Source organism: Uloborus diversus, chromosome 4 (genome assembly GCF_026930045.1).
Source record: "Uloborus diversus isolate 005 chromosome 4, Udiv.v.3.1, whole genome shotgun sequence".
NCBI lineage: Eukaryota > Metazoa > Arthropoda > Arachnida > Araneae > Uloboridae > Uloborus > Uloborus diversus.
Window position 1 is genome coordinate 194,476,859 of NC_072734.1, and position 72,089 is coordinate 194,548,947.

General features: G+C 35.4%; 1 protein-coding gene across 1 annotated transcript; it reads left to right on the plus strand.

Annotated features, from left to right (window-relative positions):
- Positions 1 to 541: 541 nt before the first annotated feature.
- LOC129221407 (CD151 antigen-like) lies at positions 542 to 29,784 on the plus strand. The gene is made up of 7 exons (XM_054855888.1): positions 542 to 607; positions 6,194 to 6,385; positions 9,623 to 9,697; positions 15,365 to 15,460; positions 17,887 to 18,057; positions 25,044 to 25,127; positions 29,671 to 29,784. Exons 1-7 carry the CDS (start codon positions 545 to 547, stop codon positions 29,716 to 29,718), a joined length of 729 nt encoding a protein of 242 aa, XP_054711863.1. The 5' UTR covers positions 542 to 544; the 3' UTR covers positions 29,719 to 29,784.
- The last annotated feature ends 42,305 nt before the right edge of the window (positions 29,785 to 72,089 follow it).

The following is a 72,089-nucleotide window of genomic DNA, read 5'->3' on the forward strand; positions in this document are numbered from 1 at the left end:
TTTTTTTTTTTTGTTGCATTCGGATAGTTCTAAAGGGGATCTTTTACACCTTTTTAGGGGGGAAATCATTGTTAATTTCAATGCAAACTCAACTGTGTTATAATTTAGCAAACACTTGGCAATATATCGCCAAGTTTTTTCGCGAACTTGGCGACAAATTTGGCTTTTTTTTAAAATCTGGTTTCATTTTAGCCACTATTGGCGATGTTTAGAGAGTTAATCATTGAATTACATAAAAATGTCCAATATTGGAAAAATTAATCAGTATAAAACGTTTTTTTTTTTTTTGCTTCGGTTCGCAACAAACTTGGGGTGAAACTTTTTAAAGTGTTTCCTTGCTTACTCCAAAGCACTATTATCATTGAATTGGTGCAAAAGGAAGTCATGTGATGCACAAATCCGCTCGTTTACATTTCAGCTTTCAGCAAAAGACACTCGTTCCCTCTTAGAAATTCATGAACTCAATGCACTTTTATCATTCCATCACAACTCAATTCTTCCATCTATAGTAGCAAAATGTGTATCTCTGTTTCAGCTGCCGAGAATGGTGGAAGGATTCGCCAAAGTCATCAAGTATGCCCTCTTCCTCGCCAACGTCGTCATTTTGGTAAGTCCAATTTTTTTTTTTTTTTTTCATTTTTGTCCACCTTAGTTCTCTTCTCCTTTGCTCCGTCCTGGAGTTTTATGTCACCATCGTCGAAATTCAAGTCGTGTCTTGGTATGACAGTTCTTGACTTTGCATTGTTAAAGATCTTTCTCTCTCTTTCTCTTTCTCTTTCACTCAATTGCTAGAGAATACTAACCATCTTTATTGACGACCAGCTGTATTTCCCGGCGTTGCACAGTCAACCTCGAAAAGGAAACGCATGTTCAACAATCAAGCTCAAGTAAAAGGGAAAAAAAGTGAAATTTCCCGTTAACAAGTAAAAAAGTGCAGTTTATGCTCAAAATTTAACTTTAGACCTCTTTGGATTTTTTTTTAATTTCCGAAATTCGGTTAAGTCTTGGTTTCCTAGGAGCGAACACGCCGATCGTCGGCGTCACTCCTCGCCGAGGCGAAAACTTGATTCCTCTGCGCATGCGCGCTCGAGCTAAATCGACGTCGTGAATGGCCACGCCGGATTCCACTTGACTTTGATTTCAGCGTCACGGCGAGGAGCGACGTCGAAGATCGGGGATTCGCTCCTAGGAAACCAGGGCTTTAGGTGTAAGCTTCCCCTCTGGCAAAACATTTGGCAAAGATACGACGTAGACGGGATTGGCATAAAGACAATCCCGGGAGTATGTTGATTAATTAAGAGCAATCAATAACATGCACAGAATATCAACTACAGAAGTTCCACCCCTTAGGCAATCGGCATGACACATCTTTGGATTCCACAGCCATAAGAAAAAAAAATTTATTTGAATTTTGACATCTTGAATTAAATTATGTTTTTCGCAATCACGAGTGTGTGTGTGTGTATGTAGGCTTGTGTGTTTATGTGTGTGGGGGGGGTATGTGTGTTTGTGTGTAGGGGGTATGTGTATGTGTGTGTAGGGGGCATGTGTATGTGTGTGTGGGCATGTGTGTTTGTGTCTGTGTGCAGGCATGAGTGTGAGGGTAGTTTTGTGTATGAGTGTTTGTGCGCGTGGGGGCATATGTGTTTGTGTGTGTGTGTAGATGTCTGTATGTATGCGTGTGTGTATGTGTGTAGGTGTATGTGGTGGTGTGTGTGCGTGTGTGTATGTAATTGAGTGCGTGTTTGTATGTGTGTAGGTGTATGTGTGCGTATGTGTTTGTGTTTGAGTGCGTGTTTGTATGTGTGTAGGTGTATGTGTGCGTATGTGTTTGTGTGTGTGTGTTATTGTGTTTGAGTGCGTGTTTGTATTTGTGTGTATGTGTTTGTGTATGTGGGTGTTGGTGTATGTATGTGTGTGTATATGTTTGTGTGTGTGTGTGTAAGTGCGTGTATGTATGCGTGCAAGTGTAGGATATCGACGCTACCTGGAGACGGCTTCCGCTATAGGAGCAGCAACGTGAGGAGCCGGTCGACGGTGATGGTGCGGAGGGTGCTGGCGGGAAAATAAAATGATAGGACGCCAAAATCAGTCAGGTGAAAGTAATAAGCAATCGTGATTGCTCAAAAAAAAACCCCGCAAAACTCGAAGTCTACTTGGAAAAACGAATAATATAACGTAAGTCGGCTTCGAATGAATGAATTACCAACATTTTAATGCACAAAACAATTTTTGTGCAATAAAACTTTAATAATTCATTCATTTAAATTTCAGGCACAAAAATATTTACTCGTTATATAAGTCGACATATTCTTTTATTATCCCTAACTATTAGTAAGGAAAAATAAACTAGTTTGTCAGCGAATAATAAATAACCTTTGAAAACAAAGGTAATAGGTCATTCAGGCGTCGTGCTGCTGTGTACTTAATACAAACCTCGTCAAAACATCATTACGAAAATGAAATATTTTATGCATGGCGTTCTTGATCGACATATGCACATTCGTAAGGAAAGTTCGATCGCCAAGACGAATTCGGATGTATTGTATTCTGTTCACAAGTTTGGTGTCATTATTGTTGGGAATGAGGTCAACTTTATTTATATTCGTCTAAAAATAAGTTAAGAAGATTTGATGACGTTCAGTGCGCAGTAGAAACTGGAAAGTCTGGATATAGAAGGAACGAGTAATTAATTAATTGCTTCGTTCAACGGATTGTTAAACCACACTGATTCTCATATATATAGTAGCGGATGATGGAGTAACGCTCCTGACGTCATCAACAATGAAACTTGCGCCAAGGCATGACAATTTGATAATATATTTTGGTAATCTTTACTAATAATAAAGCTGAAAGTCTGTCCGGAGGATGTCCGGATCTTTGTGACGCGCATAGCGCCTAGACCGCTCTGCCGATTTTCATGAAATTTGGCTCAAAGTTAGTTTGTAGCATGGAGGTGTGCACCTCGAAGCGATTTTTCGAAAATTCGATGTGGTTCTTTTAGTACTGCAATTTTAAGAACAAAATTATCATAAGATGGACGAGTAAAATACGAAATTATCATAACGTGGAACCGTCACATGTTCACAAGCTAATTGGCGAGATACGAAATTATCATATCGTGGAAACGTAACATGGGTACAAGCCTATAGGCGAGAAAATTCACCATACATTATTTGTAAATATACAGGCGAACCAAAAGACTTTTAATTTTTCTATTACGGGCAAAGCCGTGCTGGTACCACTCGTCAATAATAACGGATTATTAAAAACGGATCCCAAATCAAACAGCGTGTCTGATAAAGATCTTTACCATTCTAAACATCAGTAACGAACAAAGTAACATGTGAATTCAAGCGCAGTTTGTTCCAAAAGAGTGAAAAACTTTAAAAGCGTCTTCCGGTTTCAATTGTCTAAACTAGCACTAGTTACTAGCTAGTTAAGCTAAGAATTATAACGGCGACTACGTAGGAGAAAGAGCTGCGTGTATTATGGTTAACCGAAACAACGTCACCGATAGCCATGCAAAAAAAATGTTTGTCGGATGTACCATAAAATTCCACCATAGGGCCGTTTCCATGGACACTTTCGACCAAGGAAAAACCCGCTTTTCACAGCATTCCGGTTATTAGCGGGTTTTATGTAGAATCTTTCTACTCCTGCTAGCTTCTGGAGTGAAAGCGGTGTTTTTACCCGGAATGCATTGCGCGAAACAAGTTCGTCTACTAGCCGCTAAGGATGCTGGGTAAAAACCGCTTTCTCTGGTACAATGGTAGAACCTCTTTTTACATGGAAACGGGGAATTTTTCAATCTTTTTTTTTTTTTTTTTTTTTTTTTTTTTTTTTTTTGAGCAATCACGATTGCTTATTGTTCTCACTTGACTGTTTTGATGTGCTATCATTTTATTTTCCCACCGCCACCCTCTGCAGCATCATCGTCGACCGGCTCCTCACGATGCTGCTCCTATAGCGAAAGCCGTCTCCAGGTTGCATCCATGTCCTACACACATGCGCATACATACGCAGCTACACACACACGCACGCACACACACATACACACACAAACACATACACAAACACAAACACACAACTACCCACACATTCATACCTGCACACAGACACAAACACATATGCCTTCACACACATACACATACCCCCCCCCCATACACACATTCATACACACAACTATCCACTTATGCCAGACACAGACACACATGCCTACACACACATACACATACCCCCTACACACAAACACACATACCCCCACAGACAGACACACACGCCTACATACACACACTCGTGATTGCGAAAAACATAATTTGAATTCAAGATGTGAAAATTCAAATTAATTTTTCTTTCTTTCTTTTTTTTTTACGGAGCCTCAGCGGGGATTTACCGGGTCGAAAAGTGTGTTGTGAACGCGACTACTGAGTATTCTTCGAGTTAGTACTTTCTCCTGTTTAGCCGCCATTTCCCTTTCTCAACAGGCTAGCAACTAGCTCCACCTACTTCCGGCAATTTAAGCAGAAAACATTTTCGGAGCTTTTCATTCTTTGGAAGCAAGCTGCGTTTCATTTCTCCTATGTTTGTTATTCATGTTTAGACTGGTAAAGAGAGATCTTTAGTTGTACAATTGCGCATCCATATCAATTCACACTAAGGCGCGGAACCCAAAACCGAAGGTTCACGGGCTTAAATACTGACCGGTTGAAGACCCGTGTCTTCATATACAGTGTTGGTAAAAAAAAAAATGCATCACCCTCGCATTTTCACAACAGTGGGATTATATGAGGAGTTTCGGTCGACCGATTAACGATGAATGTATGTGAAATTTTGCAAAATTTATGAAATAAACATTCAACAGTAGGATTCCGATCATTGTTTACGTAGATCGGGGCTGTTTCCGGGCCAAGGCAAACTGCTGACCCCATGCTCATTTTTCCATTTCTGAACCTGCGTGTGAGTTTAGAGAAAAAAAATCGCTTAACCCCATATCAATTTAAGTCTAATGGCAAGATAAAGGTTTTTGAGTTGTTAATTACCAGTTTTGCCCTGTGGCACGGAGCAGAATCATCCTGGAGAATGACGTTTGGAACGGAAGTAAAGTGATCCCGGAAAGCAGGAAGCAATTTCTCCTCCAAAATGCCGACATGCACCCGAGCGTTTACTGTTCCTTGCACAAAGTGAAGCCAACCAACTCCTTGATCAGAAGTACATCCCGAAATCATCTGGGATGCTTGACTGTGTGTTGAATGCAGTCGGGATGATATTCCTCTCCTTTGCGGCACGGGTGGTGCAATTTTTTTTACCAACACTGTACATATAGTGGCAGATCAAATGCACCCTGCAAAGTGGCATTTTGATTCTGATGTCGAAGGATACTTCATGGTCGATAATGCAACTGTACAACGTGCAAGAAGCGTTGAAAATTGGTTTCCTGAGCATTTTACAACACATTCCCTGGCCTCCGCTTTGCCCCCCCCCCCCATAGAAAATGTGTGGGATATGATGCAAAGACGCATCCGACAGCACTCTCCTCTTCCATCTAATCTATGAGTTCTAAAAAAGCTGCATAGCCGATGCAGAGTATTCTCTGGATATAAATGCACTCTAAAAGTTTGTAGAGTCAATCAAGGGCGCCCATATAGGGGGGCAAGGGGGGCATGCCTTCCCCCCCCCCTTAGAAATGAGAACTTCCTTGCTTTTAGCACTTTTTTCTTTGCAAAAATGTATAAAAATTTCTTTTCCAGCCATTGATGGATAAGTTATTAAAAATGTCAAATTTTAATATCTCTAATTTGTACTGAAATCAGTTTCCATGGGGAAAAGATTCTGCTAAACCATGGGGAAAATTTTTGAGCCCCCCCTCCCCTTAAAATTTTGCATATGGGCGCTCTTGGTGTAAATGCCTAAACGAATCATAGCAGATATCAGTGCAAAATGCGGTCCAATAAAATATTCTTCTTGGACTTTTAATTCATCGGCCAGTGAGTGTCGCTGCAATGAAATTTCATGGCTTGACATCTTTTCCTGATGTTAGGATAGTTAAAATACGCTCCCGGGTGTTTGGTTGGATTTCTTACACATTGAAATGGTTACTAACATATCTGTGACATGATGAAATTGAATGAAATAAAGAATCTTTTGTTCTCCATTTGGCAAATTATTATGGATATTTAATTCCCTTCCGCAGGTGGGCGGCGTGTCGGTGTTCGCCGTGGGGGTGTGGACCCTGGCAGACAGGTCCTTCATGGAACGTCTCCTGGGCAACGACCTCTACGTGACCTCTGCCGCCATCCTGATCGCGACCGGGGTCGTGGTCACCGTCATATCCTTCCTGGGATGCTTTGGCGCCATCAAAGAGGTCAAATGCATGCTCCTCACGGTGAGTAACTCTCAGCTGATAGAACTTAAACTTCACCAAAGAGGTCAAATGCATGCTCCTCACGGTGAGTAACACTCAGTTCAGTCAAATTGAACTTCACCAACTTCGACTGTTAAGGGGGTCCAGGGCACAAAAATTGTCAAATTCGAAAAGGCATTAACCAATGTTAAAAGTTTCATTAAATTTTTAAAATATTCCTCCAACTACATTGTTTATTTCAATCTCGCCAAGCCGACCATGTTACCATAACTGCACCGGAAATTTGCCAAGCTTCTGACACCGTGAAAAAATATTTGTTTTTTCTGCTACAAAAATACATGTTTTTTAAAAGGGGCCTCGGACACAAAAATCGTCAATTTTTGCAACATTTTTATATCATTTAAAAAATTTCTCCGTTTTTTTCTGCGTTAGAGGACGTTTGAGTCTTGTTTCTATCTTAATTAGAGCGAAAAACATAATTATTTTTGCTGCATGCATCTAACTAATATTTTTCTTAACTTTAAAACTTTAAACGCGTTTTTTTCCCATGATGCAATTTTTTCCCGATTGTTTACATTTAAACTCTTATAAGTCAAGAACTGATAAAGATTAAGTAATGAAATTTTGAGCATATCTTTTTCAAATAGTTAATTTTAAATTTCATTCGGCAAATTGAAAAAAAGAAAAAAAAACGTTTCTGCAAAAATGTTCTTTTTTTATAAAAAGTATTTTTGAAGTTTTCGAAATTTTTCTTCAAATAGTTTCTATTTTTTTATTGAAATAATATTTTTTTTTTTTTTTTTCAAATTTCCGAATAAAAATGAAAACTTAGGTATTTGTGCATAATTTTTCGAAAAAAAAAATTTGAAAATTGACCAAGAATATTTTAAGTTTTTAACAATTAAAAGCAACCCCACAAAAAAAAATTAAATTTAAATTTAAAAATTTTTTTAAAAATATTTATGTCATGATTTTGCTTATTAAATAGATGGTGAATCAGTGCAAAAAGTTTCAAAACTATAAACTGTTTCATATTTTTTTTTTAATTAAACAGTCGACCAGATCGATTTTATATAACCAGGTAGGATATTTAACCAGGTCGATTTCACTTTCAATTGTATATCTCTATTGGGGACTATATTGTCGTGTCGTAGCAACAATGACATGTATAAAGCCACATTTAACTGCTTCACAGATATACCCAGATTCTTCACAAGGTTAGTTTGCCATCTGTTGGTTATTCCAAGCTGACGAGCCCAAGACAAAGAGGCGAAATTGTATGATGTTGATGCTATAAACGAGGTGATTTATATTTACACTTACAGCTTCCATCCAAAGCTTTTATCTACACTTTTTGAGGTGAAGCCGTACCCTGTTTGCGAACCTCTTGCTCACTGAAAAAACGATTCAGAAACGTTCCTGGAAAATAACGGGCAGCTGATGTGTCCAATTTCTGCCGGTAAAATACCCTACAAAAACCAGGAATGTTTTCCGCTAAAATTCAGTAACCTTCCTGAAATTATCCCGGAAACTTCCTGAAAAGTTCCGAAATTATCCTGTTTTGATCCAGTTGTGTCTCTGAAACTTTAGAGTTAACGTATGTAGGTATATTATAATACCTTGGCACCTTCCTGATTTATTAAGAAAGTTTCATAAGCAGTATTGCAAACATGGCCAAAGCTAAGCCAGAATTGCAAGCAAGTATCGAGAATTTTACTCGCCTGAAATTCTGGCAAAAGCAACGTAGTCCATACATTCACTCTCCCTATGGGAGCTTAATCACCATGGACATGCCGTAATCGAAATGAAGCCGATACACTTTATGAATGCGCTCAGTTAATCTTTAAACTGGGAGCTAAAAATATTTTTTCACAACAGTGAGAAGTCTGCATTCGTACAAGTTGTAACAATTCAGGAAACTTTATGACAATGATGCTTGATTTTTCCAGGAGGTGTATAAAAACCATTGAAGTCCCGGAACATTACACGGAAATACTCAGTAGCGTTTCGGAATTTTTTTTACAGTGCTGGTATGCTAAAATATTCTTAGCTACCAGTATAAAGGTATACTCATACGTTTTTTAATCTAATGGCTATTCCAGACTTACGAGCCCAAACTGGGATGCTGTAAATGATCCGTTTAGTATTTACTTACAAGGGTGAATAAAGTCATAATTTAGATAATTTAAGGATTTAATGATGTAAAAACCTGTAATCAGAAGCGCTTAAAATGGGTCACATTGGCTAGTAACTGTAAAATACTTCACAAACTTTTCTCAAATATTACAGTACTGCTTGCAAGAACTATGAGCAAAGTCGCTCAGAGAGATATCTCAGATTCACATTATTTCACGGGATTCCATTGTGTATTTTGCTCTATAGCAGGATACCAAGCAGCCTGAAAATTTTAAGAGTGTTCTGATGGAAACATTTAGCTCAGAATGTTCAGGAGTAGGGGTGGTTCGAAAAAATTGATTTCTTTATTTTGGAATCGCGTTACCTCTCAAAAGTTGTAGTTTTATATCCTCAATTGGAGAAAAATAAAAATAAAAATTCTGAGTTTACATCTTCAGTTCGCGCATGAGGCTGAAAGTTTGAAAAAATATGTAAAAAAATTGATTTTTTAAAATATTTTTAAATTATTTATTTTTTAATTTTTATAGTGCAACAACAATAAATTATCAGTATATAGCGTAGTTTGAAGCTAAAAAAATATTTTATAGCTTTTGAACAACATCTTTAGCCGCGCATACGTAAATTTCAAATTTTAGGCGATTTTAACCCAATTCAAGGCCTATGTGCGATCTTAAGGCCTTATCTAAAAGCTATGAATTTTTTTTTTTAGGTTCTATATGGTTACCAAACACCAAATTATACCGAAATTTCATCACAAAAGCCAACAATAGTGCAAATTCTCGGAAAATGAAGCCAGAATAAGTCTTTCAGCACTGTATTCAGAATGTATCGGGGGGAGGGGGAATTTTCCTTCTTAGAGAAAAATGTTTCATTTCGATCTTTCATAAAATTACACATTCTAATTATTATAATATATTTTTATCATCAAGAGTTTGGTATTAGGTTATTAGGTTCATTTTTACAATCGCGTGTTTTCCTGAAGAATTTGTTTTTAAACTATATGGCTTTAAAGTTTTGATTTTCTATGTTTAGACAGAAAATTAAACTTTTAAAAAAGTACTATTTGAGTGTTATTCCGTATCCTAACATGATCCTTTACATGATCTGGTTCTCTTTCTTCAGTTCTTCATCATCCTCTTCATGATCTTCATCGTCGTCCTCATCGGGGGAATTCTGGGATACGTATTCCGAAGTGAGGTAAGTATTTCGTAAACAAGTTTTTATCTCAGTTTTACTTGTTGAAAGATTTCGCGCATTTTTCTAGAATAATGCACTTATAGTTTAAAAATATGAAAAGAAAAAAAATGTTTTCCAAGGAAATTACATTTTTGGACTTAAAGCAAAGAAATAGCATGTGTAAATGCAACGTTTTTTCATTCATCCTTAGACAAACTCGAAATAATTCATAAACAGCAAATAATTGAAATTTTCAGGAAAATATATGCTTAGTTAAACTTTTTTTTTCCATGCTATAAATGCCAAGCATTGAAATGTCTGTTCTCTTATATCAATGCGTAAATCTAATTAAAGGGCAACCCCGAACTTGTTATTAATAATACGGACTTTCAATTTGTTATAACATGAGTTCATTTTACATTAATAAAACGACCCTAAGTCAGAGCTGGTCTACTTTTGATTGTTGAAAACTATCTTCTGTGTTTCGATATGGTGATAGAATCACTTTTTTCTTAATAAACAGTAAGAAACTACCTACAAATCAGATAACATTTTCACATTATACATTAATTTGTTTATACGTGACTAATAAATCAAGCTTTTTCTCAAAAAAAAAAAGGTAGTTAACATAACTATTTGTTTTGTCGAAAAATACGGTTGGAACTTTTCAAGAATGGTGCTTTTATCGTTTGGAGTATTGTTTAAACCCAAGTTTTGGTTTAAATCCAAAGGAATGAGGTAGGTGCGGGTAATAAGGCCTGCCTAAGGGAGATTTGAAATAAAACAAAAACTATGTATCCGAATCAACAAATTGTAATATTAATTAAACATACAGATCAACTACTACAAGAAACTAACAAAAAAAAAAAAAAATCACCAGTTCTGAAGAAAACAATCATGAAATAAAACATTTTTTTAAACCTTATCCTTAGGCTTTATTATACTATGGTAGGATAATAAGTCCTAAAATTTTCAACTCTTAAATAATCAAAATCAACTTCTAACATGGATAATTGAGATCAATTGTAATATATATGCATTAATCATGCTCAAAGTCTTCAAAAGGACAAAAAAAAAGTCTTTGTTTAACTACCGTCAGGGCACTCAAAATTATCTTTATCACAGATTGTCACACCCGACGCATTCCTAATGATACCACTTGCCGCATTTTAGATATAGTCTCATGTCATTCATCTTATACTCTCACAAGTGTGTGACAGTACCAAATAGCATTGCTTTCTTAAGTATAATTTCCTTCATTAAGGGTTTACGTCTTTTTCATTTTCTTCTCTTTCTTGTTTCTGTCAAACAAGTCTTTGATGACTGGGGTTCTCTGATAATTAATGGTTTTTTTTCTAAGAAATGATGTTTTTTTTTTTTTTTTTCATAATTTTCTCGGGTGTAGGCATAAGCTCCTGAAGTGCAGTACTTTTCAATGGGGCGAGCCGCACATTGTCTTTTTCATCCTTCGAACTATAACCGAAAACCATGTGGTAAAACTTTTCAGAAGGTCTGCTTGGGGTATCACTAAAACCCAGAACCAAGTAGTAAAAAGTCGTAACTACTTATAAACATCTATAATATACTGAGAATGATTTTAAATAAGATTAACAAAACTGACAAACATTGTTACAAAAAAAAAAGGAACATAATAAGGAATACGATCAAATTTGGTAGGCCTTATTAGCCGCTGACATCGTGTACAAAGAAGTACACAAAAGTACAATAAGTGGTTTATATATGTAATTCAGACATCAAAGATCGATAGAAGCATTGACAACAGAAAACTGGAGCGCAAAACTTTATCAAAACGTGTAATATTACAAAAGTTATTTAACATTCAGTCGGACGATTTTTATTTCCTTTTACAAAAAAGGAAGTATTGTGTTAGCGAAAAAATTTTCACTCAAAAATCGACCTTCATTTTCATTTTGCTCACCCCCGAATGAGTTTTAAGGTTTTTTTCGACCCGACCACACGTGCATATATACCTAAAAACGTATAGACGCCCGAACTATCCATTTTGACGATGCCCGAGTTAATTACAACGAGTTTTCTCGTGACGTCTGCATGTTCGTATGCATGTGCGTATGTGCGTGTGTGCGTATGTATGTCGCATAACTCAAGAAGGGTATGTCCTAGAAAATTGAAATTTGGTACGTAGACTCCTAGTGAGGTCTAGTTGTGCACCTTCCCTTTTGGTTGCATTCGAGTGTTTCTAAGGGGGTCTTTTGCACCTTTTAGGGGGGGGGGAATCACTGTTAATTTCGATGCAAACTCAAGTAGTGTTATAATTTGGCGGACACTTGGCAATATATCGCCAGTCTTTTGATCGCCAAATTTTGTCACCAACTTAGCAGCAAATTTGGCGATTTTTTTTTTTTTTAATTTTTTTTCAATTTTTCCACTGTTGGTGACATTTAGAGAGTTAATTATTGAATCACATTAAAATTGCCAATAATGGGGAAATATCATTAGATTCGTGTAAAAGGAAGTCATGGGATGCACACATCAGCTCGTTTGTTTGTGTTGCACATCCGCTCCGCGCAAACGCATCGCGTCGGACTGGGCGGTCATTCCAATTTCGTCAGCTTGCGAGATCGAGATTCTCGCTCACGTGATCGGTTGTGACGTAGAGATGTCGCAAAGTAGTATTCTAATCTACTCGAACCAAGCCACAAGCTACGTTCGAGTAGATTAAAATGCTACTTTGCGACATTTCTACGTCACAACGGATCACGTGAGCGAGAATCTCGATCTCGCTAGCTGACGAGCTTGGAATGACCGCCCTGGTCACAACAATTGAGAAACATGTCGCGACCAGTATGAAGTGCCATCAGTGAGTGTTAGCTGCCTACAAGTGCGTCCTTGAGTGGATACGAACATTTAAAATTGAATTTTTGTTGTTGAGACCTTATTAGCCGACAGGCCTTAATACCCGCACCTACCTTTGTATTGAAGACTGCAGATAGGTAATCGCCTCTTTTGTTAGAGCTTATTACTTTTATTTGATCCAATGGAACGAAACAATGCCACGTTACATATTTAGAAGTCTTTGCCCGGTCGAAATGTTTTGCCCTCTTTGTCGAGTCTTTTTTTTACAAAGAGACTTGATCCTGGGGGAAAGTTAATTCTTAAGTGCTTTAAATACAAGTCAATAATTTATTATTGCAACCTGATTATTATTTACTCATAAAAAAAAGTTATTGATCGTGTAAAACTAAAAAATGAGAAAAAAACAGTAGTTATTAAAACTAATATTTAACGAACAAAGTCAACTACGACTAGCATTGCAAGCCAGAGACAAATGACTGGCATTGCTAAAGAAACTTTTCTTTTTTTGAACCCTGATCAAGAAAACAGCGAAAACTAAGAAACAAACATTGAAAAGATATTTAAACGTTTACGTAAATACAGTTAATGACGGTTAAAATTAAAAAAGTCAAAACCTATAAAAATATTGTTAAATTGACACCAACAGTCAGCTGAAATTAGTGGGTCGACTAAAGAATGTATTTATTTTCTAAATTTCAGAATGACTTTGCAAAATTAAAGCATTTGATAAGCTTAATAGTTGATTTAGTAGTTGGTGTGAGCATATTTTTACTATGTATAGTAACACTTCTCCCTAGTCAACGTTTTTTAAGCTTCTGCTTTAATTAGGAATGTATAAGACCATATTTTCTAAGACATTCATTTCTGTGAAACAATACGTAGAATAAATAACATATACTCCTATGTTATATATGCGTATAATCCAATAAAAGTACATTTGATCCCGAATCGAGTCTCCTTAGTTTGAAAGGATCAAGTACCACCAAGTATACTTTTCAAACATATTTCAAAATTACAGCACAAGAAGTCAAAAATGTTTAATTCTCACGCTTGTAACATTGTTTTAAATCTTCTACCACACCATGAAAAGGATCTTTGTATTTCTTTGCTTCTTCAAGAAAGCTAGCAACCTCTTTGATCGACAATCCAAAAAAAAAAAAAAATCTCGCATCTGATAGTGGCACATAACTTCAAAGACATGTGAAAACGGAACATCTGCCCCCTGAGGATGTAAACCTATCACGCCACTCTCAACGACTGAGCCAACAGGTCACCATTCTGGGATGCTATGCATTGAAGCTATGCGTAATAAAAATAGAATAAATCACCTTTGCAACAAGACAACCAAAACGTGAAATATCTCTTTATTTTTCGCCAGAAGCGATGAAAATGACGTTTACAATGATGCTTCCTATGAAGTTTGAGAAAGTGTTAATATAATTGTGGCCTCATAAAAATAATAATAATAAAAATTTTGAGGAATAATGTACAGTAGACGCCGCTTAATGTGATCACTTCGGCACAAATATAGTTTGATAACAATAACCTCAAAGAATCCAGGACACACAAAATGTTTTTTTTTCTTCTTCTTCGATTAAGAGGCATTGACTTTTACAACTGCAAAATAAAATTTCAATGACTCAACTGAACGCAGTTTTAAATTTTAATTACTAAATTAGCAGAATGGAAACTCTTTTCTCCATCGACTAAACCATCCGTCCGATGATTCAACTTCGCCATCTTTTCCAGCATGGTTTCGCTTTGTTGTTTAAATTTCCATTTTAGCTTCATTTGTCTTCAATCTCGTCACTGTCTTTAGTAACTTACAAAGTAATGGCTGAGGAACGTTTAGTTGATCTGCACAATTTCTGTGACTCATCATGGTTGAACTGTGAAAAAGTTTTAAAATGTCAATTTTTTCCATGACAGTTAAATCATCCCACTTTTTCCCTATCTCTGAAATGTTTTAGCGTTTATTGTGATGTTTTTAGTGTAACTGAGCAGAGTGAAAAATCTTCTGCTTTACTCTTGTGTTTTTTTTTCCCCCGAAGCTATTTGTCAGGATTTTCCTTTCATATTTCTGTCGGATGGGGCGCAAAAAAAAAAAAAAAAAAAAAAAAAATGAATTTTGACCTCTTGAATTCAATTTATGTTTTTCGCAATCAGGAGTGTGTGTGTATGTAGGTATGTGTGTGTGCTTGTGTGTAGGGGGTATGTGTGTGTAGGCATGTGTGTTTGTGTCTGTGTGTAGGCATGAGTGTGATGAATGTATGGGTAGTTGTGTGTAGGTGTGTGTATGTGTAAGTGTCTGTACGTATGTGTAGGTGTCTGTATGTATGCGTGTGTGTATGTGTTTGAGTGTGTGTTTGTGTGCGTGTATGTGTTTGTGTATGTGTGTAGGTGTATGTATTTATGTGTGTGTGTGCAGTTGTGTATGTATTCGCGTGTGTGTAGCATATTGACGCAACCTGGAGACGACTTTCGCTATAGGAGCAGCATCGTGAGGAGCCGGTCGACGATGATGCTGCAGAGGGTGCTGGCGGAAAAATAAAATGATAGCACATCAAAACAGTCAAATGAAGGCAATAAGCAATCGTGATAGCTCAAAAAAAAAAAAAAAGAGGGGGCAGGGAATTGAAAGTTTTTGAAAAAGTTATATCAATAAACGAAGGCACTGGTTACAATATCCGACTTTTTTTAACTCATATTAATATACGATAACGCATATTAATATTTCGTGATTCTGATAAGATTAAGCGAATGGTAACATTAACCGTGATCACATTAAGCGGCCTCTACTGTATATGATTAGTGAAATGCATATGATTAGTGTCCTTTTGTCGATTTTTCCAGGTTGAGAAGCAGATGCACCAGGAAATGCTGATGTCAGTTCCACTTTACAAGAACGACACGACGGTCACAGACGCTTGGGATGCTCTGCAGCCCTACGTGAGTTTGTCTAAAGCGCACACAATGTGTGCGTGTGTGAATGTATAACTGATCGTTAGAATCATTATATTCGGAAAAATTAAATTTTCGAAGCAACGTTCACAAATCATGACCTCCCTCAGCCAACTTTACGATTGGAAAAACCCCGCCATGATAAACACTCGGAAAATTCATGTTAGTATGCCTGTGAGAATTAGCAAATTTCGCTTTTTAAAATTGCTGCCTGTTAAAGTTTTCCTTTGTACTATTTTTTTACATTGATGTAACGTTTCCTGTTCCCGGATTTTCAGATATCCATTTTATCTGATTTGAAATGTTACAAATGTAATTAATTTTCTCTTATTTGGAGTGCTAATTTTATATTCCAAAGCATAGGTCTTAGCGCGTTAAAAATCGTATATGATTAACAACTGAGCGTATGTATCTATGTATGTATGAATCTATGTCCAAGTTACTTCTAACGAACGCCAATGAACTGACCATCGAGATAGGTATCGATGGATTCGTAATCTTCCCGTCTTTATGTTTGGCTGATTAACATCATCCTCCAATAATAATTAGCGGAGATATCCATTAAAAACTATTCATTATGACACTTAGATTTGGACATAAAATCCCTATTTTTTGAAGGATTTCCTCCGTTCAAATGATTCTTCAGTGCTTCATCTCCACTTTCCGTAACAATGCTTTTATTAAAATTTGAAGCGTGAAGAAAATCATTGAGACAAAAAAATATGTTGCCATTTTTTTCTCGAATATGAAAAAATAAAATTCTGGTTTTTGTTTTGTGGCTTTTCCTCTAATCGCGGGATTTAAAATGTTTCCTTTTTGGTTATTTTTCCGCAATCTGCCGCAAAATTTTACTGATATATATATTTTTTTTTTTTGGTTCAAGCCCGAGTGTTGAAACGCGTCACTGGACTTAACTTTTATTTTCGAGCTGGATCATGCGAAGCCGGGGGACGCAGCTCGTTTTCACTAAAATTTGACTCTTTTACATTGTTACAGATCCTTTGCGGTACCTTAAATGTTCCCCGATCATGTTTAGTGGGAAACGATCGTTTGGAGGTTTTAATATTCTAAGTACTACACTGGAGGTCTCTGCATATCTAATCTCACGAGAATATTTTTCTCGGTGACGTCAGTGGTTCTGACGTCACTACGATTACGATGATGGAAATTAGATAAGTTCGATACACCGCGCATATAAATACTCATTGTACAATTGAAAAAGTTCAAATTCTGAACCCAGAAGTTTTGGAAGGATTTTCAGATTTTGCGAGCATATTAGAATTATTAACTGAACAGCATTTGTAATTGAAGTAATCCTTCATGAATGTTAAATATGTACAACCAGGAAGAAACTCGTACATATTGTTTTTCAATAGAAGCTACTGTCATGAAAAAAAACTTACAGGGTGCACTGAGATACAATTTTCAAAAGGGTAACAGAAAGATAATTTAATTATGGTTATTGACTTATTTGCCTTCTTAACCCTTTAACAGAAATTATGCTGGACTTACTGCCTGAGGGCCATATTTGGCCAGTAGAGCTGATCCATGTGGTCCGCTCTTATGTTCAATCTTAAGAACCTAAAACTAGGTTCTGGTCTATTCCAAAAGTTGATTATTTTCGTTTGGTATTTGGAATGATTGTTGCAAATTTAGAGCTAGAAATTTGTTTAAAAAATATAGATGGAAACTTTGTATTAATAAAATAAACCTGTAGTAATGATAACAACTTCCTTGTGTTGCAATATTTTTTTTTACCTTTTCCGTGTTTTTCTATGTTATCTAAATAACAGAAAAAACTTTATTCAAACTTAGTATATGTTCAGGATCGCGAGATTCATCTTAATATCAAGTGCTCATTTTGGGCAAAAGATGGTTGGGCACTACTGACTTGAAAATTCTCTTTTCCATGGTCCTATTAAATTTAAAAAATAACCACATTTTTGAAAAGAATTTTAGATTCAAATTAACTGCATAAATATATGCAGCCAAAAATGTTGCAAGTATTGTATATTCTGATTGATGCAAGGTTTTAGTTACAGCCCTAACTCAAACAGAAATAGATACCCTCGCTACACTGAAGCACAGAAATAGTATTTGGGCAAAACTCTTTTACGTGTGTTCAAATTTCTATATTTTATATACTTTATTACTTGATTATTTAAAACTTTATATGTTTAAATTAAATATTCCCACAAAACTTTTCGTAACACTACACTAAAAGGTAACAGTTTTACTGAAAAACTTACCTACTACTTGCTTGACATTATTTGAAAAATACTTGGGAATTTTTTTCATAACCTATTTCTAAAGGAATCTTAATACCTTAAGGAAACGTTTTCATGCATTGCAATGTTTAAAATTCATAATTATGGAGATAAAGCTCCTGCTCATAGATCTCTTGCTCATTTCAGTTCAAGTGCTGTGGAATCGCCGTCAACTACGACCAGAGCCAGGAGGTGTGGAAGCGGAATTCCAACTTCCAGAGCAGCGACAAGCGAGTGCCGGAGTCCTGCTGCCGGAGAAGGGATCAGGCCTCAGTCCGGCAGTGCCAGGGAGACCCCGGAAACTACGCATACGACAAGGTCAGTGCAACCCCTGAACTAGGGTGGTTAAAAAATACATGTAAAAAAAAGTTTCTCCTAGATAACAGGATACCCCTCACTATTTTTAGACTTGTGCATAGTAATATACTGGAAGAATGTTAGCTTCTTATTTCAACTGAAAGAGAGTGCTCCACCCCCTCCCCCAAACTTCTTAAGTAGGGGGGAGAAGGGGTTAAAAATACATTGAACTGTAAAAACAATGCTAAATATTATAGTACACACGAGTAATATGCATACATATTGCAATAAAATAATTATTTACAAAAAAAGCAGCTGGGGAAATGAAATGTTTCTAAATTTGGGGCATTTTCTATGCTACAGCTCATGTTAAATGAAGGGGTCATGGAGCACCCTCTTAAAATGTGAGTAAGAAACTAAAACTTTTACAGCATAATACTATTAGTAAGTCTAAAAAAAAAAAAAATACGGGGTGGCCCCCTACTTAAAAAAAAAGTTTTTTTTTTTTTTTTTTTTGAACCGCTCTACCTTAAATCCTAATATTAACTTATAATCCTGAAAGTAAAAATAAAATATTGCATAAAAGTTCTTCCTCACAGTGTTAGACTGACCCTGAAACTTACAATTAGTTTTTTTTTCAAAGTAGTTGCATATACAAAACCAGTCTTATTGTTTTGAAAGAAAAAAAGAGTGAGGGAGTCTCTTTAAAAATTCTGTATAATTTTTTCAGAAACAAATACTGTTGAACTCTTTTAATACGATCTCTTTTAATACGAAATCACGGCTAGAACGAACATTTCGTTCTTTAAAATTGTTTTTTTTTAAATTACATTAAAAATTTCACGTAAATTGAAAATCTTGGCTAAGACGAGCAGAATTATCTAACCTATTTACATAAAATGTTCGTAGTTGAAGACTAATATTCTTTTTTAGACATTAGACATCATTTTCTTCGGTCCCATTGTGTACCAGAAGAAAATATTAAAACTTTTGCATAGATAATGAAGCATTTGTTCACCTATGGACATTTCAATTTACTAGGAGATAAAGTTGTTCATCTTCCATTCTGAGTTATAACCTAAGAGCAGGAAATAAAATGGAGGGATTTTCTTTTTAATTTAATTAAAAATTTCCCGTATAATACGTACACATTAAATTGAAAGTATTAGCCAAAACGAACAAAAATTTTAGACCTCTTTACTTAACATGTTAATGGCTGAATACTGTAATTTTCCATTTTAGAAACATTTCAATTTACTCGGAGATAAAGCTGTTTATCTTCCATTGTAGACTACAACCTATTCCATTATTGTTGATTATGATCTTTCTTTTTCAAAATTCTCCATAAACATTCATATGTAAGAAATAAGTGATTTTTTTCGGAATGCACTAACAGTTAGATTGCAAGGTGTGTATCAGTAGCAATATTTTTTATATTTAGGTAAGCATTCCTTCGTTTTTTCACAGTATCAATCATTCACGAATAACGCTTAATACGAAAAAATTCGTGGATTTTTGGCATTTCGTATTAACCGAGTTCAACCGTATACCAAAAAAAATACGTAACCAAGTTAACCAATTAGGCGTCAGACAGTTAAAATTTCAATTAAGAAAGCTATTGCAACCAATTTAAGTAGAAAAAAATCTTTTGGAACCTTATTTTTCAGAAAATATTCCGAACTGTTCGTCAACTTGGCAAAATAGATTGTTCATTTACTGGTAGGTCTACCCTAACAGTAAAATTCAAAATTGATCTTCTAAAATTGATACCCATATTGAAAAATATTTCAATATGGGTATCAATTTTAGAAAGCTACTTAGATTATCATATGCTTTCTTCAGATACATTTTTTTCCTGTATACAAAGTGTTCGATTTAGCCAGCAAAACCTCTATTTTCGCAACCGTTAGTGCTAGATGCATACTTCCAATTACAAAAACGTTCAAAATCAGTTAGAGTTAAGACATTGAAAATTGGAAGCAAAAATAAAAATGAGTCAAAAAATGCAAAATGTAACTTATTATACGACCCTAGGTCCCCTAACTTAAATATAGGGAAATGATCTCCATTGAAAAATAATTCCAACACAAAAAGTTTTTGATTAGTAAGACCAATATTCACCGAGATATGAAACGCAACGTTTTGTGACTTACACCACTTTACACTAGCCGTCAAAACCACCTTTCGGGGGAAAATGTAGCAGTTAACAAGTGTTTAAAATTATATATGTGCAGAGTGTGGTATTCCAAATCGTACGAGGTGCTGCAGAGTGTTTTTGCGTGTCACGGCATAACATTTGCATGAATATTTGAATAGCAATGAAAAATATGAATACCTAGTTTTTTTTTTTTTTTTTTTTACTTTGACAACCTGTCATTCTTCTGAAAGGGCGATAAGTTCCAATATTATTTTCTGTATAGTCCCTTAAAACTTTAGAACCGGAATATCTCCTTGAGTTTTGGTCGCACAAATGTCAATTTTTTTGTGTTAGTAACATCTTTCAATGGAGATCATTTCCCTAAATGTACGTTAGGGGACCTAGGGCCCGTATAAAAAATTAAATGTAGTATTTTTTGACACATTTTTATTTTTGCTTCAAACTTTCAATATCTAAAATCTGCAACTGATTTTAAACATTTTTGCAATTGGAAGTTTGCATCTAGAACTAACTTTTGCGAAAATAGAGATTTTGCTGCTTAAAACGGAACAACCTGTATAACTAAAATAGATAGGTGGAGGTAATAACAGAGTAAATCTTTTACTGTCCACTTTGCCCCACATTCCACTATATATAGCGTCCCGAATTCAGAACTTCGAAATCTTATCACTTTACTGAAAAGTTGATTAATAACCTTTGCAGCCACCAGTTGGACATTTTTTAAAAGCAACATTAGTCATTTTCAAAAGAGAGTTTAGAACTTACGCTGATAGTTAAATTAAGTTGCCATTTATCCTAATTTTAGGTAGAAAAACTGGTTTCTTCCTTTAAAGTTCACCATGCGGTTTTGACCTTGGAAAGGCAATCAAAAACGCGTAACCCAAATATAGTTGAACTCTGCAATAAATGGAAGGAAAACTTCAAAATCGTTTTTTTACGATAGTTTTATTTGTTTATTTATTTGTTTAATTTTCTAGAATATTCCTCAGCCTTAAACCCACTTTTAAGAACATTTTTTCCTCTTGAATTTGACACAATCTAGAATTTTGGATTGATTCGCAATTTTGATTTTCGAGCGGAGAAACTTTGTTTTAATTTTATAAGGTTGTTTGGTTTAATTCGGTTAATTTTTTTTCGAGCAACGAAGCATATCTACAGGAAAGTGTATTCTTAACTAATCTAAGCTGTTCTCCTGTGGTGTATGTTGATAAAAAATGGATGATAAGTCATTCGAAGTAGTAACATGTTCACCAAAAATAATTTAGGAATATATCAAACTATCAGAACCCACACGGCGATGCCCGTGCTAAGAATTTAAAGGAAATCCCTTGAATAAATAAAAATAACCCCCTTCCCCCCTCCTTCAGATGTAAAATGATATTTTTTGCGTGAATTTTTTTCAAAAACCTATAAAAATGATAATTAATATTTTATTATGTTAAATATGTAAGAAATAAAACCTAGCGCCTCTAAATATTTGAGATAATTCCTTGGGTAAGTTAATGAACAAACCATCGTTATTATAGAACGCGTTGCAAAAATATTAGGTACATCAGTTTTGGATTTGCAAGGATTCCCTTTCTCAGTGCACGAAATTGAGAACTTTGGGAAGCGACTGCAGTCATAATGTGAATGTACTAAAGTTAGAGATTTGTTGCGTTTGTAAATGGTACCTGCCTTCATCACGAAACATGTGTCTACAACTTCATTGCTATTAGTATGGTTTTACTAATTGATTGATTAAATATATTTTTGGGCAATTAAGATTATTTATTGATTTCACTTTGCTGTGACTTGACGGTCCTCTTTCTGTTGTCTTTGTGTGATTAGTAGATAGCAAGACATGTTTTTTTCCTGAAGAAAATTTGTTTCACATCTTACAGATTCATTTTCTTTTCGTATTGCATTTTTAATTTAAATTTATTGAGTTATTCATTTATTTTTGTTTATTTATTTATTTGCAAATGATTAATTTTTTTGCATTTTATAGTGATTCTTTTCTTTCTTTTGTAGATAATATTTATATGAGTTTAACTAATGCTGTATACTTTGGAAATTTAAATGAAATCATTTGCACATATTTCAACTAATAAAACACTGTGATAAAATTTGCCTTTGGGACTGTCCATAAAAGATATGAAGCTTTTTTTCAGCAATTTGACACTTAACACACTCCCTCGGTGTGACAAAGTGTCACACTTCGCTTAACTCCCTCGTTACTCTTTGTCACACGTCACGCTGTTTTTTACAGTCATATTGTTATAAAAAATGCGTGATGTCGTCCTTCTCCCCCGCTCCCTCCCCTTTTGACAAACTCTCACAACATGACGACCCCTCCCTCCTCAAAGTGTGATATCAATTGTGGACGATCCGTTTTGCTGACATTACTTTCTAAAATGGCTTTTGAGGATGGTCCTTATTGTAATGTTTTTTACTTCCTTTTACAAAAAAGGAAGTATTGTATTCGCGAAAAAATTTTCACTCAAAAATCGCCCTTAATTTCCATTTTGCTCACCCCCAAATGAATGTTGAGTTTTTTTTTCGATTCGACCACATGCGGAAAAGTGCCTAAGAATGTATAGACACGCGAAATATCCATTTTGACCATCACCGAGGTAATTACAACGACTTTTCTCGTGACGTCTGTATGTATGTGCGTATGTGCGTATGTATCTCGCATAACTCAAAAATGGTATGTCCTAGAAAGTTGAAATTTGGTACATAGACTCGTAGTGGGGTCTAGTTGTGCACCTCCCCTTTTGGTTGCTTTCGGATGTTCCTAAGGGGGTCTTTTGCACCTTTTTTGGGGGAAATCATTGTTAATTTCGATGTAAACTCAAGTGGCGTTATAATTTGTCGGACACTTGGCGATATATCGCCAGTCTTTTGGTCGCCAAGTTTTGTCGCCAACTTGGCGACAAATTTGGCGAAGTTTTTTTTTTTTGGTTTCAATTTGGCCATTGTTGGTGATATTTAGAGAATAAATATTGAATCACATTAAAATAGCGAATAATGGGGAAATGACATTAAATTGGAGTAAAAGGAAGTCATGTGATTCACACATCAGCTCGTTTTATTTTATTGTATTTATGATGCACTTATAATTACATCCTTTTGCTATTTTCATCATGCCCAACGCACACACACGCATTTTCTCAACATTATTGAAACGTTCCATTTTAGTGTTAATAAACACTTTTATAGAACACATAGAGTGAAGAAATATACATAGAGAGGCCCCGTCTATGGTAAAAAATTAGATGAAATTGAAACCGGAATTGTGGGATACAGCGGTGCAATGATAGGTGGGGTTATGATGACATGGTCGCTTTGCGAGAATAGTTTTCACCAATCTCGCAAAGAGACCGAATAAAGTAGTTGAAGGATTGGTTTGCATTTTAATTCACGTTTTAATGCAATTTAGAAAACGTGCTTCATAAACTTGCATTAATATCTAAGTTTAAATTATAATTTAGTAAAATCTAAGTTTAAATTAAGTTTAAGTTCAAATTAAATAATAAATAACTAAGTTTAATTTTAAATTAAAAATTAAAAAATACAAATGTTAATTGAGATTCAGTAATGGAATGTTTTGAACCAAGATGTATCTCAAGATACTTAGCAAGAAGCTAAGGATCTTGGGATACAGCGGTGCAACTTCCGGCTACAATTTCTTAGTATAGCGGGGCCTCTCTATGCAATTTCTTTACTCTATGTATATATAATAGTGAATTCACTGATGGAGTATCGCTCTGACGTCCTCAACAATGAAACTCGCGCCATAGCGTGATAATTTAATAATATTTTTTGGCAATATCTGACATCCAGGGAAATGCTTTATTTTGACAAGGCAGAACTGGATCCAGTAACTTGACTGCTTTACTGATCATTTTAGAAGAACGAAGCAACGAAAAAGGGGTGCACAATGAATGTTATCAACTGGAGTTTAGGGTTAATCCACAATCGTTAGGGTTAAATTTCACCCATCAAAATATCACCAAACAGGCAATGGCTTCCTTAAAATGTAGAAGCAATTTTCACCCGTCACACTTTGACGGGCAACTTTGACGGGTAATTAATCTATATATATATATATATAAATGGCTACTTCTGTATGTGTGTATGTATGTATGTTCGGGATAAACTTCAAAACTACTGGAAGGATTTTAACCATTTTTTCACCATAGGTAGCTACATAATCAGAAAGTAACATAGGCTATAATTTATATCTAAAAAACTTAGTTTTAAAAAGTTATGATGGAAAACAGTAAATTTCATGTCATTTCCCCATTAAATGATTAAATATAAAACCAATTGTTACAAAAATTCGTTGCCTTACAACATCAATACCAATAGTAATCATATTGAAAGTTTTGAATCAAGGCTTCTCCGGAGCAAACATGAGTTTAAAGTCATTTAAACATTTGGAAACTCTACTTTTTGCACACTTAGGGAAACATAGTAGAGTGCTTTTTTTTATATGTATATTTTTGTGTGTGTGTACTATTTAATTAAATAAAGAGCACGTTTTTTTTTAATGATCTGTTCTTTTGTTAGTTTATATTTTGGAAATTCTTCAAACTTTTACATGCTTTAATTCGTGCTTTCGTTTCTACATGAATACTCGTTCTTTATACTTATTGCCATTTTACTTTTATGGGTAAGCAAGAAGCTCGATTTTTAATCACGTCAAAGCGGTGTGTTTTGAGTTCTTTCAGTTGAAACAGCAAACGAAAGAAAGTAATGATTGTTTCTCACAATTATTACTGACCCAGGCAAACGCAGAGTATTTTCGCTAGTAACAGAATGAAATGAAAGCAAACGGTAACTTTTTCTGTTCTTTCTTCAGGACTGCTACATGGAGATGAAGGACTTTGTGAAGAACCACGCCCTCATCCTTGGTGGCATCGGCATTGGAATCGCCTGCCTTCTGGTAAGTGTCGATTCTCCAACAGCTGTGCCGTTGCTTCTGCAAGATATTTGCAGGGTGTTCCAAAAATGACTGATACATTTGAAAAATCAATAAAAACTAAACAGATAGCATTAGAAATATACCGTTTGTTGCATTATGCTTGGAACAACAGTAAATTTTTAGGCAGACAAACTTTCAAAATTAGTTACAATGTTCCTCAACAGATGACGCTGCAAGTATCTTAAAAGGTATAAAAGAAAACGGAAAAACTAAATGGGCAGCGACAGAAATACACTGTTTGCTTGCAATATGCTTGGAAAAAACAGTAAATTTTCAGACATACACACCTGCAGCCACCTCTAAATACTTGCTGCGCCATCTGTTGATAAACATTGTAACTAATTTTGAAAGTCTGTCTGTCTGAAAATTAAATTTGTTGTTGCCCGAAGCATAACGCAACAAATTTCTAGCGCTGTCCATTTAATTTTTATTGATTTTTCGATTGTCACTTTGGAACACCCTGTATTTGAACTATATGAAGCTGTGCGAGTAAACCTGGCATGACTATGATTTCCGAGTTCGTCCTTGTTGCTCACATAGCCTCATATAGCCCTACTATCCTGAATTTATATTCAGTAGAAGCATACTTAAGATATCGCTTTCAGGTTAACTCAATTTTCTGAGACTTTTAATCTAATTAGACTTTTTGAACTATTTTTCTCTCGTGCAATTACATCTCATCTAACGTTTGGCTGCTTCTGGATCCTCTGAATGAGTTTATTCTGTCTTTATTTGCTCAATTTCGGAAAAGTTCGGACCCCCAATCACAGACACCGACAGTTCTGATGATTCCCAGTAACAGATGGGATGAGGAAAGGATGAGTCATGGACAGAATTCCCCTTTTCTCTTCGAAATGGGCGAAAGTTCTTTATTTTTTGAACTGAAACCTTTTTAAATTCAAATGAACATGAAACACCTGTTGAATTCGTGGTAGCTGTTCATATAATCTTTCACCACTGCCTCGTAAATATCAACTGGCTCGTGATTTGATAACACTAGATGGCTTCACCGTAGTCATGGGCCACAGCAACATTCGTTTTAACCGCCTGAAAGGCCTATTATTTAAATCCAATCTTATGACTTTCTGTTACTGGTGGCCTTAACGTACGTATTGTTACAAATTCTGTAAATATTAGTTATTTTATGATTAATTTGTCGTAATCTAGCTAAATTTGGCGTTTATAAAATTATCTTTCATCTAAAATTATTGTAAATAGTTTCTTGTAGTGAATATACAGCCTCCGTACATTCGGCCGAAGTATACGGTCCTCCTATTTTTCATTGATAAGATTCGTGAATGAATAAAAACAAGATAGAAATGTGTAGAACTTAGTAGGATTTTCTAGACATTTCTTTGCTCGGTATAAAGCGCCGGACGTCTTGTGAATGAGTCAGTCTTGATTGAGAATTTGTACTGAGAGTGTATTAGCTCTGTTTATTGCGAGGCATTTCGCTGTGTTGTTTTTCGTATTTGGATGAAAATACGTGTGTAACCGTTGAGTTTACGGTGTTGATTGATATTTGCTTAATTGCTGATGATTAATTTAGCAGTTGTTGACGATCTTTCCTGTACATAGTGTAAATAAATCACCTGTGTGTTTCTCAAGAACTGTGTCGTCCTTTCAAGAAAGTTGGAAGTCGCACAGGATCCGTTACAGTATTTTCCTGCAAAATCAGATTTAACAAATTGTCCAATTTGTTCACATCTGTTGACAACCAACTCAGATTGGCATGCAGCACTAATAAGTCTAATATGCCCACATATAATTGGCCAAACAAACAAATATTACTTTGTCCGTCCTAATCATATTCGTTTTGGCAATTCAATAAGACTAGCAAGGGAATAAATTCATCAGCCAAGTTTTTTCATTTGCAACTTGATAGTTCAATTAGATTGAAAGGTACTGCATGTTAGTTCATTTTGTCTATATCCAATTGACTAACAAATAAAACCTGTTAATAACTTTTATCTGCATCGACTTAGACAGTAGAATTAGATCAGCAGGCATCGTCAATTACTCCACTTTGTCTGTGTATCATTCGATAGTTCTTTTAAGCTAACAGATCATACCTGTACATTTAAGGGGAGTCAGTACCCTAGATACTTTCAAAAATTCGATTTTTTGATTTTTATATATTTTGAACTTTTAATTTCAATACCTTTTTAATCATATAAACTTCTTGATCGTGCTCATATTAGAAGTAAGTTAAAATAAGCTTTGAAAAAATGTAAACCTATTTTGATGAGGTATGATTTTCCCCTTCAAATTGCAATATCTCGAAATGGTATTTTTGAAACTAAATGTTCCTTTTTCTCAGAAACTAAATTGTGTTAGGCTTTGAAATTTTTACCACACATTCCATGCATCTAATTGAATATACTGAAGTAAATTTTTTCTCATATACGAAAAATACTTTTTTATACAGCTGATTTCGTGTTGCAAAATGGCATTTTCTGAAAAAAAATAGTGACTTACACATTAGAATTAAAATAAAAAAATAAAAGAAATTGAACTTTGTCATCATGAATTCAAATTATGTTTTTCGCAATCACGAGTGCGTGTGTATATGTAAGCGTGTGTGTTTTTGTGTGGTGGGTATGTGTGTCTGTGTAGGCATGTGTGTTTGTGTCTGTGTGCAGGCATGAGTGTGTGGATAGTTGTGTGTATGTGTGTGTGGGGGTATGTGTATGTGTGTGTAGGCATATGTGTTTGTGTCTGTGTGCAGGCATGAGTGTGTGGGTCGTTGTGTGTATGTGAGTGTGTGTGTTTGTGTATGTGTGTAGGTGCGTGTATGTATGCGTGTAAGTGTAGGATATTGACGAAATCTGGAGACGGTTTTCGCTAGAGGTGCAGCATCGTGAGGAGCCGGTCGACGGGGATGCTGTGGAGGGTGGCGGTGGGAAAAATGATAGGACATCAAAAACAGTCAAATGAAAGCAATAAGCAATCGTGATTGCTCAAAAAAAAAAAAAAAAACTAAGCTTACTCTCTGTAAAAGTTTACTTCGATATAGAGAAAAGAGTCTACTTCAGGTACAGAAAACATTTCATAATTGTATCATTAATATATTTTCAGAAAAGGGTACATGAACCTGTGCAAATTAAAATTGACGGTATAAGGGGTACTGACTCCCCTTGAGGTGACGGCACGAGTAACAGACATGCTTAAGACATCGCTCTCAGGCTAACGCAATTTTCTGAGCATTTAAATGGATTTAGACTTTTAAAACTATTTTTCTCTCGTGAAACTACATCTCATCTAAGATTTAGCTGCTTCTGGATCCTCTGAATGAGCTCATTCTATTTTTTCTTGCTCATTTCAAGAAAAAAAAAAGGTCGGACCCCCAGTAACAGACACCAAAAATCTGATGATACCAAGAAACAGTCTAAAAGGATGACTAACAAATGAAAGGATGATTTCCTTCCAAAATTTCCTTTTTCTCTTCGAAATTTGCATAAGTTCCATTTTTTAAGATCTTATATTCAAATGAAGATGAAACACCAGTTGAACTCATGGTAGCTGATCATAACCTCCCACCATTGCCTCGTAAATATCAACTGGCTCATGAAATTTACTCTGATAACACTAGAGGGTTTCACCGTAGTCATGGGCCACAGCAACATCCGTTTTACCCGCCTAAAATTCTTATCACTTTAATCCAAACTCATGACTATCTGTTACTGGTGGCCACGTATTTTCCTGCAAAAGCAGATTTAAAAAATTGTCCAATTTGTTCACATCTATTGACAACCAACGCAGATTGGCATGTAGCACTAATAAGTCTAATATGTTAACATCTAATTGGTTAAATAAACAAATATTACCTAGTCCGACTTTTTCATATGCGATTTGACTATCCAATAAGAATAACAAGGTAATAAGTCCATCGACCAAGTTTTTTTCATTTGCGACTCGATAGTTCGATAAGATTGAAAGTGACTGCAAGTTAGTTCATTTTTTCTATGTCTATTTTATTGAAAATTAAAACCAGTTAATACTTTTATCTGCATCAACTTAGACAGTAGAATTAAATCAACAAGCATTGCCAGATACTACATTTTGTGTATGTACCATTTGATAATTCATTTAAGCTAACAGATCGTACCAGTACATTTAATTTGTTCATGACAATTTAATTTATCGATTTCACACTGTGGAGGGAGTGAAGAATTTCATTCATGAAACCTAGACCCCAAGTCACGGGATAGATTTTAAAGCAAAGCATTGGAAGAAATGTCTGAGTCACGTGACTTGGGGTGATTGGGCTCGCTCCCTCCATTTTAATTCCTGTTCTAAGGACAAAACGAGCAAGGGAAAAACTGAAAAATTAAGTTGCCCAATGATCAGAAATAGAACTATTTCAATCATTTATATGTTGAAAATAAATGTGTGCTTTTTTTTACGTTTCGTTTGTTTTCCTCATTATTAACTTAACAAATTATTTTCCTGATGCAACATGCAAAATGCTTCTGCTTTGTGAAAATGTGATTTTCTGTTCCAGATCGTCGGTATGATGCTGTCCTGTGCTCTGTTCCTCATGATCAACTGATGTAGTTCTGACCTCGATCATCTTTCGTCATGATTCTACCCAATCGAATGCCTTTTCTCGGGGCATACTACATCCCCGTGTTACTGGTTCGAGAAGACTCGCACATCTTCCCTTCAGGCTACTTGTGACGTCATCATTACGTCATCCGAGACCAAGATGGATATGTTGAAGCAAAAAACTTTCGACACGCAGGACGTGCTTGTGTCTTCAGGTAGCCCGAAAAAGATATAATCTAATTCTTCTGTGCATTTGCCATTTTCATTTTCCTTCAAGCCCAATTCTGAGATGCGATATTGGAAGCATTTCCTGGTTGATCATCAGCGTGTTTTAAAACACCCATGGGTCTCTGAGATGTAGTAAAAGTCCTGTGAGGGCCATGAAAATCTCTTCGGCCAAAACTGATTGATCTAAAAAGGCATTGCCGTAACCTTGTAATACTTATCAGAATTTCTAATTCCAAGTCTCAAAACAGTATTGCCTCAGAGGAGTCCTTTTCAGACTTCAAAGTCCATATCTCCTGGTACTAACTGGAGGAACTTCTGAATTTCTTTGTCTAAACATTGCCAACTCTGAGTCCTATTGAGATTTTAAAGACCTAAATCTCAAAACATTGTTATTTTCGAGTTCGGTTGAGATTTAAATGTACCCAAATCTCAAAACAGTGTTACATTAGAGTACTGTTGAGATTTCAAAGTCCCGGGTTTCAGAACATTGCCAACTCTGAGTCCTGTTGAGATTTTAAAGACCTAAATCTCAAAACATTGTTATTTTAGAGTCCGGTTGAGATTTAAATGTACCCAAATCTCAAAACAGTGTTTCATTAGAGTACTGTTGAGATTTCAAAGTCCCGGGTTTCAGAACATTGCCAACACTGAGTCCTGTTGCGATTTCAAAGTCCTAAATCTCAAAACATTGTTATATTATAGTCCGGTTGAGATTTAAATGTACCCAAATCTCAAAACAGTGTTACATTAGAGTACTGTTGAGATTTCAAAGTCCCGAGTTTCAGGGCATTGAAAACTCTGAGTCCTGTTGAGATTTCAGAGGTCCCGGTTTTCAGAACATTGCCAACGCTGAGTCCTGTTGAGATTTCAAAGTCCTAAACCTCAAAAAGGTGTTGCCTCAGATCAATGTTAAGAATATAGACAAATCTGTCTAAACTGTGTCACGGTTTATCCGTACTTCAGGCCTATTATATCCCAGAGACACATGGTTAATACGCGTAAAGTGAGAGGTAATTGCATCATAAGCATTATATCATCAGCTTATCTCTTTTGTGAAACAGCTTGATCTATCTTTAAAATACAAATTTATGAAACTTGTACACTATTGATAGAGTACCAAAAGAACGTGTTTTCTTGATTTTCTGCGTTTTAATTCATTCCAATCTCACTGTGTCCAGTCGTAGTAAAAAGTAAGGAAAAAACTAGTTTCTGGAAAGTTACGACTTTTAAAATTCTTAATATATGTTTAATCAATCGCATTTGCTATGAAACCACATATAAATGAATGACAAAATGAACTTGATTAAACTTGCACGAAGCCATATTTTCAACTCAGAAAACATTTTGTTTTTTCTTATTAAACAACCTTTTCAATGAATTTTGATTAGTTTCTGGAAAGTCAAAACCTTTGAAGAATTAAAAAGTGGTTTCTTGTAACCTTGAAACACGTATGTAGGACATTTTTAAAAAGTATGCTTTAATAATGTTGATTTTGGTTTTTATTGCTCTTGTACAGCGGTAAACTTCTTCATTTTAAAGAGAAAAATATCAGGGGTTTATAAATCTGCATTTAAACTTGGCAAAGTCATAAAACCTCCTGTGCTAGGAAAACATTTATCGTGCCAAATTATTTCTCAGAGTTTATTGGAAAATTGAACATGGCTTCTCAAAGATTCTTTGTTCCGACCTTGTCGCCAAGGTAGTTTTTTAGTCGCACGGACGACCTGACGCCCGCAATTTGTTGGGCCCTGAGTATACGCAAGTTGAGTTCATGAAATTAAAAAATACCTATTGCAAATGCCTGCAATCGGTGTAGGAATGAAATTGGCATTGTTTCAATCAGTTGGCACATTCGGCATCTTGTAGCGTACTGTATTGGCGCCTCCAAAACCCTGTATGTGCATTTGTACAAATTTTTCAGTAAGATGAAAAACGGAATAATTTTCTCTAACTCCAATTTATTGCAATGAATTAATTTTAAAATTATTTTCCTAATTTTTTTCACCTAATATTATTTCTTTACATAACAAGTTTGGTACTTTTCCGTAGATGCGTTATTGGCGCATTTTCTATATTCTTGGCCTTTTTTGCCGATTTTAATTTAATTATCGCCATTTGCAAGCTAAAAATTTCGTACAGTCAACAACTTTCTAAATTCTAGGGTTACCATTTACTTGTGGGTATCGCCAGTCGCTTTAAGCAATTTTTCTATTGTCGCCAAAGTAGAAAGTAAACACTTGATTTTTTGTTTTTTGTAATCGCTTAAAGGATTTTGAATTTTTTGGCAGAAGAATCAATTCGTTGATAGCAGATTTTTGTGACCAATTTTCAGTGTAAAAATATTCTTGAATCAATCAAAAGGGGAAAAATGGAATTTGCTGTTCACAATTAGTTTAAAAAGTGCAACGACGACTAAAAATATAAAAAAACAAATTGTGTCTTTTCTGTATTATTTACAGTCCAGATAAAATTACTATTAGATCTCTGAGTTTGTGGTCTCTTCGAAGTGACTATAAAAAATAGTTGCTTTCAGAGTCCAGGTCATAGTGTTTTATTTATTTTTATGTAAAATTGTTATTGTGTCATGTTTCTTTGTTTTTGTATTGAACGCTGTTGAATAAAATCCATCTATCTGTGCGTCATTCAGTCTCTCTCTGGTAACCCGTAATATCTTGGTTTTCATTTTATACCATTGTCCTTACCAGGGAATCACACGCATTGTGTAACAATGAAAATGTTACACAATAATGAATGATTACATTGCTGTGCAACATTTTCATTGTAACACAATTTCTAGGAACACCACTGAAATTTTTGTTACACAACGATGAATGATTTCATTTTCGTGTAACATTTTCATTGTTTCACAATTCGTGAGATTCCCGGGTAAAAACAATGAACCGATTGTTACCGAGCAATGAAAGAATTCATTGTTTTGTAACAATTTCATTGATACGCAGTGCGTGTGATTCTTTGGTAAAAACAATGAAATGCTTGTTGCTCAACAATGAATGATTTCATTGTTGTGCTACAAACATTTCGTTGTTCTTACCAAATGAATAGTTTTGATTGTTGCGTTACAAACAATGAAAAACTAAGTAGGTATTAATCGAAAGAGCATAGTGAAACAATTTTTGGATGCTTAAAATAATTGCTCTCGCCTCCCCGTTATTGAGATGAGAGGTATAATAGTAGAAAATTCACCAAATGTAAAAACTTGGCGGGAAGTGAAAGTACCACGAGACTTTAAAGGCTGCATGTAGCAGGATATCCATCTGCACAGGGCGTGAAAGAGATATTCCATTATTTACGGAAACGCGCTTCATTTGGCGACTTTTCTAAAAATATTGGAAGACTTGAGGACTTTCTACTTTGATAACGGGGACACGAGGGCAAATAATTTATGCGTCCTGAAACATGTTTTACTACCCTCTTTCAACTGCAGTTTACTTAGATTTTTTTATCTTAATAATGCTGTAATATCCTAGTTAAAGTTAACGTTGTCCTTCGACTAAGTTTTTAGTTGAACTCCATTTAGGGAAGACTGCTGTTTAGTAGAACATTGTTAACTTTAAAAACCTCGTATTCGCCGTCATTTTTTACCGCCTTACCCAATCTTTCAGTCATCATTCTTTCTTAAGCAGTCTTAAGCCATCGTTCAGCCACCATTCTTTCTTAAGCCGTTTTAAGCCATCTTTCAGTCATCATTCTTTCTTAATCCGTTTTAAAGCCATCTTTCAGCCGTCTTTTTTAAACCGTCAAAGCTTTTTGAAACCATCTTAAGCCATATTTCAGTCATCCCTTTCTCAATCCGTTTTAAAGCCATCTTTCAGCCATCATTCTTTCTTAAACCGTCTTAAGCCATCTTTCAGTCATTACTTTCTCAATATGTTTTAAGCCATCTTTAAGCCATCATTCTTTCTTAAACCACCTTAACCCATCTTTCAGTCATACTCTTTCTTAAGCAGTCTTAAGCCATCTTTCAGCCACCATTCTTTCTTAAGCCGTCTTAAGTCATCTTTAATTCATCACTTTCTTAATCCGTTTTAAGCCATCTTCCAGCCGTTATTCTTTCTTAAGCCGTCTTAAGCCATCTTTCAGTCATAATTCCTTCTATAGCCATTTAGTCATCAATCTTTTAAAACCATCTTAATTCTTCAGTACCATGGCGATAACAACACTCTGTTAGGATTATTATTATGATAATTATAACCAGTGTCCGACAGAAAGTGTGAAATCCATGCATCTGTGTATCCCTCTTTGGTAACCCATAATATCTTATTTTTCAGCTAATACAATCGTTCTTACCAGAGAATCACACGCAATGTGCAACAATGAAAATGTAACACAACAAGGAATGACTCCATTCTTACACAATTCATGTAACACAAGTTCATTGTTACACTATTCGTGTAATTCCCTGATCTTTGGCACTAAGTATAATGTTTACTTAGACATGATAAATTATCGTTCTCAATTTATTGCTTTTAGGGAGAAATTCGGCGTGACATAGCTGGTTCACGCATTTTACAAGAAAAAACTTCGCTTTTCTGTTTTAGAAAAAGAATGAAACTAAATATTTAAGAAAAACATATTAAATAGTGAAGACAGAAAAATTATTATCTTGACAAAAAATTATATTTCTTCAAAAATTAAAAAGAAAAAATAATTAAACCTTACATAATCTATAATTTCAATGAACATTTTATTGTTATGTTGAAATGCTTTTTAAGATATCATATTTTATATACAGACGTTACTATTATGTTGTTCTGGTGAAAAGTACAAAGTGTTGATGATGGAAAAATCTTGACATTTTTTAAGCATAATTTTATAACACTGCGCAATTTAAACTGAGCGTTACGTCTAATCACCGGAACAAGACCGAACTACAGAGGAAAAAAATGTTTAAAAAAAAGTACGTTACAGCGTACATAAATAAATTAATAAATTCAGCTACCAGTATGAGTGTAATTACTGCTACTATGAGAGGTCTACTACCTCCAGCTATCTTATGTCTATTTCAAACTGTTAATCGCAGAGGAGGGTAAAACTCTAATCTCTGGCTGCCGTAAAGAGATGTCTGGAGTTTGTTTATCAGATAAATGGTTTATATATATATATATATATATATATATATATATATATATATATATATAGTAGTTCGAAAGCGGGCACAAAACCCCTCGTGTACGTACTCTCATGTATCCGTAGTCTAGTAAGGAAACAAAAGACAACTGACTAAATCAAAAAAATATTTAATGGAAAATATTTATACAGATATTTACAAAGCGAAGCAATGACACTGCTTCAAGAATTGGATATTTACATCTCACACAAACTGCATTCGTGCGAATGACAAATTCAAAATGGGGGTACCATAATCCAAACCGATCCTTCGGCCATTTTGTTTCACACTTTGCTTTAATGGTCAGTAATTGCGTTGTATCACTAAGTAAATTTGTAGCTGTAGTGTCTCTTAATATTGCTGTTCCCACATCTTATTTTAATGTTACTACGGTTACTAAGGTCGAACTTCTTTCCCTGTCGTTTTCGACCAGTCACGTGGATAAAACCGCATCCAGATATCAGTTCGTCACGTGATTGAGTCGTAAGCGTCAGTGAAGTTAATTCAAAGTGTACTAGATTCGGGCTGCAGGTTTCAGTTTACGTTAATTATAAATTGTATAATTAGTTATACATTGCATATATTGGTCTACAATTATTATAATCCAGTGACTCGTTTTGCGGTTACACACATTTTGTACTTCAAAGTGTCTTCTTAGGGTTACTATAAATATTACAGCGTCAACTATATGTCGTAGAAATAACCTTAATAATAATCTAGTTAAATGTCTGTTTAAGGTTACTATAATTTTTTTAGCGTTAATTATATATTGTTTAACTTTTGGGCAACTATAAATATTGAAGTCGCAATGCAGCTATTGCGTTTATTTATTATATGTCGATGTTTCTTATTAAGGTTACATTCATTTTTTACCTCACTATACGTCTCCTTAGAGTTACTATCAATATTTCATCTTCAATTTTACATTACATCATAATCCTCTATAATCTATTTTTAACTCATAATAATCTATTTTTATTATAATTCAATGTCTTTTTAATGCTACATATTTTTTGTTCTTCAAAGTGTCTCCTTGGGGTTACTATAAATATTACAGCAACAATTATATGTCGTAGATACAGCATCTAATAGTATTTTAGATCAATGTCTCTATTTAAGGTTGCTATAAATTTTGAAACGTTAATTATATATTGTCTTAGTGCTAAGTGATTGAAGTATCAATATAGCTACAATACCTATTATTTTACTGCTTAAAGGGGTGGGTCTTTTTAGAGTCATTACAAATAGTGTCGCTCAAAATATGGGGTTATTACAAATATTACAACGCACAATAACTTTTCTTTTAAACATGCTCATATTAACATTCTTATTTGAAACTAGCGGTACCCGCGCGACTTTGCCCGTAGTAGAAATTTAAAAAGGTCATTTGGTTCGCCTGTATATTTACAAATAATGGATGATGAATTTCTCGCCACCATGCTATGTTACTTTGCTCGTCCATGTTATGGTGATTTGCTCGGTAAAATGTTCTTAAAATTGGAATAAAAAAAGAACAAAATTGAATTTTTGAAAAATCGCTTTGAGACGCTCACCCCTATACTACGAACTAATTTTGTGCCAGATTTTATGAAAACCGACCAACAGTCTAAGGCGCTATGCGCGTAGCAGACACAGATCCAGACATACAGACTTTCAGCTTTATTATTAGTAAAGATAAAGATGAATAAATGGTTTTAAAAGTTTTTATTTAGTAGATAATATTTATTTAGGTGTTTTAAGGGAGTATTTACCATAACTATTGGAATACTAGCGTCAACTGAAATGGTGCTGCACTCTCAAAACCATGCGCGTTGTATACTTTTTGGAAACTAAAATAGCCGGTTAGATCGACTGATAAGTAACCATTGTGCGGAAAATAAATGTGAGGGAACAGCGTTATATATAACGCACAAATATACAGCAAAATAAAATTCAGACACGTTATTCAATGCTACAAGAAATTTCTTAATTATTACAGAGAATGTTTAACTTTGGAATACAAGTAGTGAAAAATATCGTCTGAGTTCAAAATACAGTATTGTTAAAAGAGAAAAAAATAAAACCTAGCAATTCGCAACTCCAGAGCTCGAATACGCTACCTTGCGGTGATTAATAATACTACCGAAAACGGTAAAACATTCCGTTCCTCGTGTTTTCTTTGTGGTAAATTACAGGTTTCAGACAGTTTGTGGTGTAGTGTAATTTTCGAAGAATAGAAAAGAAAGCTTCTCACAAACACGATGAAAAATGACTGCAATTCACTGATCTTCAAAGCAAATTATAAGTAACGACATTTGTTTATTTTACCTTTTTCATCCGCCTTTAGACAGTAGCTGAAGCGCCCCCTATAGTTTATTGGAGTTGCGAATAAAATAAAACGAAATATTATTCAGTTGCCATATTTTTTAAATTTATCGTCTGCTTATATTTATTTGTTATGATATTTTGTAAACGTCTTTTGGCAATTAACTAGGGTTGTTTATACTATTATTTTTTTAGAATATTAGAGAGACAGAGAGCGATTTCAAAGAGCTAGAGGTGAAGTATTTCATTCTTTTTTTAAGATCATATTTAATGTACTATTGCGATGAGTTTTTCGAAACACTTGTAGGAAATTTATTTCGCAGTTTGCGAGTGTTATAACGTTGTGTCCAGTGTCCTTACACTGAAGTCAACCTGTTTTATTGAATCGCTAAAAAGCCAAGCATTAATTACATCAGCGCAATAGTTTCCCCAAATCTAATAATAACGGAACCATAACCTTATAGCTGCAGTTCCCCAACCTTTTTGCACGAATATCAGCAAGCGAAAAAAAGAAGTTTAGTTGCTGTCAAGTAATGTGTAAAAAGTTAAAGTTTCCTCAAAAATGGCAGCATTTGCTATTCCTTTAGCTGTTCTAAAGTTCAATTCTAGTCATAACAAAGGTGCTCATCATTTACCCTTTAAAATTTTTTCTCAAGTAAAATCTTACATAGCTAAACAAGCAAACAACATTGATCAATGGAAAGAATTTTTCTGTCATGCTTCAAAGAAAAATAATATACAATAATATACAATAGGAATTGTAACTAATTGTATAAATAACTTAAATATGTGTACTTAAGAAAACCTCGAAAATGTGTAGTCAATTTATACAAAATCAGTATCTGTGTAAGAAATCAATTTCTGGGCAAATATATTTCATATTGAAATCTCGTATTGTTTTATGTACACAAACGCTGAACTGTCAGTGTTGTTTTCATGCTAAAGTTTCAAAGCTTTTGGAGACAAGAAGAATTTTTACCGTTTGGAATACAAAAAGTGAAAGTAACTTTCAAAAGTATCATTTATTTAAAGGTAAGAAACCGAAGCAAGATTTTTATTTGCCTAATTTCAATTTTTGCTGTTCACAATGGTAAAGATATTAGAAGTCATATGCCTCTTTTTTATAATTTCGGAAACTTATTTCCCCTCGTAGAAAAAATAGAAAGTTATTTATAACATAATTACTAATTTGCGGTAGCAGTGCAGTAGAGACATTCATTTTAATAAGTGAATTTACTGTTTGACCATGGATTGTATGTAATTTGGCAATCTTCCAAGTAAAGACGATTCCATCTGAATAAATCTAGCAGGGGAGAAGGGAAAATAACGATGAGATTTTGATGCACGCGTTTTATAATGTCACTAGTGCCTTATTCATGTATTGCATTCTCTAAAATAAAATAAGGGAAAACAAAAATAGTATCCATGGAAACGACAAAAAGAAAAGAAAATATTTTCATTTCGTTCAGGAACGTAAAAGCAAATCAAAACTTTGTTGTAAATCAATAAATCAATTAGTTTTTGCCGTGGGAATACAGATCGAATGTACTTTAGATTTTGAAAATGTTGCTGTGAGTAAATTTTCAATTTTACAAAACTAAGGCTAAATAATAGAGAGGCAAAAGTGCACATCTGAAACAAACCAACTAACATCCCTACTAACTAATGGATGTGTCCATTTCCGCCTATAAACCGGACATTAGCCTTTCCATGTAATCGATGGTCAAACAGTACTAAGTAATTCAAATATAATGTTGTTCTCAAGCGAGTGACGTCTGTTTTCAACTTCATGTCAGCAACTTTGCGGACAAGCATGTGACGTGGCCAATCTCATACTCAACGGGGAACGCAATACTACAAGTTTGAAAATGACGTCACAATTTTCTATCTCTAATTCAGAAACAGCAAACATGGATTAAAAGGATCATGCATGTGACGTCACAAATTTTTTGACCTCAAATTCAAACGACCTTGAAGGCAACGTTCATTTTGTGCGTCACGTTCAGAATCTAAAATGTGTTTCATCAATATGGGGATGTCACGTTCATGATCATGACTCTCCACACAATTAGAGATCATTCTCTTATTTTCTTCCTTTGACGACATTCAAAATCTCGCCAAATTTGTTGGCTATAAAACTTTAAATCTGATGTGCAAGCCAACTTGGTACTGTCTGACCACGTTTGCCGTGGAATTAGCCGCGGACGATTGAATGAGTTTTATTTTGCGACTATTTGAATGAGTGGGAAGAGGAATAACTAGATGCGTGTGCTTCGTTCATTTCAATGCGCCCGTGCGAACTAATAGATACATCCGATTCCACCTGAAAATCGGATGTTCACTTTCCCATGGGTGGTCAAAGAGTACATAGTGTCGAAACAAGTTTCGTTTGGCAATTATTTCTGCTTAAAACAACAAATTTAACGACTGAAACTTGGCGAGATTCCGAATGTCGCCAAATTAAAATTCGGCCTAAACTTGAGCATGAAAACAGAAGACAAACTATCCCTATCTGTAATGCTTTTCCTCATAGTGCTTGGCGCTGTGTCCTGCGCCAATATCGATGGCGATTCCTGAGCCCTTGTGCACGGGCGCCACCTTGAGGGCGATCTTGCCCAATTGCCCCAAGCCTAGGGCGGACACGCCAAGCCCCGCCCCAGCCACTTTGCCCAGGGCCATCAGGAGCTTCAGCTGAGTCAGACCAATCACGCCAAGCTTGGCGATGGTTCCAAAGTCGAGGGGGATGGTGATGTCCACGTTGGCGGCCTTCTTCGGCGGTGGGTGATAGTCGTGATGGTGGTGATGAAAGTCGTGGTGCCTGGAAAAATATGAATACAATTAGTTTAACTTTTCGTTTCTTGAAAATATTTCAGAGTAGTTCCAAAAATATTAACTACAAAATACGAAAAAAAACAGTCATATTCTTTGAAGTTTCAGAATGTTCACTCTGTGAGGAGCTTAGTGGACATCTCCTATATGATTAACATACAATGCTTAATGTGATGGCATTAGGATTTAAAAATTCCCATATGTATATGTAATAACCATTGATCAAGTAAAGCGCGTGTTTCAACAATAAAACTCGTGCCACGGCATGATCATTTGATAATGTGTTTAGGTAATGTTTAACATGCAGGGAAATGCTTTATTAGGGCCCTTTCCATGGACACTTTCGACCCCGGGAAAAAACCTTCTTTTCACCGCATTCCGGTTATTTGCGGGGTTTATGTGGAATCTTTCTACTCCTGCTAGCTTCTGGCGTGAGAGCGGTGTTTCTACCTGGAATGCATTACGCGAAACAAGTTCGTCTACTAGCCGCTAAGGATGCTGGGTAGAAACCGCTTTCTCTGGTACGATGGGAGAACCTCTTTTTACATGGAAACGGGGAATTTTTCAATCGGTTTTTTGTGGAGGCAGAGTGGGGATTTACCGGGTCGAAAAGTTTGTTGTGAACGCGGCTATTGTGACAAGGCTGAACTCGATCTGGTCACTAAACTGTTTTACTGGTAAGACTGTGTCATTTCAGGGAAATGAAACGAGCTGATGTGTGCATCACATGACTTCATTTTACTCCAATTTAATGTCATTTTCTCATTATTGGCAGTTTTAATATGATTCAATTGTTTACTCTCTAAATATCACCAACAGTGGCCAAATTGAAACCAGATTTTTAAAAAAAATGTTTTTATTTAAAAGAAATTGCCAAATTTGTCACCAAGTTGGCGACAAAACTTCGCGACCGAAAGACTGGCGATATACCGCCAAGTGTCCGCCAAATTATAACACCACTTGAGTTTACATCGAAATTAACAATGATTTCCCTAAAAAAGGAGCAAAAGACCCCCTTTGGAGCATCCGAATGCAACCAAAAAAGAAGGTGCACAACGAGACCCCACTAGGAGTCTACGTACCAAATTTCAACTTTCTAGGACATTCCGTTCTTGAGTTATGTGACATACATACACACATTGCACATAAGTACATACGCACATACATACATACATACATACGTACATACAAACGTCATGAGAAAAACTCGCTGTAATTAATTCAGGGATGTCAAAATGGATATTTCGGGTGTTTATAGGTTCTAAGGCATATATCCACGTTTGGTCAGGTTGAAAAAAAAACTCAATTTTCATTCGGAGGCAAGCAAAATGGAAATTAAGGCCGATTTTTGGGTGAAAATTTTTTCGCGAATACAATACTTCCTTTTTTGTAAAAGGAAGTAAAAACGGTCAACAATGAACGATAACTACTGGAATTCAGAATTCATCCACTGGAGTTAGGTTTACAATTTCAACTGTCAAACTATCACCAAACAGAGGCAATGGCTTCGTTTAAATGTAGAAGAAATTTTCACCTGTCATACCTTGCCGGGTGATTTTCTAGTTCTGGTAATATTAAGTAAGCAACTGAGAACAATAAAGAACCACTTAAAGAACATTAAGAAAGAAAGTGGGGGAAAGCCCTCCCCCGTAATATTTGGCCTAGAATTGTAAAAATAATACACTCTTTAATTAAGAAAATTGAGCCAAAGGATTATCAAAATTAATGTCTGCTCTTTTAAGCAAAGCTGGCGTAAGAAATCTGCACTCGCCTTTTTTATAATATTGCAAACATTCGTCAATTATGGCTTAAAAGAGTGCTTTGCCCCAGATACGTTGTATCGTTGCCCCAGATATTTTATATCAATGTCCCAAATATATTCATCTCTACACAGTATAGAATGAAGTCTCCAAAAAGCGTATGTGTATTTGAACTCGCAAAACTCGAGAACTACCCGGCCGATTTTGCTGAAATTTTCACACTTTGTTTCTTTACGTCCTGAAAAAGTTTGTAGACTAGTTAGAAAAAAAAAATCGATGAATAGTTCTTCTTTTATTCCAATTTAGGCCCAATTTTCACGTAAATTCTCGAATATGGGGGTGAAAAATTGCTTGCACATATTAATATTGCATATCGTTAGAAAGGGTAGAATTTTCCGCGTTCTACGCAATTTGTTTTAATGCTTTAACTTTATTACGGCGGGAGTTATTGGCGTTTTTAGCTCGAATTTTTTTAGGCTTAGTTGAAATTTAGGCACTACTTTCTTGAATAAAAAGTGAAAGAATGGTCCCACAGTTTTTATTTTGACATCATTGGAAAGAGCAACATTTTTTACTCCAGATCCATCTCGATCTGTGGTCGAAAAACTAAGCTTCTATCTCCAAAGGAAAAAAAAGTTATAAGCATTTTTCCTCAAATTCGAAAAATCACATTTCTATTCAAATTGTTGACCATTTTTTTTCGCATTTTAGTTCCTTAAACTTATTTTATTTTGTGTTTCCATGGTTACGCTTTTTAAATCCACCTTCTCGATTTAATGTCTTAAAAGTATTTTAATATCAGTCGTTATTGTTTGCAAGGGAAATTTTGCATGATGTTTTTTTTTAATTTATTTTTTAAGCCTGATTGTTGAATATACGGCACTTGACGCAATTTTTATTTTCAAGGTAGACCGGGCAAAGCCAGGCAATGCAGCTAGTTGCTTATAAATACCAACTGCATCGATTTCAGTGGTAACTCAAAGGCGCAGTTTTTACAATCTATTGTGCAATATATCAAAAAGAATTTTCATCATTCAAAATGTTCATATTTATTTATTTATTTTACTTTCAAATTTTGTGTATAAAATTTGAAACTGAATAGAGTAGAGTGAGCAGTGAGCATTTCGAAGGCTTATTGATTTAATCGTGAAAAGCCAGTGACGTGCAGTCCGCAGCAAAATTTTTCCCTGCCTTAAGCCCTGGTTTCCTAGAAGCGAAATCACCGAGTTTTGACGTCGCTGCTCGGCGTGAAGCTGAAATCAAAGTCAAGTGATTCCGGGGTGCCACTCACAACGCCGATTTTGCTCAGGCGCGCATGCGCAGAAGAATCAAGTTTTCCTCTCGGCGAGAAGCGACGCCGAAGGTCGGCGATTCCCTCCTAGGAAACCAATGCTTTAGCCGACGTAAAATCGGTTTAAACGATTAGGGATGCTCTTGACGTTGGTTTCATACCAGAAACAACGAAGACTAATTACATTTAGTCGATCAAACTTGCAATTCAAGCTGCGTACTTGTGTGTTTCGGAGATTTAAAAAAAGAAATCTCTCAATCCATGTATCGTAAACTTCAGGATGAAAAACATCCGAGCAAAATCAACTTACTTGGGTTCGTACTCCTCATATTCTCCGTGGTACTTGTCACAGTGGGCCAGCAGGACGAAGAAAGAAAGCAGGTAAACCACCAACAGGTGTGAGGACTTCATTTTGAATTCTTTTTGTCTTGTCAAGAAGTTTCGAAGGCGTTGTAAAGCACTCGTCAAGTTGTCGGGGGGAATGTCTTTTTCCGTTCTAAAACAGGAACAGTAAGTCGGTATTTGCACAGGAATTCTGTAAAACAGTCAAATGAACAGTGTAGGAATAGAAATAGTAAGTATTTTGAGCCAAGAAACAGTTTACGAAAGTAAATAGAAACGACATTGAAAAACTGCGGTTATTTTTGAAATTAAATTATTGAGGAGTGAAGACTAGGGTCATGGTCTTATCGGTTCACCTGGTCATGTTTGAATAAGTTTGCCGGTTAGCTCGGTCGGACTGACCAGGCACTAACCAGAAGCGTTCTAATAGAGTCATATGTAAACCAATCGCATATGAAAACGTTCTACAGAGACAAACCACTGACCGTCCCGTGAAGAAAGATTTAGTTAACCAGTAGGCCTATTCGAACATGACCCAGGAAACATGGAAAATACATTCAGAGAAACAATCCATGAATATCGCCTTATGTGGGTTCCTAATTTTAACCAACATATCACTGCAGATTTCTCTTCCAGCAAATACTGAATTATTGAACTCTCTGTCGAGAAAATTGGAAAGTATGATATAGAGTTCAATGATTTATGAGAATAAATCAGTTAGTAACGTGTAGAATCTTGATTGTGTCCAACACTTTTTTTTTAAATCTTAATATATAAAAATCAATGTCCTGAGATAACATATATACATATATATATACATATATACATATATATATCAACGCACAGCCGAAACCGCTGAAGCTTCAGACTTGAAATTTGGCAGGCATGTCCGCATGATTACGAAAGTAACCACTAAGAAAGGATTTTTCGAAATCTCAATTAGTTCGGGAGAAATTAATTAAAACCTCTTAATTTCTGCGAAATTAAAACCTGTTATTGAATTCAAATCCCTTATTTTCGAAGGCTTTCCTCCATTCAAATCATTATTCAGTACTTCATCTCAACTTTTGGTCGATAGCGAACTATAAATTTGATATTGTTTTTGTTTCTCACGTGATTCTTCGAGGCTTTTCTCAAGTCAAATCATAATGTTTCTGTCTATTGCTTTCATTTCTTCAAAACTAGAAACGAAGTTTTTTTAAGAACATCATCACAGGCGAACTATCCTTTTGAATTTAGAAGAGTGCAGTTTCCTGTTAAAGTTTGCTTTGCAATAACCATTAATAAATCACAAGGACAGACATTAAAAGTAGCAGGGACCAATTTAAGAGAAGACTTTTTTTCACATGGCCAATGTTATGTAGCTTTCTCCAAAGTCAGTTCATCAAGCAGCTTAATAATTTTAGCACCAAAAAAAAAAAAACTAAAAATGTTGTATACAAAGAAGTTCTTGCTTAAACATAGGTATATCAATAAAATGTGGATGGCCTGTGTTTGCAAAGATAATCAATACTTTAAAAGGATCGTTAATAACAGTTAAAGATCGGTTAAGGACAAAGGCATATATGTAAGGAGTTCAGGGGCCCCGGGATCCTCCCCAAATTAGAAAAAGTTGTAGGTAATGAGTAATTATTATAGGGGATTTTCGAAACTAGGTGCACCAAGCACTGTTAACCCCTGCTAATTCCATTACCCGAGCAATGCCGGGTACGGGAATGCTAGTTTCCTATAAATGGCAAGGAGTTCTTAATTTCGATTGGTTAAGATTGAAAATGTTAAAATTTTTACTTCTTTTTACATAGTAAAGGAAGTATTATTGTATTTGTGAAAAAAAAATTCACTCAAATATCGGTCTAAATTTCCATTTTGCTCACCCCCGAATGAATACTGAGTTGTGTTTTTGACTCGGCCACACGTGAATAGAGCATATGGACGCCCGAAATATCCATTTTGACAATCCCCGAGTTAATTACAACGAGTTTTCTCGTAACGTCCGTATATACGTATGTATGTTCGTATGTATCCCACATAACTCAAAAACAGTACGTCGTAGTAAGTTAAAATTTAATATATGGACTCCTAGTGGGGTCTAGTTATGCACCTTTCCTTTTGGTTGCATTCGGATGTTCCAAAAAGAGATCTTTTACACCTTTTTTGGGGGAAATCAGTGTTAATTTCAATGCAAACTCTGGTGATGCTATAATTTGTCGGACACTTGGCGATATATCACCAAGCTCTTGGTCGCCAAGTTTTGTCGCTAAGTTGAGGATAAATTTGGAGGTTTTTTTTTGTTTTTTTGTTTTTTTTAATCTGGTTTTAATTTGACGATATTTAGAGAGTTAACCATTGAGTCACGCTAAAATTGCCAATATTGGGAAAATTTATCGCTTTAAAACACTTTTTCGCTTCGATTTGTGACAAACTCGGGGTGAAAATATATATTATTTTCTTGATTACTCCACGGCACAGTTATCATTATATTGGCTTAAAAGGAAGTCATGTGATGCTCATATTAGTTCGTTTAGTTAAATTTTGTTAACTAAAAAACTAAAAAAAAAAGGTTCCCCTCTTTGTGTTGTAAATCTTTTTTGGCTTAACTGGAGGCAAAGGCGCTGGTCTTCTACGGATATCAAGCTGCTTTGTTTTTGGTATAAATAAAAAAGTTAAAAACATGCTCAAAGTTTCATGCTTCCAAATATAGACATCATAGATTTCTGAAAAATGTCTTCTTTAATTCGAAGATACCTACAGAAAATCTGCATAATTGCTAGTGATGGGCATAATCGAGATCTTTTGATAATCGAGATATCATGAATCGAGTACTTCTGATAATCGAGTGATGGATAATCAAGATTTTTTGAAATCGAGAATTCGGGCGATTCATAATTGAGATCATTTGAAATCGAGAACTCGAGCGATTGATAATCGAGATCTTTTGAAATCTAGTACTCGAGCAGTCCATTGCTCGAGGAGTCGGAAAGTGATAATCGAGATCTTTCTAAATCGAGAACTTGAGCAGTCCATTGCTCGAGAACTCGGACAGTGATAATCGAGTTCTTGAGATGTAATAATCGAGAACTCGAGATGTAATAATCGAGAACTCGAGATGTGACGATCGAGAACTTGTGATCTAATAATCTAGAACTCGATATCAAATAATCGAGAACTCGAGATGTAATAATCGAGAACTCGAGATCCAATAATCGAGAACTCGAGATCCAATAATCGAGAACTCGAGATCTAATAATCGAGTTCTCGAATGATCTTGAACAATTGAGTGATTCGATTATAAGAACTCGATTATGCCCATTTCATTAATAATTGCTTCATTATTCAAACTTCAAACCGCGCCAACCCTATCATTGCTTTAGAGGAAAATGCAAGATCCCTGAACTTCAGTAAACATAGTAAACAACAACTTATGTCCAAAACGTTCCATAGGCGATCGACCGCAAAGAGCGAAATCCTCTTTCTTTCAAAACAACTTTCTCTTTCCGAAGCAGTTCCAATTCACCCACTCGTCCAGCACAGATCTACTTAAACTCTTCGTCCACATTCTCTATAGCCGGAGAACGTCGAACTTAACTCCTTCTGTCGGAATTATGAAATGGTTGAGCCATTTATTTTTTATTCGGCAGACAGAATGCTATGGCAAAGAGTCTTTCATTAACAAAACTAGTTGATAAAAAAAAACAAGCTGATGTGTGCATCACATGACTTCCTTTTACACCAATTTAACGTTATTTCCCCATTATTGGCAATTTTAATGTGATTCAATAGTCAAACTCTAAATACAGTGAAACCTGTGTAAGTTGACCACTTGCGGTGCAGTAATTTGGTGGTCAACTTAGACAGGTGGTCAACTTATAAAGGGGGTAATGATTTTTTTTTTGTCATTTTTTGCACCATGTATTCATTTTTTGACTAATTGACACTTACTATTTCTGTTCAACTCACTTTCATATTGTTTAGTATTACTTTGAAACAATAATTTAAAATGTTATTCAAATATTTTTAGAGATTATTTTCCCAGAATGACGTATAATGTGTCATGCAATTTTAAAATTTCAGTAAATTGATCAAAAAAAAATCTTATTGTTTATGAAAAGTTACTCATTTGATATTAATAGTTCCTAAAAATTCATAGCTAATCAAAAATTAACAAATTTTTCGCTTTATTTTTTTCTCATATACATTTATAACCCCATGATGATATAATTTTCAACAAAATAACTCCTTATTGAAGTTTGGCGCACTTATTAGACCAGTTTTGGAAATTCCATATGTCTCCCAGCTAATTTTCTCTGGATTTCTCTCTTTTCAATTAATTTTAATATTTCATACTTTTTATCAATCTCAAGTTCAACTAACTTTCTTTTTGAAGCCATTTTATGTAAAACTATAACAAAAAGAACAACAAGTTGGACTCTCATAGTTCAAAAAAGCAGTTGAAAATGAAAATGTCCTATCTCTTAATCCCTTGCACCAAAAATACTGCAATGCAAGTAACTTTACTCTTTAGGACAATTCCATTGTTGTCAAAATATTGCAACTAGAAAAAAATACTTTGTGTTTTTCTATTGACACATGTTTTCATTGAACATAGAGTACAAAAGTGAGTCTCAAATAAAGCAACAAAAGAAAAACAAGTTTGGAGAAAAAAAGGGTTCTTAGTAGTTTTTACATGTGGTTAAACTCAAAAGGAGGTTTAGTTATGCTGCTGTTTCATTTAGTTGGTTAAATGCTGGTCTGGTATCAAAAATATTCTTGGAAAGCTATAAAAAAATAATAATAAAATAATAATTTGCTAAATAAAATTTTAAAAAATAAATCAAGTGGACAACTTACAAAGGGTATTTTACAATGCTCCAAACCAAATTTGGTGTTCATTAGTGGTCAAGATAGACAGGTGGTCAAGATAGAGAGGTGGTCAAGTTACAGAGGTTTTCCTTCATTATATAAGATAGGACTAATTCCGTTCCTAACAAAAGCGGTCAACACAGACAGGTGGTCAACTTTACAGGTTTTACTGTATCACCAACAGTGGCCGAATTGAAAACAGATTAAATGGAATAATGATAATTATTATTATATTATATTGATTTGAATTTTTGGCATCTTGAATTCAAATCATGTTTCTCGCAATCACGATCGTGTGTGTATGAATGCGTGTGTGTGTTTGTGTAGGCACATGTGCGTGGGTGCGTGTGTGTGTGTGTATGCATGTGTGTGTGTGCGTGTTGTGTATGCAGTGCTGTGTGTGAAGGCGTGTGTGTGTATGTATGCATGTGTGTGCGTGTTGTGTATGCAGTGCTGTGTGCATACGCGCGTGTGTGTAGGCGTTCGTGTGTGTGTGTATGTAGGCATATGTGTTTGTGTCTCTGTGCTGGCATGAGTGTGTGTTTGTGTCTCTGTGCTGGCATGAGTGTGTGTATGTGTGTATGTAGGCATATGTGTTTGTGTCTGTGTGCAGGCATGAGTGTGTGTATGTGTATGTGTGCAGGAGTGTGTGTTTGTGTCTGTGCGCAAGCATGAGTGTGTGTATGTGTGTGCAGGCGTGCGTGTGCGTGTAGGGTATGGATGCAACCTGGATACGGTTTTTGCAAGAGGAGCAGCATCGTGAGGCCGGTCGAGGCGACGGTGGTGCTGGCAGAGGGTGCAGGTGAGAAAATAAAATGATAGCACGCCAAAACAGTCAAGTAAGAACAATAAGCAATCGTGATTGCTCAAAAAAAAAAAAAATTAAATCACCAAATTTGTCGCCAAGTTGGCGACAAAACTTGGCGACCAAAAGACTGGTGATATATCGCCAAGTGTCCACCAAATTATAACACCACTTGAGTTTCCATCGAAATTAACAATGATTTCCCCCCCCCCCAAAAGGTGCAAAAGACCCCTTTAGAAACATCCGAATGCAACCAAAAGGGGAGGTGCACAACGAGACCCCACTAGGGGTCTACGTACCAAATTTCAACTTTCTAGGATATACCCTTCTTGAGTTATGCGACATACATACGCACATACATACGTACATACAGACGTCACGAGAAAACTCGTTGTAATTAACTCGGGAACCGTCAAAATTTAAATCCCCCGACTACAAGAAAAATCTCAAAACAGAAGCAAGATTTTTTTTTTTTTTTTTTGTTAATATTCGAGAGAAAAAATGGCAACAGCTCTTTCTTCTCAATGAATTTCTTCACGCTACAAATTTTAATTCGCAACTCCAACGAACTATAGGGGGCACTGCAGTCACTGTTTAATGGCGGAATTGAAAACTAAAACAAACGCATGTGGTAGCGAAGAAAATGCTAAAAGTGTTGTGATTTTTGTTCGTATGTATGATTTTTTCGCTTTATTCGTTTGAAAAGATTTTTCAAAGTCTTGTGGATATTCTGACCCATATAGAAAGAGATTAGAAACCAAAAAGTATTACGAAAGTAAACAATTAATGTAGAACACACAGTAAGTTGTTCTGAAGCAGCCATTTTCACGATGTTGAATTCGGAATTCATAAATTTTTGGTTCGCTTCGAACGGCATTTTCATTTTGTACCGTTTTTTCTATACATTAGTACATATTAAGTTCAGTTTCGTGACATTTCCAGCATTTGTTGACATTTTTGTCACATAGTGCACATACGTGGCAGACTGTCAAGAGTAACGTTTAACACTAGATAATTTATTTCTATGACTATATGATTGGATATCCAAAGAAATCATGCATTTAATTCATTCGTCATGGAAATAATTTACCTGATATGCGAAATCTTGTCAAGATACATTATTCTTTCACATAATTTTAAAACCATAACACTATAAACAGATTTTTGGCGAACTTTTATTTTTTATTGTTCAAATTCTTAACGTTCTTTCTGGATTTTTCAATCTGTTCTGCGATAAATATTTTCAAGAAAATTTATTTGCATACTGTCTATTTCAGTAGGATACTGTAGTAACAAATTTTACTTAAATCATTTATGTGGAATTAGGTTAAAGAAAAGTGTCCAGTCAATGTTGTTAAGTTCGTTTTTTTTTCATCGAATTGAAAAACTGATATTTATTCAAATTCACTCAGAACAAAATAAATAAAATGTGTACTCACAGTTTATATATGGTGGTAGTTTTCTTTTCAGTTGATTGACCATTATTTCTTTTTACTTATCGAATTCTGTAATCTTACTATCATTTTATTCCACTCATGATAAAAATTAAAAATGGTTTAACTAAAAACGCGAAAACTCGCCAAGGCTACTTTGCTTGCACAATACTAAAACTACTATAACCCTAAACAAATTTGGCGAAACCTTTCAGCTGAGAATAAAAGGAATAAAGTAAATTCTTTCTCGGTTATTCATTTTGTTCTACGATAATATATTCAAGAAAATATTTTGCATACTGTCCATTCCAACTAAATGCTGCTGTAAAATATGATTAGTTAAATTAATTTAAGATTAAAAAAAACTCATATTCTTACAAATTCATACAAAACAATAAAAATTTTTACCTGGTATAACGTTATCCAATTTTGTTAATCCAGAGTTTTCTTGTTTACGCTTCCACCATTTAATACTTTTTTGAAAGAAATAAGAAAAACTAACATTATTTTGAGAAGCTCGAGAATACTACTAAGGGACGAATTAATTTCTGTAGCTGAAAGCAAACTAAGACACATCGATTGCGTTAATAAATACTCAGAACAAACTGCCTGTGTTTACGTCAACAGACACACGTGATGCGCAACGTGGCAATGTTTTAGGTGCAGACGCAGTTTTATAAATCACCGCAAGGTAGCGTATTCGAGCGCTGGAGTTCCGAATAAAAGCATTGTTACTGAAAGTTGAGATGAAGCACTGAATAATCATTTGAATGGAGGAAAGCCTTCAAAAAATGGGGATTTTAAGTCGAAATCTAAGTGTCCTAATGAATAGTTTTTAATTGATATCTAAGCAAATTATTACAGGAGGATTATGTTAAATAGCCAAACATAAAGACGGGAAAATGACGACTCTATCGATACCTGGTTTGATGGTCAGTTCATTGGCATTCGGGAGAAGTAAACTTGGACATACGTACAGAAGCTCAATTTTTAATTATATAAGATTCTAAGCTTGCTGGTGACAAATTAAAAGAGTATGATATAAACCTTAACGCCTTCAGTTGGAATTATGAAACAGTTGAACAACTTATTTTTTATTTGGTAGACAGAGTGCTATGTCAAAAAGTATCTTACAAACAAAATTCCGAAATTTGCTGGTGACAAATTAAGAGTTATGATATGATTAATTATGAAACAGTTGAACAACTTATTTTTTGTTCATCAGTCTAGTCAATCACCTAGCTGGAAGCAGATGTCATCTCATTGGAACGGAGAGTTAGGTAAGCCCTAATGGGGACACTTCACGGGGGGGGGGGGTCACTGTGACCTTCCAAAAATTTACTTATTTGGCAAATTTTGTCTGACGAAACGGCAAAAATATCATCGTGCGACAAACTTTGGGGTTCCATTCCGCAAAATTATCATCATTCCGCAAAGCTTGGAGTTCTATTCGGCAAAATTATCATCAGTCAGCAAAGTTTGGCGTTCTGTTCTGCAAATTATCATCTGTCGGCAAAGTTTGACGTTCTGTTCGGTAAAATTATCAATCATTCGGCAAAGCTTAGAGTTCTATTCGCAAAATTATCATCATTCGGCAAAGTTTGGCGTTCTGTTCGGTAAAATTATCATTAGTCCGCATAGTTTGGCGTTCTATTCGGCAAATTATCATCTGTCGGCAAAGTTTGGCGTTCTGTTCGGCAAATTATCATCTGTCAGCAAAGTTTCGCTTTTTGGCAAAATTATCATCATTCAGCAAAGTTTGGCGTTCTGTTCGGCAAATTATCTTCTGTCGGCAAAGTTTGGAGTTCTATTCGGCAAAATTATCATCATTCGGCAAAGTTTGGCGTTCTGTTCGACAAAATTATCATTAGTCAGCAATGTGTGACGTTCTATTCGGCAAAATTATAATTTGTCGGCGAAGTTTGGAGTTCCATTTGGAAAAATTATCATCAGTCTGCAAAGATTGGAGTTCCATTCGGAAAAATTATCATAATTTGGCGAAGTTTGGCGTTCTGATCGGCAAAATTATCATCAGTCGGCAAAGTTTGGAGTTCCATTCGGCAAACTTATCATCAGTCGGCAAAGTTTGGAGTTTCATCCGGCACAATTATCATCAGTCGGCAAAGTTTGGAGTTCCATTCGGCACAATTATCATCAGTCGGCAAATTTTTGAATTTCATTCTGCAATTGAGAATCTAAATCCTCCCAAAAATTTAAGTTCGGAGCGCCCCTGATTGCTTGTTGATCCTCGTTAGGATTCAAATAGTAAAAATCTTAAACCTTGATTATCTCAAATCTTTAGTTTATGGATCCACTTTAGCTCTGAAAGCTTCAAACATATGTATGTATTATATTTATTTTAATTTTTAGATTTTCTTCACTATATTTATTTACTATCTGCGTCACTCGGCTTCGCACGGTTCACCTCAAAAATAAATGTTAGGGGAATTTAAATTGAGCGCGTTGGCGAACGATAAATTTACGATTTGATGATGGAGTTCCAATAGGCTTAAAAATGCTTTCAACTTTTTTCCCGGTGATTTTACAGCTTTGGTTTGTTTCGAAATTCGAAGGAAGTGACTGTGCTCCAGGGGTGTTTTCGCGGGCTTTCGAATGGGACCTAAATCAAGAAAATCCGACATTTTTTTCGAGTAGCAAGCGCCATTTAATGCCATTTTCTGGTCCTAAGGTTAAAATTCGAACGGTTAGGTACATTTTTGGCGTTCGAAAACCCTCCTACGTTCCTTCTCGAGTGCCCGAGTACCTCCCTACCAAATTTGTTCGAAATTCGAAGTAAACTGTGGATTTGTATAAGGAACATATAAACACTCATACGCTTTATATAATTAAAAACTGAGCGTACGTACCTATGTATGTCCAAGTTACTTCTACCGAACGCCGATAAACTAACCATCGAACCAGGTATCGATAGATTCCTAATTTTTCCGTCTTTATGTTTGGCTAATCAACATCATCCTCCGATAATAATTAGCGGAGATATCAATTGAAAATTATTAATTATGAAACTTAGATTTCTACATCAAATCCCTATTTTTCGAAGGTTTTTCCTCCATTCAAATTTTTACTCAGTGCTTCATCTCACTTTCCGTAACAATGCTTTTATTAAAATTTGCAGCGTGAAGAAAATCATGAGACCAAAAATCTGTTGACATTTTTATTTCTCGAATATGAACAATTAAAATTCTGGCTTTTGTTTTAAAGGCTTTTCCTGTAATCGGGGAATTTAAAATGTTTCCTTTTTGGTTATTTTTCCGCAATCAGCCGCAAAATTTTACTGATTTTTTTTTTGTTCAAGCCTGATTGCTGAATACGTGTCACTGGACATAACTATTATTTTCGAGGTGCACCGTGCAAATCCGGGCGACGCAGCTAGTACATATATATTCTTTGTTTTATTTATATAGATGGAAACACCATCCGCTGGCTTAATACGGTTCGTCATTTAATAAAATAAACCAAAAATAGAACCAGACCAATGCGAAACAAACACGACTGTTTAAAATTATCATCGTCTGCTAACAATCAAAAAGTAGTCTCGCATTCCAAAAACAATTGGATCTCAAGATTTGGTGATCTCACTTAAAATTGTTTGCGAGAAAATAGGGAGGAAAAAATACAGTTTGACACTGCATAGTGTCGAACTAATCTTTTAATGAAGCCACAGATCAGGCAAAACATTGGGATCGTTAGGAAAATGTTTAATGGTGCCTGAAGATTAGATGATTATAATTGAAATGGTTCATTAGACTGCAAAACGTGTTGATTACAACAGTTTAATAGGATAAAAAAAACTTCTCGATTTAAAAGACAATGTTTAATTGCAGAGCAAAACGTAATGGCAGCAAAGAAAACGTTTTACCTAATCATAAAAGGTGGGGATCACAAACAAAGTGATTAATAAGGAAATAAATGCGTTAATCACTAAAACAAATGTTTAATTGGATCATAGAGTTAGACGAACGAGCACTAAATATTTAATTGGGCAGCACAGCTTGTTAAATGCAAGATATTTGTTTAATTGATCAACATAATCAGATGATCAGACGCAAAACGTTTGGTTTAAAAACAAACAGTAATATTTGCAGGAAGATACTTATGATTGCACAAAAAGTCTTGAGGATCATAAAATGTTTAATTGCCATGTTATTATAATTAATATTTATTATTCATATTATTTATGCCATCAATGAAAGTCTGTCTGTGTGTCCGTAATCATATCTCCTCCGAAATGGTACCGTCTACCAGGTTAATACTGCTGTGTGCAGGTAAACGGCAGTATCTGCAGAAATAAGGATGTTTTTTGGGTTTTTTTCCGAGCGGAAACCAAATAATCAGACTTGCACGATAAAGCTTACGTAAAATAGATGGCAAAAAGTAAAAAAAATGTAAAATGAAAAATTTTCAGTTCCTGCCCATGGCAGAATACTGGTACCTTTGGATGCAGGACATCCAAGGGAAGCCATTAATTATAGGTGGCATTGAGTCGCCACGGGGGGGGGGGGGGGGGCGAGCAAGGGTTGGTGAGCGAAACGAGCAGGGGGGGGGAGAGCCAGTTAAGGGCAGTTCACTTATCGGCCATCCGTCCCGTCCATCCCGTTTTTTGACGTGACGGACTGCCGACGAAAGCAGAGTAGCATTCAAATACGGTCGCCGTACATCAATCACGTGATTGAATTCACCCGCCAGAGGGAAGAGCGCTCTGCTCGGCGGGAACCAATGAGATGCCGTCCTACTTTTGACGGCCGTCAGATATCAAGGTTCTTCTGATCGAAACCGGTCCCGTCGAAGATGGCTTGCTGTCATGGCAACCAGCAAACGTGATGGACGGAACGGACAGCCGATATGTGAACAGGCCCTTTTAGTCTGTACTCTTAAAACCTGCGAGCGTCTGTCTGTACCATTAAAACATGTATGCACCCAGAGGAAGACATTTCGTCCTGTCTCACCCTTCTTAACTTTAAAGGGCCGGACATCACCTGCCGCATGCGGCATTGAGTCACCGCAGCAGGTGACAAACAACGAAGGTTGAGAGGCGTGACATAACACCCCGAAGTCCCCCGCACCTACCATTCGCACGGTTCATCTGTTTTAGATATGGGGAGTTTCCCCTGAGAGCTATTAATGAGGATATTTGCTCTAAGGAGGATTAGTAACTGAAATGGATTACTATAATAGTAATCCATTATATTAAATTATAATGGATTATTAAAATAATAATGATCCCCTTTAAAATAATTAAAATGAAGGGAGCATGTCAAATCATTGGCTTAGCAAAAGCTGACCCGAAGTCACGTGACTCAACCACGACGAGTGGTTGGCTTGTTTTGCATGCAACAAGCGAAAGAAACCTGATTTCTTCCAATGCTTTGCTTCAAAATGTATCACGTGACCTGGGGTCTGGATTTCATGAATAAAAGTCTTCACACCCTCCATTTATCTGATCTCAATAGCCGCGTTTACATAGGCAGTTTTGACCCCGCAAATAACCTGCTTTTCACCGCTCTCCGGTTATTTGCAGGGGGAATGCGGATTTTTTCCCCTCCTGCTTTCTTCTGGAGCAAATGCAGAGTTTTTACCCAGAATTCACTACGCGAAACAAGTTCGTCTACTTGCTGGTTGTAGCCGCTAAGGATGCTGGGGGGTACAATGGTACAATGGCGCTTTCTCTGGTACAATGGACAACCTCTTTTTACATGTAAACGAAAAATTTTTCGACCGATTTTTTTCGGAATCGGTCGTTGTGAACGCAGCTAATGAGTTCCCCAGACCAATGGGACTTCAGGAACAGTTAAGCACCGACCCTAAGCATTAAGTTGAGTATCCTTGCCAGTCCACCGTAACCTCCACGCTCGACAAGAGAAAGCTCGAGCGAAGCAAGCAGAAGCGGAGCCCCTTAGTTACTATTAATATTATGACTAGAAAAAATTTAACTACCCTAAGAAAAAGGATTACGAAATTTCGTCACGTTCACAAAAAAGCCGTATTTCGCACTTATTTCCGCGTTGCATTGAAAGCGAAAAATTAACATTTCTAATTCAGCATCCGACTAGAAGCATTACAAATCTCCCCACCCAGTTCTAAAAATTTATTTTAATAAAAAAAAAACCTGTTTACCTCTTCATGTTTTCCAAACAATTCAACTTAAGGTTTTTACTTCTTTTTACAAAAAAGGAAGTAGTGTATTCACGAAAAAATTTTCACTCAAAAATCGACCTCGATTTCCATTTTACTCACCCCCGCATAAACGTTGATGGTTTTTTTTTTTTTCGACTCGACCACACGTTGATAAGTGCCTAAGAACGTATAGCCACGCGAAATATCCATTTTGACGATACCCGAGTAAATTACGAGTTTTCTCGTGACGTCTGTATGTGCGTATGTATGTCGCATAACTCAAGTATGTCCTAGATAGTTGAAATTTGGTACGTAGACTCCTAGTGGGGTCTCGTTGTGCACCTTCCCTTTTGGTTGTGTTCGGGTGTTTCTAAAGGGGGGTTTTGCCCTTTTTGGGGGGAAATCATTGTTAATGTCGACGTGAACTCAAGAGGTGTTATAATTTGGCGGACACTTGGCGATATATCTCCAGTATTTTGGTCGCCAACTTGGCGACAAATTTGGCGATTTTTTTTTTTTTTAAATCCGTTTCAATTTGGCCAGCCACTGTTGGTGATATTTACAGAGTAAACTATTGAATCACGTTAAAAATGCCAATAATGGGGAAATGACATTAAATTGGAGTAAAAGGAAGTCATGTGATGCACACATCAGCTCGTATATTTTTCCAATTTACGAGACAACACTTCGCGTAGTTAGTTCTCCAGGGAAACAAAGCAAAACCGCTGAGGGTAAATACAGAGCCGGCCTTAGCAGATGCGGGACCCGATTAAAGAAATCTGGCGGGGCCCTTTACAGAATGGTTGTACAAATTGGGAAAAGTGCCAACTGATTTTTCAGATTCAGCCAAGGATTCGAAACTGTCGCAATTATCAGTCTTCCTTAAAATTTCTACGTTTGATTTTAACTTCTTTTTTTCTTCAGAAATGAATGAATGAATGGCCCCAAAAATAAGTGTAAAATTTAAGAACGTAAGAAAAGTAGCCCTGTGAATCTTTATCCCCAATCACATGCGGTTGGTGCACGAGAAAATTGTGGGGTCAAAAGAAGTGTGGGGTTAGGGAACGGCGCACCTGATGCTGATTTTTTCTTCCTTTTTTTTTTTTTTTTGTAAAACTGGACGATATTATGGGATTTTAACATGACTGATTACCTCCAGAAAATGTAGAATATGGCCTCCAAAACCTGTCCAAATGGCCACTGTAGACTTCCCTCTACCAATTTAAAGTTCGATTGACGTGAAATAACTTGAGAAAAGTCCATTTAGTTGGAATTTTTAGTTTTTATTTTCGTGGAATAAATCAACCCACCCAGAAAAAAAATCATTTTTTTAATCGATCATTATTGTACAACTTTGAGAAGAGAGGGGCACGCCCCTTCACCGTTGGAAGTGAGTGAACGGTTGCCCCCCCCCCTCCCCCACCCATCTCGTACGAGCCACCTATGTGCGCAATTTATAGTTTAGACGGAAAAGGAAAATGCACCAACATTTAACAGTTCTAAAAAAGCAATTTTAGTCTACATGCAAAAAGCCAGACGTATTTGGGATGTAAGAAGCGGAACGGAATTGCAGGGAACGGGAGAGCTCTTCTTGAAAATTTTTCAAAATTGAAGTTTAAAAACGCAGTTTCGGTACGGAAATGAGGTTTTTTTTTTCTTTTTGGGGAGGGGAGGATGTTATAGGTCAGATAAATCACCCAAGGTCCCCGGAAGAATCTTCAAAGCAGACGTCTGAAATCGTAAATTTGGACAATTTTGTGTAAAATGAAGTGAAATGGGAAGAGGCGGAGTTTCCCTGCCTACCGAATTATTTTTAAAACTTAAGATAAGTTTAGATTAATTTTGGTAACGATAGGGAATTAGGGGGGAGGATATTCCTCCCGGAATTTTTTCGAAACTGAAATCAATTTTATGCTATCCATGGGAAGGAAGGGTTTGAGGGTTTTCTCGTGGCAGTATTTTCTAAAAGAGAAATTTTAAGCTATTGTGCTGATACTAAAGAAAGGGGTCATTAGTTAGAAAAAAGGTTTCAGAGGCCTTCCTCATGAAATATTCCAAAATTTAAATCTTAAAAACACTGTTTTAGGCTACCTTTGGAGACTTTAGATGAGAAGAAGGGGAGGAGGGTCGTGAAATTTATGAATCTTCCTCCCTTGGAAATTCTTTAAAATTGAAAACTGAATGATATAATTTTGGTCAGTTTTTTGTGATAAAGTTGAGGTAAGAGTGGACGTTTGAGTAGCCTTCTCCTGACTTTTTTGAAATTGAAGTCTTCAAAACGCATCTTCAGTCACTTTAAGAGATATTTCAGGGTTTGATGGCTGCCCCGAGAAATTTTTTGCCCTTGAAGATATAAAAACCAAATTCCAGGCTAAGTGTATTTAAACTTTAGAAGAAGAATGGCAATTTGCTTTCTTTAAAATTGTTATGGAGATGCTTTACGCTTATTAAACAATCAGTATTTGAAGTTTATCATGTATTTATTTATTTTTCAGAATTGTACCTACGTTAGTGTTAATTTTGTCTTAAAGAAATTGTCCTTGCTGCTGAGTTTTAAGATTTTTTATCTATAGAAATAAAGAAAGCAAGTCAATTATAAAAGTCAATATTTAAATGAAATAAATTAAAAAGATAGCTTTGGAAATTCCTGAAATTTCGAAGTTTCCGGTAAATCTCCGCATTTTCCATGTGATAGTAAGATCCTGGGATAGGGACCCTTTACCCTTACGTTACTGCGGACCGTATTAATTGCTGATAATCATTAAAAATTTGTACTTTTGTTCCCTACTACTTAGTTGCTTTCTCTTGACCAGAAGTTATAGGGTACTGCAGGTACGGCCTTAGATATGGATTTAAAAATGTTCAACTGGCTATATGTTTTATTTTTTTTTCTACTGGAAATTTATTTGAAGTAGTTTTGGACATACATTTGCTAACTTTAATAGGGATGCTAAAAGCCTCAGGAAACTCCCCCTATTCCCTTAATCGCACTGAAAGTAGCTCCATACCAACAAATTAAATTTCAGTTAAGCATATGATAATTAATTTAAGTTCATTTTTCAACTTTTTATTTACTTTATTTTCCTATTTATTTTTAAGAAATTTTTTTTTTTTTAGAGCGGGGCCCCTGCTGGCGCGGGGCCCCATTGGGCTCTTTTGCTTTAATCGGCTTAAGGCCGGCTCTGGGTAAATAACAAGTAAATAAGAAACTTTCGGAATGGAAAAGCAGGTGTCAATGAGACTTGAACGACTTCATTATTATTTAAGTAATAGTAATAGTGATAAATAGTAATAGTGATAACGGAAAAAATAATTCAAAACTAGTCATAATATTAATAATTGCAATTATTATTATTATTTTTAAGCATTATTTCCATTATTATTATTTTTCCAATCATTATTCCTTTTACTATTATTTTTTAAATCATCATTTCTATTATATTATTATACTTATTGATTATTTTTATTAATATTGTTATTTTTATTATTATCATTATTATTACATTTATTATTATTATTATTATTACTATTATTATTATTACCACTATTATCATTATTATCACTATTATTATTATTGTGATTATTACTACTGTCACTATTATTATTATCAGTATTATTAATTACTACTGCTACCACTATTAATATTAGAAAATAAAATTTACGAAAAAGTGTTTACGGAATTTAAACACGTTCACAAAACATGTCATTTTCGTACGATTCTTCCTACTAGTCTCAGTTGCACAACATCTATTAAGAAAAAAGGAAGGTTATTTTAATTGAAAATGGAGATGTCTCATTTTCATTCTTTCAAATACGAAACACTCTACTATTGAAAGTGATTTAAATTGAAATTTCTAATTTAGCATCCGACTAATAGTTAACAAAAGCTACCCATTTAATTACCCATTCCTGGAAATTTATTTTAGCAAAACAAATCAATTTCCCCCCCCCCCTTAATGCTTTTCCAAACAATCCAACCTAAGGATACTTTTCCAGTTTACCAGACAACACTTCCCGTAGTTAGTTCACAATTTAGGGCATCAAAACAAAGCCATTGCAAGGTAAATGACAAGTAAATAAAATTCTCTCTAAAAGGAAAATCGGGCGTTAATGAGACTTAAACGACTTCACTTTTATTTAATTAATAATAGTAGAGAGAAATAAAAAAGGGAAATAATAATTCAAAAACTAATAATAATATTAATAATTACAATTATTATTAGTATTTTTAATCATCATTTCTATTATTATTTTTTATTCATCATTTCTATTAATACTATTATTTTTAATCATTATTTCTATTATTATTTTTTAATCATTATTTCTATTTATATTATTTTTTAATTGTTATTTCTATTATTATTTTTTAATCATCATTTCTACTGTAATTTTATCATTACTATTATTATAATTATATTTATTTATTATTACTCTTATTATTATTATTATTATATTTACCATTATTTTTACTATTGGGATTTATTTTAGCAAAACAAATCAGTTACCCCCTTAATGCTTTCCCAAACAATCCAACCTGAGGTAATTTTTCCAATTTATGAGACAACACTTTATGTAGTTAGTTCTCAATATAGGGCAACAAAACAAAACCAAGTAAATAAACAGCCCTCTGAAAGGGAAAGTAGGCGTTAATGAGACTTAAACGACTCTTTCTTCTTCAATTTTCTCTCAAAGATGCCGACTAAATCGGGATGTGGAAAATGTCCGATGCTTCCTGATTTGCTCTTTGAAACGCGACTCTCGGGCAGACACGTTTATGATCTATAAATAAAGAGCAGGAAAAAAGGGGAGATTGAAATTGAAACATCACTGCTTCTTCTTCTTCTTCACCATGGGTTTCACAAAAGACTCCTGCCCCCGTTTTCGCGATGGAGGAAGGTGATCTCTCTTTGAACATAATAAAAACTATCAACTGGAGGAAAAATCGAAGCCAATAGGCCACTTTCTGCTGTCACGTGTTGTCTGTACCCACAAGGAAACAAGTTGCTTCGAAAATAACCACCTGTGTACAGTTTTTTTTTTTTTTTTTTTTTTTTTTTGAGCAATCACGATTGCTTATTGCTTTCATTTGACTGTTTTGGCGTGCCATCATTTTATTTTCCCGCCGCCTGCCTCTACAGCACCACTGTCGACCGGGTCCTCACGATGCTGCTCCTATAGCGAAAGCCGTCCCCAGGTTGCATCCATATCCTACACACACGCGCATACATACACAACTACACACGCACGCACGCATATACACACACTCATACACCTACACACATACACCTACACGCATACATACTGACACCTACACAAAAACAAACACAGAAAAACATACACACAACTACTCACACGTTCATGCATACATACAGACACCGACACATACACACACACAAAAACATACACATACACACAACTATCCACACATTCATGCATACATACAGACACCGACACATACGCACACACAAAAAAACATACACATACACACAACTATCCACACATTCATGCCTGCACACAGACACAAACACATATGCCTATACACACATACACATACCCCCCCCCCCACACACACATTCATACACACAACTACCCACACACTTATGCCATCACACAGACGCAAACACACATGCCTACACACACATACACATACCCCTACACAAAACACACATACCCCCCACACACAAACACATACACACGCTACATACGCCTACATACACACACTCGTGATTGCGAAAAACATAATTTAAATTCAAGATGTCAAAATTCAATTTTTTTTTTTTTAGTTTTTATTTATTATTTTTTTCTAACGTTTTAGCTTCAAGTTTAATTCTAAATTTGAAACTAAGCTTTTTTCAAGGGGGGAGTTTTTAAAAAAATTCTTCAAAGAATTTTTTGAAATTGAGCAACCTTTTAAAATTTGAGTAAGAAGCTAAAACTTTTACAGCATAATACTATTAGTAAGTGTGAAAAAAATAGGGGGTCTCCTGGACCCCAGCCGAGGAAAAGCTTTTTTCAACAACTACCCTAGAGAGGGGGGGGGGCAGATATCAATTTCGCTCGGATAGTTCGAAAAATGAAGCAGCGTAACCAAATTGGCAGCTTAGCTGGCACTAGACAACTGAAAAACATAGATTGAAAATACCATGCTTTGACGTCTACCTTCGAGTTGAACCGAACCATTGCTTCGGTCACTCGTCTGGTCAGTGCTAATTCTGTATTAGCTACCAGTTTGTATGGCACTCTTGGCTTCCTTAGGAGGTTTTCCATCTCCAGCTCAGTCACTTCCTATGCCGGGCTGATGAGTGCAAACTGCAGCACGAAACTGCAGTCCTCGGCTGGAATTGACTGAGATGGTAGTGTATTTCACGTATTTCTGACCAGGGGTGCCCCCCCCCCCCCAACTTCTTCTAGAACCCTCTTTCCCATTTTTATTTTTTATCCCTCTTTTTTTTAATTTATTACTTCTTTTAAATATTTTTTATTTATTTATTTGTTTTTAATTATCATTTTATTAAAAAGGTTCGGTGCTTGGCCAATGACACACGCGCACACACACACACACACAAACTAAATAAATAAATGAAATGAAATATAAACAAAATAAAATGAAATAAATAATTTAAATTAAAGATAAATTAATAAAAAAAATTTAAATAAATAAATATTAAAAAAGTAAAAAAATCCCCCCCCCCCCATTTTTTTGATGGCGCAACCTGCACCATAATCCCCCCCCTCCCTGCGGGCACCCCAGTTTCTGGGCCCTGGCTATAGGGCGATAACTTACTGAAAATGTCCAACGGTTTATAATATTTTTTGAGAATGATCCAGTCACGCGTTTCGACGTAAGAAAGAACCGCTTCACCAATGCCTTAAATTCCAAGTTCCGGTTTAATAAGCCGAGGGGGACGATCTTAACCGCATATGGATCTTCACATTCTTTTAATTCGGCCCTACTCGATATATAATGTTTCAAGCTTCCTTCCTACCGAAATCGTTTTTTTCCGCTCAAAATAAGGTCGGTGGACTTGTTTTCCAACAACACCTCTGACACCAGCCGCCCGGTGGGGGGTTGGAAAGCTCGTTTCTATTTCGGTAGAACGTTTCCTCGTTGAAGCTCGAATGATGGACAAGAGGAAAAGGGGGTGGACCGTGGACTGACTTTGTTCGAAAAATATGGAATTCCATCCACACTTCGCTTTCTTTTGAATACCACGGTTCGACTAACTATAAGTGAAGCCCCGGGCCCACAAAAATTTGGAGCCCCCCCCTCCCCGATTTAGGCTCTATAGCGGAATGCAGTGGTTGATTTGCAGGTTTGGGCCCCGTCGGAATGTATTTTTGGGGACCTCTTTGTCTATCACAGAACTAAGTAAATCATTTATTGTGTGCATTTATGAATTTCCTTCGGGGCCTCTCTTAATTGTGATATAGTAAATTCGCTAAGGACAGAATAAATAAATATTCCCCTTTAAGAAAGTTTTTTTTCCAATTAACAAGTCATTACTTTTTAACTATTATTTTAAAAATGTGCGTAATTTCCCTGTAGTTGTAATGCTATGCATAATTCTTTAAGTAATTTGGGGCCTCTTAGCAAGAGGGGCCCCAGGCCTAGGCCTAATAGGCTTGTGCCTCCATCAGGCCCTGTTGAATGCTTTATTATTGCAATAGTGTTTGAGCTTTGTAGAGTCCCAAAAAACCATAAGGTATTTTTGAGAACCAGTTCAAGCAAGGGCGTCGGAGTCGAGAGTCGAGGGTTTAAAATTACGAGAATCGGAGTCGGCTAAATCTTGGGAAACTTTGTGGCTGCCAGTGGCAAACAGAAAAAAATTTATTAGTCGCTACTTTTGTTAGCAAACCAAATAAAAACAAAAAACCCGACTACGTAAAAACCATTAAAACGAGCTGATGTGTGCATCACATGACTTCCTTTTACTCGAATTTGATGTAATTTCCCTATTATTGGCATTTTTAATGTGATTCATTAGTTTAATCTCTAAATACCACTAACAGTGGCCAAATTTAAACCAGATTTTTAAAAAAAAATCACCAACTTTATCGCCAAGCTGACGATAAAACTTGGCGACCAAAAGACTGGCGATATATTGCCAAGTGTCCGCCAAATGATAACACCACTTAAGTTTACATCGAAATTAAAAATGATTTCTCCCCAGAAAGGGGCAAAGACCCCTTTAAAAATACCCGAATGCAACCAAAAGAGAAAGTGCACAACTAGACCCCACTAGGAGTCTACGAACTATATTTCAACTTTCTAGAACGTACAGTTCTTGAGTTATGCGACATACATACGTACATACGCACATACATACATACATACGCACATACATACATACATACATACATACATACATACGCACATACATACATACATACATACATACATACGCACATACATACATACATACATACATACATACATACATACATACATACATACGTACATACAGACGTCACGAGAAAACTCGTTGTAATTAACTCGAGAATCGTCAAAATGGATATTTCGCGTGTCTATACGTTCTTAGGCACTTATCCATGTGTGCTATGTGCCGTTGTAGTGGCCATAATTTGGTAGTTTATATACCATAGTTACCATAATTTGGTAATTGGTGTAGTCCATAAATTTGGAGTCGAGAAAAAAAACTCAATATTCATTCGGGGGTGAGCAAAATGGAAATTAAAGTCGATTTTTGAGTCAAATTTTTTTTGCTAATACAATACTTCCTCTTTTTTAAAAGGAAGTAAAAAACTAGAAAGAAAAAATATATAAGCCCAGTAGTTTAGAATGTTATTAAGAACCACTGAATAACAACACCACTGAAATACCTTTATAATCGATACACACATAAGACAAATCATAAATTCAAAAGTAAAATAGAAGGATCAACAGTCGGAACCCATTCAAATTTTACGGGGTTCCTCGATTGGTCAAAAAGGACAAATCGATAAACATAAGAATCATCAAAATTTAGCCAAGCCGTTTAACCTCTACAACGGCACATAGGAACAAACATACATACATACATACATACATAAACACATTACCCTCCCTTGCGTCGCGCACGCGCAGTTGGGTAAAAAGTAACTAAACAAGTTTACTTTTAAATCGCAACTAAGCATAAAAATTATTAGTTTAGATAAAGCTTTTGTAACTAATTAATGGAATTAACATTAATTGAACATGGCGGATATGAAAAGTAGCCAGTGTAGGCTATTATATTTAATAACAACTTTCTTTTTTTTTTATCGCCAGTGTCAAGTAGCGACTGACAATCTTATAATCTTCATTAAGATCAAGATAAGAAAACTTTTCCGGTCACCAGTGGCAAGTAGAAACAAATTTATAAGTCGCTACTATTGATGAAAACTAAAAAAAGTAATTGAACAAATTGCCTTTCAAATCGCTTCTAAAATGAAAAAAAATATCAGTTCAGATAAAGGTTTATGTAACCAATTAATAGTGTCGATATTAATTGAATAGACAAAGTAGAGGGGCAAACAAAGGGGCGATCAGTTAGCAAACGATACTGATAAATTTAGTCGCCACTTTACCTTTGGCAAGTAGAAATGAATTTATGAGTCACAACTCCATTTCTACTAGTTGTCCCGTTTTCGCAAACCAAAATAAGTAACTAAATGGGCGATTCTCGAAAAAATGTTCCGTTCTTAACGCTAAGTTTTTTTATTTTTTCCAGCTAACCGAAGCCTTCAAAAAAAATAATACTGTTGGGGAATAATACAAGCTTTAATGTACTATCAAAGCAGAACAGTTAATCCCATATTTAATTAATAGTTACTTGAATTAAACGAGCTCATGTGTGCATCACATGACTTCCTTTTACTCCAATAAGATGTCATTTCCCCATTAATGGAAATTTTAATGTGATTCAATAGTTTACTCTCTAAATATCACCAATAGTAGCCAATTTAAAACCAAATTTTTAAACAAAATCGGCAAATTTGTCGCCAAGTTGGCGATAAAACTTAGCGACCAAAATGGCGATATATCTCTAAGTGTCCGCCAAATTGTAACATCACTTGAGTTTATATCGAAATTAACAATGATTTCCCCCCAAAAAGGGGCAAAAGACCCCTTTAGAAACACCCCAATGCAACCAAAAGAGGAGGTGCACAACTAGACCCCACTAGGAGTTTACGTACCAAATTTCAGCTTTCTGGGACTTACCGTTCTTGAGTTATGTGACATACATACGCACATACATTCAAACATATGTACATACAGACGTCACGAGAAAATTCGTTGTAATTAACTCGGGAATCGTTGTTACAGATATTTCGCGCGTCTATACGTTCTTAGGCACTTATCCACGTGTGGTCGGGTCGAAAAAAAAAACTCAATATTCATTCGGGGATGAGTAAAATGGAAATTAAGGTCGATTTTGGAGTGAAAATTTTTTTGCGAATACAATACTTCCTTTTTTGTAAAAGGAAGAAAAAAAAAGTTATCGTTACGCAACGGGACGTTTTTCCGAGAATCGCCCAAATGACAAATTAGCTATCAAATAACTATTAAAGAATAAAAATTATCAGTTTGGCTAAAGGTTAATACACACAAGTTATTAATGGCATTAACTCTAATTAATAGCACCGATGACCACTAGAAAGGTAGCAAGAAATTCCTGAGGGGAGGGGGGTGTAAACCTATGTTTGACATTTTTAGATTTTAACATTAGAGACACAGTCATGCAAACATGAAATTGATTAAATGATGAAAAACTTCTTTAATACAGAAAAGAATAACTTGGATTTTCGTTGGAGGAAATAAATTTTGAGCCTTATGGGACCCATGGATCACCCCCTTTCCTACGTCACTGGTAAACAGGGCCCGATAGAGATATGAGGCTTTATATCATATCTTTATATGGGTGATATAAAGTCATCCATATAAAGATATGATGGGGAGACATATCTTTATTTGGGATAAATATATGCCCCCCCCCACACACACATATAATATATATATATATATATATATATATATATATATGAAATAGGTCCCGTCATGAAATTTTATAAACACAAAAATTCACTGGGAAACAGCAGTGTCGACATTAGGGGTGTAGCGATCATTGAGAAGGAATACTAATGGAGGGAGCCATAGCATATGGCTCAGTGAAATAAGCTTGGGACAATGTTTCCCAGGTCAGGTGACTTGTTTGGCTGGGAAGTTGTCGCGTTTTGGCACGCAATCGCTCTTTTGGCATTAAATATTTTTCAGACGACGCGACGCGACGGCGCTTATTATGAAGTCGGGGCTACAAATCAGAGCAACTCTGGTTCCAACTCCTTTACCGCATAATCTTTACTAATATTATAAAGAGAGAGGGCGGATTTTTGTGTGTTTATATGTTCGAGGTAATCTCCGGAACCACTGCACTTATTTGAAAAATTCTTGCACTATATGAAAGGTACTTTCTTAGTGAGTAACATAGGCCATAATTCGAAAAAATCCGATAAATAGTTCTTTTTTTATTCAAAATTAGGCCCAAATTTCACGTAAATTGCCTATTATTGGCTATTAAAGGGGTGAAAAATTACTTGCACATATTAATATTATATATCGTTAAAAAGGGTAGAATTTTCTGCGTTCTAAACAATTTATTACAATGCTCTAATTTAATTACGGCGGGAGTGATTTGCGTTTTTAGCTGGAACTTTTTTAGGCTTCGCTGAAATTTAGGCACTACTTTCTTCATTAAATCTATCAATAAAAAGTGAAGGAATTGTCCCACAGTTTTCTTTTTAACGGCATTGGAAAAAGCGAGATGTTTTACTCCAGATGTCTCTCGACCTTTGGTCGAAAAAATTAGCTTCTATCTTCAAAGGAAAAAAAAGTTACAAGCGTTTTTAAATCAATTTCGAAATATGTCATTTTGATTCAGGTTGTCAACCATTTTATTTTCGCGTTTCCATGATTACGCTTTTCTGATTTCTTAAACTTATTTTATTTCATGTTCCCATGGTTACACTTTTAAAATCCATCTTTCGCATTTTCTTTTCTTAAAAGTAATTTTAATATCTGTCGTTATTGTTTGGAAGGGTAATTTTGCATGGTGTTTTTTTTTCTTTCATTTAAGTTATTCTTTAAGTTATGAAGTTATTCTTTTAATTAATTGTTAAATATATGTCACTTGGCACAATTTTTGCTCTCAAAGTAGACCGGGCAAAGCAGCTCTTAATATATAAAGATTTGAAAGCTACTGTTAATGTGATTTTATACCTTTTTGTTTGTTTGGCGAAATATTTATTATTGCCAAAGGGAAAACATCCGCTTCACTTGCAAAAGGGCTGGGTTCCGGTAGCGTGGTAGCTTGGCACGTTAGGCACTGAGCAGTTCAGTTTAAGATTATTGTTTTAAGGCAACCGTTAATACAATGTATAATACATTGTTTCGGCGATTTGTTTTGAAAGAAAAGAAACATTAGATTTGTTTTTATCCGAGTGAAATACACGACATTTTCTTCTATTTTTTTCAGAGGATGATTTTTTGAATGTTCCACGGGATGCTTTTTTTTTTTTTTTTTTCGTTAGACGATGGATTATGATAGCGTGGTTGCTGGGCAAGTTTGGCGATAAACAATAGAGCTGTGGAATTATTTTTACATTTGAAAGATATGACTTGATGTCTTTTTTTGTTTATTTGGCGAAATATTTTAAATTGCAGTAAAAACCGCTTCACTCGCTAAATAGAGTTTTAAAGTAACTGTAAATCTAATTTAATGAAAGAAAAACGATCATTTTACATCAGAGGGGGAGGGGGCGTCATTTTTTTTATTCAACGGATTCCATTAAATTTTTAGCACGAGCATCGCTGGCCGGGTACTGATAGTAATAAATAAATAAATAAATAACAGATACAAATACAGACCTATCATTCAAATTCCCTCTCCCCACTTCTTTCCGGGTTTTAAAATATAATGTAATTGCATTTTTCATGTATTTTGATGTTTATTCCCTAAAATGACGGGCATGTACAAATAGTTTAAAGTGTTCTGTTATTGACTGAAAATTTATGGATTCATATGTATTGTAATCAATGTTTTGAAATGATTTCATACGCAGGCATACTAGTATTTAAATTGAAGCATAAAAATAGCAATTCTTTATTCTTGCGCATCTGCTGTTCACAGGAGCTTGGCGAAAAGATATTCGCCAACAAATCAAATGTGCACAAAATGCTTAAGAGCCGTTAAAATAATTACTAGTTAAGTAAAAAGTGTTTTTATGGAACTAAAATGTCATTTGCACTCAAGATATACAGTTTTATAACTTTTATAGATAAAATAAGTACGAAAATTTAAAAATTATAGGCAACTGTGGAATATGTACTCGTTGAATGCATATAAAATGTTATTTTTTCTTTATTTAGAAGTAAAAAACATTCGTACACGCTAGGGAAAAGTCACTGGACCTCCTGGTGTGGCTTTTTCCTCACAGTTTACAATGCTAGAATACTGCACTATTACTATAAATCTAATTTTTCCCTTCTACAGTTAAAGGTTGTTATCGTGCATGGCTTCAGCTAATGAAAACTTCTTCAGCGGTTACGGTCAACTCGAAATTGCTCCCAAGGTCACATGGTACTGTTGCCGTATCGAAATAGTAGGGTTGCACTCTCTCCATCTATTCCTTCTCAATGGTAGCGATGCTCAAAATATTCAACGACGCGGCGCATCTTAAGTATGCAGAATAAAGGAAATTAATCTTCTTTTCTATTTAATAAGATATTTTTTTAATTGAGCTGGTATAGGACCCAAAATCTGCAACTTTTTGGGAAAACGAGTTTTTAAAGAGCTGTAGGGAAACGGCACCAGTAACAGATAGCCGTAAGTTTCTATTTCTTTACTAATAACTAGTGGTACCCGCACGGCTTTGCCTGTAATAGAAAAATTAAAAGGTCTTTTGCTTCGCCTGTATATTTACAAATAATGTATGGTGAATTTTCTCGCCAATTGGCTTGTACCCATGTTACGGTTCCACGTTATGATAATTTCGTAATTTACTCGTCCATCTTATGATATTTTTTTTCTTAAAATTGGAATAGAAAAAGAACCACATCGAATTTTCGAAACATCGCTTCGAGGTGCACACCACCATGCTACAAACTAACTTTGTGCCAAATTTCATGAAAGTCGGCCGAACGGTCTAGGCGCTATGCGCGTCACAGAGATCCGGACAGACAGAGGGACATTCAGCTTTATTATTAGTAAAGAGATTTTTTTAATTGAGCCGGCATAGGAGTCAAAATCGGCAACTTTTTGGCAAAACAAGTTTTTAAAGAGCTATAAGGAAACGGCACCAGTAACAGATATAGCCGTAAGTTTCTATTTCTTTACTAATAATAAAGCTCAAAGTCTCTTTGTGGAAGATGTCTATAGGATGTCTGGATCTCTGTGACGCGCATAGCGCTTAGACCGTTCGGCCGATTTTCATGAAATTTGGCACAAAGTTAGTTTCCAGCATATGGGTGTGCACCTCGAAGCGATGTTTCGGAAATTCGATTTTGTTCTTTTTCTATATCAATTTTAAGAACATTTTTCTGGAGCAAAAGTATCATAAAATGGACGAGTAAATTAGGAAATTATCATGACGTGGAACGGGAGAGCGAATGAACATAGCCAATTGGCGAGAAATTCGCCATCCATTATTTGTAAATATACAGGCGAACCGAATGACCTTTTAATTTTCAACTACGGGCAAAGCCGTGCGGGTACCACTAGTAAATAATAAGAATTTTAGGCGGGTAAAACGGGTGTTGCTGTGGCCCATGAATACGGTGCAACCATCTGGTGTTACCAGGGTGGATTTTATGAGCCAGTTGGTATTTACAATTCAGTGGTGGAAGGTTATAAACAGCCACCACGAGGTCTGCCGGTGTTTCATGTTCATTTGAATTTGAAAGGGTTTTAATTCAAAAAATAAAGAACTGTCGCACACACAGTTTGAATAGAAAAGGGGAATTCTGTCCATTACTCAGTGATGGTAATTTTGCCAAATAGAGCTCCAAACCTCGCCGAATTATGATAGTTTTGCCGAATAGAACTCCGAATTTTGCCGAATGGAACTGCAAATTTCGCTGAATAATGATAATTTTGCCGAATTAAATTCAATTATAGCGGAATAGAACTCCAAATCTCGCCGAATTATGATAATTTTTTGCTAAATTGAACTCCAAGTTTTGCCGAATGATGATAATGTAGCCGAATAGAATAGCAAATTTCGCC

Excerpts from the sequence above, each read along its gene's own strand:
- LOC129221407 (XM_054855888.1), top strand. The coding sequence starts at position 545 with ATGGTGGAAGGATTCGCCAAAGTCATCAAGTATGCCCTCTTCCTCGCC. Across the intron at positions 9,698-15,364 it reads GATACGTATTCCGAAGTGAG|GTTGAGAAGCAGATGCACCA; the intron begins GTAAGTATTTCG and ends CGATTTTTCCAG. Across the intron at positions 25,128-29,670 it reads TTGGAATCGCCTGCCTTCTG|ATCGTCGGTATGATGCTGTC; the intron begins GTAAGTGTCGAT and ends TTTCTGTTCCAG.